This window comes from Lactuca saligna, chromosome 4 (assembly GCF_052625555.1).
Source record: "Lactuca saligna cultivar CGN05327 chromosome 4, ASM5262555v1, whole genome shotgun sequence".
In the NCBI taxonomy this organism is placed as follows: domain Eukaryota; kingdom Viridiplantae; phylum Streptophyta; class Magnoliopsida; order Asterales; family Asteraceae; genus Lactuca; species Lactuca saligna.
Genome location: NC_136420.1, coordinates 44,235,812 through 44,307,900, shown reverse-complemented (window position 1 = coordinate 44,307,900; position 72,089 = coordinate 44,235,812). Strand labels below are relative to the sequence as shown.

Below are 72,089 nucleotides of genomic sequence, written 5' to 3'. Positions count from 1 at the left end.
CAAGTAAACAAGACTCGCATGTGTCATCTTCCCTAAGGTTGAATGACTCCAACACTCCATCCTTTTGGAGTTGGGCTATGCGTTTCTTGTTGACATGTCCAAGACGACAATGCCACAAGGATGCTTTATCCATACTAGTGGAAGAATCAATATTCAAAACATCATTTCCTAAGTTATCAACAATCATAACAGTTTCATATATTCCATTACATGGTATAGCTTCAAAGTAAAAGACACCATTTAGATAAGCCAAAATAGAACCATTCTCATTATTAAAAGAAAATCTAAATCCTTGTCTATATAAACCATGAAATGAAATGATGTTTCTAGCCATTTCTGGCGAATAGCAACAATTGTTCAAATCCAAAACTAAACTATTCTTAAGCACTAAAGAATACACTCCAATCTTGGTCACAGGCGACGATCTTCTGTTCCCCATGATTAGATTGATCCTTCCTTGCTCCACATCCCTACTTCTTCTTAGTCCCTGCACATTAGAACAAATGTGATAACCACAACCGGTGTCAAGAACCCAAGAAATAGCATGATTAGAATCGTTAGATTTGATTGCATATATACCTACGAAAGATGGCTTGATCTTTCCTTCCTTGATGGCTTGCAGGTAATCCGGGCAGCTTCTCTTCCAATGTCCTATCTTGTGACAGTGGTGGCACTCTGCCTCCTTCGGGTTAGAGCAGGGCTTAGAGGGATCAACTTTGGTCCCACTAGAAGAGGAACCATCTCGGGCTTTCACCTTGCGATAGTTGTTCGAAGAAGCTTTCCTCTTCTTTCCCTTCCCTTGACCAATAGCCAAGACAGGAGCAGCGGATGGATTGGGAGTTGGTGCAACAGACTTGTCCTTGAAATTTCTCTCAGCAACCCTCAAGAGACCTTGGAGTTTACTTAGAGTGACCTCCTCCTTGTTCATGTGGTAGGTCATCCTAAATTGATTGTACATCGGAGGCAAAGAGTGAAGCACCATGTCGATCGCCAAGTCTTCGCCGAAGTCAACATTTAACTTGCGAAGGCGGTCGACATACCTTTGCATCTTTTGCAGGTGCACGGTAAGAGATTCTCCATGACCCATCTTAGCGGAGATCATGTTAGTGAAAATCTCGTAACGCTCTTGTCTCGCGTTTTGGTGGTACCTCTCCAACAAGTCTTGATGCATCTCGTATGGATACATGTCCTCGTAGGACTTTTGGAATTCGGAGTTCATGGTGGCGATCATGATGCAATGTACCTTCGTTGCATCTCGCTCATGAGTTTCAAAGGCGGTGATTTCTTCGGGAGTAGCAACTTCGGGGTTGATTTTCTCGAGCTTCTCGTCGAGGACATACTCTTTATCCTCATAGCGAGCGATGGTGCGAATGTATCTTATCCATTCGCTAAAGTTCCTTCCATCGAAGGTGACCTTTTGGCAAAGGCTCATCAACGTGAAAGAACTAGCAGCAGCGTTGTTTGCGTTTGACATCTATAGAAAGGACAAAGATAGATTAGAACAAGAATCCCTAATTATCACCCAATAAGAAAAATTAGGGCTAGGATCCAACAATAACAGTTACATACTAGAAAAGGGATGCCGTAATCCAATATGCAAATAAATTGAAGGTAAGTGAATGACGATTCACTAATTCTCCATTACAAAACTTAAACTATTAGTCCTAAGTGTTTTTGAGAATTCCTAGATTCGGATGAGATTCATTGAACTATTCAATGGCATGTTTAAATCTCGATATGCCCCTCTTGTTTGTGACTGGGATGCCGAGGATCACAAAGCGGGTGTGAATTACCATGCAAATTCACATGGTGCCTTCATTGTAACGATCACCTATTCGATGTGCCGGTAAACCACACACGCTCCATCGAACTATGATGAACAATGAATCACCCTTTGCCACCTTCGCTTAGAACCAATTAGTGTGCCGGTAAACCACACACGCTCCACTAACATCTTAGCAAGGTGCAAAGTGTAATTTCATGGGATTGCATCAATTCACTTTTCCTAAAGTAACTAAGATTGGGAAATTTAAAAAAAAGTTTAGTTACTTCGTATTTCTTATTATACTTTTAATGAGAGGATGAGGTTGCCCTATCCTACCCGTTCGGCTAACGACCCTCCACCAATCAAGCAAGCGGTGGGTGTGAGTGTACACCCATTAAGCGCCATTTTATAGGCCGCAACCTTATACCCACCTTATAGATCGGCTTCGTGAATGAGGCCTACTAGCGGTAAGACTAGCATTTAGTTATACATATATATATTATTCTAGTAATATCATATAAGTATAGGGTTGCATTTTAAACTTTTCAAAATCTAGGGTTTGAAATTTAAGTTGTCTAAATTAAAACTTTTAATCACAAATATAAATTTCAAAACTTTAGGGTAGGTTTTAAACACTTAAAAACATAGAGGATCAAATAACAAATAATTCCAATTAACAATTAATATTCTAATTATCTTTATTTGATTTATCTTGATTTCTTTGAAGATAATTACCAAAATAATTAATCATTATCATATAAGGAAATTAAATATTTTATTAGATGATAAATATCTTTAATTAGATCAAGATAATAGTCATATTTATCAAAAAATCGGATTTATATTGATCTAATATGATTAAGGTAAGTTTCCATAAGATAATTATGAAAAAATCCCAAATCTGGCCATTCCTGACGCCTGGACTCGCCGAGTCACAAGGGGACTCGCCGAGTCAGGCCTACTCGACGAGTCCACCTTGGAACTCGACGAGTCCACCTTGGAACTCGACGAGTCAGTGACTCAAAACCCAAAAAATCGAATTTTGCAGGTTTGTTTCAGTTAATCAAGCAACAATTTAAAGAAAACCAAGCTAGGCTCTGATACCACTGATGGGTTTTAGCCATATGAACTTTCCTATGTGCGCATGCAAAACCCTAATGCTCGGATCTAGACTTTCTAATAAACATGCTTTTGAATCCAAGAGTTCTAATGGCTAATTAGGTTAAACAACAATATTGAAACAGATCTAGAATCATACCTTTGAATTCCTTGTTGATCTTGTTTGTCTTGGAGCTTCTAGAGTCACAATTGTCACTCCTCTAATGGCTTACAAACACCAATAGCAAGCAAGATGATTTAGGAGAGAGGAGAGGGGAGGAATTCGGCCAGAGGTTCCTTGCTTAAGGTTGTGTGTCGAATTCCCTCACCCATAGGGTCTATTTATACTTGTAGACTCCTTAAGGGTTTCACCCTAAACCCTAATTGGATAATCTTCTCTTAAGGCTATCCAAATCCATTCCATAGATAACCCTATGGACGATTTGAGCTATCCTAAAGCTCTTAGAATCCGTCCAAGGTATATCCTAATGGATTTACAGTCTAAAGTCTAACTATCAAACAATTGACAGTTTATACCCTCTTATTTAATTAATCTCTTTAAGTCACCAAATTAATACCAATTAATTTATGACTTATATTAATCAAATAGCTAAATATTATTCCTTATAATATTTACTCTCTCTTAATAAATCATCCTTCAAGTTGCTATGGTGAAGGCAACCCAAAAGGACCATGCACAACCGAATATAGTTATAGCCTTAGACACTATTCCAACAATTTTTAGCCCACTTTTGATAGAAATAACATTTTCGGCCCAAATATAGTGAAATGACATTTTTGGCCCAAATAAATTGGAAATGACATTTTTTTTGGCCCAAATAAATTAGAAATGACATTTTTTGCCCAAATAAATTGGAAATGACATTTTCGTCCATAAAGGCCAAAAATTATGTTTTAGACCCATGAAACCGTAATAAGGCCCATTTTTATGAAAATTGATCATCTTAGCCCATTAAAACCATGAAGGCCCAAATAGAAGTCCATTTTGTGAAAATTAACACTTTTGTCCCCTTTAAAACCATGAATATCATAAAGATCCATTTTTAATCTAAAAATGTCTCGTTTGGTCCTCTCAAAACCATGAGTTAACATAAAGACTTCACTTTTTGTTTATCTGTCAAATTTAGCCCCTTCTACGGTTTTATTTAGTTTCCTAGTATTCCTTAAGATGTTTAATCCTTTCAACTTCATAGTAAGTTTCAGAAAGTGATTTAGTTTCCAAACATCACCAAGTTTTAGTAGATATTTCGAGTTTGGTAAAGGTTTAACATGTTTTCATAGCATAATCACAACATACAACATGAAAATACACACATACATGCATAAATACTTAGATCTAACACAAAAGCACCTTTTATCCTCCCCCAAAAACCTAGTAAAACCGAAAACAAGGGGATATGAACTTACTTTGAGAAGATCTTCGAAGACAAGATGATCCTATGAGCATAAACACGAGGATGGTGTTGTTTTGATGAAAGATTTTAGCATAAAGATGAAGTTTAACATCTTAAATATGAATTAACTTACCAAGAAGGATGAACTTTGAGGATAACTTTGAGGAATTCTTTGAAGATTTAGAGGATATAAGAGATGTAAGTGAGAGGTAAGATGAAAAGTGAGTGAGGTGGAGAGAGGCTCGGCCGAGAAAAAGAATAGAGGAAGAGACAGGTGATTAGGTTTGGTTAATACATGGGTGGTTTAGTGATCTTCATCCTAGATGTATGGGGGACTTTGCATGGATTAACTAGTGATGTGTCAAGCCTTAAGTTAATCACATATTTTCTCTTTTTTTATTTATTAAAAACCGAAAATGAAGAGGGAATGGCAAGAAATTTGGATGTTGAGCTCATTTTGATTATCAACCGAATTTGTGTAGCCCAAAATAGATTTTTCAGCCCATTGGGTCCTCATTAGGGAATTACGGCCCAAAAGAGGTATGAGTGATGGGTTTTCGGCCCACTATAATTAAATACAGGGTTTTCGGCCCAATAAAACCCATGATGAGTCTTATGGCCCAAAATGCAATAGTTTGAATGTGGGTCCAACTAGGGCCTAAATAAGGATTCTTATTTCAAAAGAATCAAGTTGAGGGTTTATTGCCCAACAAGAGAATCCTGGTCCAATAAGAGTTTAAACCGGGAAATTAGGGTTACAATCCAAAGTTGAATTAATACTATGCATTGAATACGATGAGAATTTGGCCCGGAAACCCGAACCAAACTGAATTAGACCTGAATAAGCAATTCGATTCAGTTTTTGGGTATCTATATAAGGCTTATTCGGTTTTTGGGTTATTCGGTCCAGGTTACCCGAATGAGGGCTTATTCGGTCCAAAAGGTCCGAACCGAATATGAAAAGTCACATTATATTCCTTGCACGCTTGATTATTCAGTCTTGTGTTCTATCGATCCTTAACCAAAACACCCACACACATATATTTAATAATTTGTTATTTAACACACACACACATGTTATTTGACATATATAATTTCCCTAAAAATATTTATACTTGAATTACCGAACCCGAGTACTCTCGAGTACTCAAGAGTACACCCGAGTCTCACCGAAAGGTTCAAACAATTCAAATGTATCATCCCAATCATCAACATTAGGACATGTGTTAATGGTTTAATAAAAGGGCTTTCAGTTCTTGGTATATAGATATGGGTCGACTCAACTGTTTCACTCAATATCACAAGGGGTTCTTCACTAGGATTGTTGCCTATAGTTGACCATGCCAAGAACAACCTTTTACAATAAAAGGACTCATAAATTTCATGTATCTTTATCTTTGTAAGGTTTGAGGACATTTCATATGTATGCAAGTTGGTTTTCCAAAACTCTATGTAGGTCTGGCAATGGAGCAGGTTTTGACCCTGATCCGATCCAAACCCTTAATAAATATACGGGTGTGGAGCATAGTTTTTGATCCATTTACCCGTTAACGACACGTACCCGCTAACCCTTTTATTAAAAGGATCGGGTATGGATCATCACTGATCCGCTCCGTTTATAACTCGCCACATATAAGTTTTAGAAATATAAATTTATATTTTATATTGCTTAAAGTTTACATTAAATTCCAATTAGAAGACCAAAGAGAAAAAAGGCCAAAGACTAAATTGTTTTTACATAGGACTCGAGGACACAACTTCTAGATTTCCAGTATTCTCCCAAGAGTCATGATTTCATTTCATTTATATTTCATCATGTAATCACCAATTTCATTTATAAATCACTAAGTTCATTTATCAACCGGAAGAAAGTATGTAATTGATATTTTCCGTCAATGCAATTGACGGTCAAAAACCAATCAAAAGTAACTAAAATAATGATTTTAATTCCAATAGAAAGCCCTCGAGTACATAATGTGTTTTCTAAATCAAAACTTAGTTTTATTTAATAAATGTGATTTTATGATTTAAGTAAAATGTGTTTGATTATTCAAAAAACCTACGGGTTACAGGGCGGGTTTAAATATCTACTGATTCGATGGATAAGGGTATGAGTTTGATTATTCAAAACCCTACGGGTTACGGAGCGGGTTTGGATCGGATTTTGAAATTTGTTAAATGGGTTTGGATCAAGGTAGATTCGCTCCAAACCCGCCCCATTGCCAGGTCTAACTCTGTGTACACTCCTATATCCTTGTCTTAAGAAATGTATGACCTAAATTGGTTTATATCCTGGTCACTAGCCAAAGCATACAACCCAAAATCTAAATCTCAGGTTGGTCGTTTGAAATAGTAGTAAATAATTTTACATACGCAATCAACATTTCTATCATCTCATCTATATCATTCACTGACAACAAGTCGTTATCAATGCTATCAACATATTTCATCTTCCTCGTGATGTATTTGTGGTCTGAAAACTTCGTAAAAACCCCTCCAGAGTGCAATCATATCTAGAACATTGACAGAATATTAACTGCAAAAGGTTAAAAACCTCAAAATTTTCAACCTTTTGGGAACAAATAATGGATGATCAACAGAGTAGTGTACAAGATTTTACCATATGACCTTTAGAGATCGTATTCCTCCCAATCTTACCCAATCCTCCAGTTCACTATTGTAGAAAAGTAAACTAGGGTTTTGTTGTGCAATGGAAAAGGTCGAAGGAGGATGAAATGACCTTTAGAGATCGATTTTACATTGGTTCATGTATGCCACCCCTGAAAAGACAAAAATTTCCCTGCGTTTAAGGCACGTGGGGAGCTTCAACGGAAGTGTTTAATTGTTAACATATATAGGGACTAACCATGCAAGAAAAAAAAAACAACCATGTACGGTCCGAATTAACGTCTCAAGTTAGACTATTACTTTTAAAACTGTTTTTTTATAAGAACAAATTCTACAAGATAGGAATTTATATCATAAGATATTCCAAAAATATGTCATTTCAAATGCAATTATAAAACAAAAACAATAGAACAATAAAACAAAAACAAACAAACAAAAAGTGTGTCATAGACATAATTTAAACGTATTAGGTTTAGATTTACACACATACGGTTAAACTGTGAGATTATAGAAAAAAAAAACAATTATAATATGAGCACTATCAGTGACATTATTAGGTCATATCTCGATTATAAGATGATAAAAATTGCATGGCTTGTAAATACCATGTTATATATATATATATATATATATATATATATATATATATATATATATATATATATATATATATATATATATATATATATATAGGATCAAAAATATTGAACACAAGGCATACTAAATTTGAAACATTATAGCAAATTTGAAAGCAAAGATGAAAGATCCTCAACTATTAGAATATATATACTATTAAAAAACTTCATGGTGTTACGAAAAGAACAACAAAGGAATCAACCGTATGATCAAAGAACACATAAATAATTTGTGAAGCATAACAAAGTTTGATTTTAAGTAAATAATGACTGAGAATTGTATAAGGATTTGTTGTATTTCAAAAGGGTGACATGTCAGATTACAAAAACATGGATAAATTTGCAAGTGTGATGTCGTCGTTAAGTGTAGAACTTATGGAAGAGGCAGAAGTCGATCAATTAATAGGTAAGCTTACCACATTCATCAGAAGGTTAACAACCATCAACCACTATCAGAAGGAATCACTGACAAAAAGCTCAGCAACTGAAATGTCAAAGTGATTAGCAACTAATCAGAAATTTAACCATTTAAAAGCATTAAAGGGTGAAAAACTAAAATATCTGCAATGTCTATGGCACATAAAATATGGCTTGTGCAGAAGATTGATTCACAGCAGCATCTGGACCTACAAGATTTTTAGATTGGGAATGAACTGCAGCTTAATAATACATTTGCAGCATAAATAGGGTGAGAAGATGTAGAAGAAAACAGGGTTAGAAAAAAGATAACTATAACACTGCAATTTAATTGGGTAGTCTTTTCAACGTACAATGCTTCAATAAGAAAAATTGAAAATACTTTTACTTTAAAGATTAGCATGCGAATTGCAACAAAGTTGCATAAATTTGAACTAATGAAACACATTTATATATATGCACATAAGGGGGGAGGGGTTTCAGGGAACCTTTAGAAGGAGTAAGAGAAAGACGGTTGATTACTATATCACCTACCATCAATCCATAGCAAAGATTTATGATGCTCTCCATAACCCCAAAAACAAAAAAGCATCACTTGATTATGAATTTCACATCAATAACTTTTATATTAAGTGAACATAGATTGAATTATTTTCTAGCTAAATGTAAACATTTTTAATCAAGTCAAACATAGATAGATATAGACACAAATCCAGAAATGTTAAGACATCATCATCCAGGTAGCATTATATCAGTGCAGAACTTATTGAAAAAAAAAAAAAGTAGTTTTCATTGCTATGAATGGATATAATTTTTAAGTGTGATAACTGCATAGAATTTTCATAATGCAATGCCCTTTTAAGAAAAAAAGTTGAAATTATAATGTTGTAACTGATAGAAATGGAAGTAGAATTCTATTATGAACAAACTATAGAAAACTGACCACAAGCAGGGTTATTGACTTGAAGCTCCGTAAAACTATCATCCACATCATCTGTTGAAGAATCATCGCTAAAAGATTCCAGATTGTCATTCTCAACAGTGATAGCTTATGCAATCTACAAATAAACTTATGCAAATTATAAACAGATCATAAAACCAATTACATAGCTTAAACGTAAGAAACTGTTTCTCTTGGCTAACCAAAATGTTCCATGAGAGAATAACTGAGCAACCTTGTTAATTGCTACCAAAAGAATGTAACATCTTGATCAACTACTTTCAGCTTATCCTTAATCTACTTTGACAACTGAAGAATCTTAAGGGTCATCATGTTTAACAAATCAGGAGATCAGAAAAGATGTATAATTAGAGAAGGTATGTTCAACAAACCACCACCTGTGTAACTTCTGATACTTCCCAGGCATTTCATCAAAAATCAAACAGCTGGAGGTTGAACACTTGGACTGAAATCTTAATTTCTTTGGATTGTAGACATGGTTGTGAGTGTCCTGAGAAGGAGGAGTCTAGCCTCATTTGATGAAACACATAATACCCATCATATAGTCTGTTATATATTCTGCCATGTCATGATTGTCATCCAGCAACTTCAAGTTGTTCTACACAAATGAAAATACAATGTAAAAGTTTTGTCCCACATTAAGTCAAAAAGAAAAGAAACATAAGTTTTGTAATGATGTGATTTAAGTACATACAATAAAGAAATCATCTACTTTAACAACTGAAGAATCTTAAGGGTCTTCATGTTTAACAAATCAGGAGATCAGAAAAGATGTATAATTAGAGAAGGTATGTTCAACAAACCACCACCTGTGTAACTTCTGATACTTCCCAGACATTTCATCAAAAATCAAACAGCTGGAGGTTGAGCACTTGGACTTAAATCTTAAGTTCTTAGGCTTACATAGCTTCTGGTATTACGGTTTCTTTCGCTTGTTGATGATCTTACAAGGACACATCAGAAATTACAAGCAGCTGAACACAAAACTATCAACACGTTCAAAAAAAGCATGACAAGAACCAAGATTTTGACTAGAGTTATTATCTTTTTAGTAAAATGCAAATCAGTGGAAGAGAAACAGGAAACAAAATAAAAATTAGGCGATGGAGTCTTCCATTATCACACATCCACAAAAAGAGATTTGACTAGAACATCATAATCCGATAAAATTGGTTATTCATAAGAATGTTGAGAGAATCTGAAATACATTCTCAGATGACCAACAAAATACCATCCAAACATACAAGATAGTTGATGAATTTGGGTCTTAAGTTGATGTTCTATTAACATTTTGGTCAATAAGAACAGCTAGTTCTTGCAGTTTTGGTGCCAAAAATTGTCATTTTACTAGCAACAAGTAAAAAAATGCTACAGACCTCAAAAAGGAACAAAACTGAATAAAATCGGCTACACTCAACTAAAGTTTTTATATTGACCACACCGTGTGGCTTTTCCCTTCCATGATGTCCAAATTCACTAAATAAAAAATTACACTTTTTAAATAAATAAAAGAATTGATTAAATAACAAATATCTTTTGTAAAGAATTACCAGGCGTACTAAATAAGTGCTGAAGGAGTTTTCCATGCAATATTCAGAATCTTTTTTTGATTGATTCAACATGAAGTATGTTAATCCCATCATTTCCTGAAGATAATCAACAACCACAAGTTTTAGGAGCAGAGGGGTATTTATGGAAATACACAAACAGGATCATTAATTCATAGCTATAGTAGCTATACCTGTATTGCATTTCATTTCCATGAAGGCATAATCACCTAGTACAGCACCCTTGATTGAGATTCGATGGAACTTAAAGTGTACCTTTAAACATTAACAAAAAACTTAAATGAGAAGAAAAAAAGCATGAAGTGCTTTATAAGTGTTAAGGGTAAAAACATACATGTTTACAATTTGATTCTCAGGGTCATCTTCTTTTCCTTTTCTCCATCGTTAGTTCTTTATCTGGTTTCCAAAACCTTTTCTTATTGCAGAGAAATGAATGAAAATCGTCAAAGGACTTGGAATCAAGAATAGCAATTCATCACAGAGTAATGTAAAGTATCAATGTCAGGAAATCTGCAAACAAACTTCAAAGAAGAGGCAGCATAAGATCTGTTACTTAAAAGGAAAGCTTTATAATTAACATGTGGTGAATCTTGCGAACATCTAAACAGATAAATTTACACCTCAACATTAACATCTGAAGCAATTTGATAAAGATATATGACCCCAAAAATCGAATTCAATCTCTAAAATCCTGCAGTAAGATAATTACAAACATAAGTCCAATATTTCTGTAAGAATGACAATCAAAACAACTTTATATGAAACTTTTATCTTTCTTTCCCTAATTGAATTTCTAAATCTCAATATGTTAAATATTTTACTTTGGCTTGTGATTAACTAGTCTAAGCAGCATAATTTAATCCACTAACATTTTCACCCACAAAACAAAGCAAAACAACTCTTTAACTTAATTAACAAGTAAACATTTTTTGATACTTTTAGCGATGATTATGCATGCATAGAAGAAAAAACAAAAAGGAATTGGAATTTGTAAAACCTTTTCTTGTTGCAGAGTAATGAATGGAATTAAGCATCATATATAACCGTGGAACACTGCAGAACACAACAGATCTATATTCTGCCATGTCATCCAACAACTTCAAGTTGCTCTACACAAATGAAAATACAGTGTAAAGTTTTGTCCCACATTAAGTCAAAAAGAAAAAGAAACATAAGTTTTGTAATGATGTGATTTAAGTACATACAATAAAGAAATCATCTGATTGGACCTTTCATAACTGAAATAAGCATAAATTAGGGAGTATTAGAACAAAATAATGGTGAAAAAAATGCAATTAGGTTTCAAAAATCTTATCACTGTGTATAAAAAAGGAATAAGTTCCACTTAGGGTAAGAAAAAATTCACCTTTGGTTAGACATGAAAAGGAAAAATAAAGCATAAGTGAACAAAAAATAGAAACCTTTCGTGTATAAATATTGTAGTAACATCATCTGGTTTTGGTAGAGACCAAAAGGGTGATGGTTGTAATTTCCCTAAATTTAAATGGCAAATTAATCAGTAATCAAATAGAAAAGATCATGAAAGATTAACTCAAATCAAAGAAACTCATGTTATTGGAGATGTTTTTAAGCCTCTTATCATAAGATAGAGTTAGCAAAAAGTGAAGCAAAATCAAACACTACATTTTGATTCAACAAAAGGATTTGAAGTTACATAAAATTTAATAAGTTTTGAAAATGATACAGCCTTAACCCCAGTTTCTAATGGAAGAGATAGAATTACCTCATCTAGCCCTTCATATATTACTAGTCAAGTAAAGAATCATATCAGTGCAATTGATAATCAATGATTAACCATCATACCACTATCAGCTGAAATGTTAAAGTGATTAAAATTAATAATCACAAATTTAAACATTTAAAAGTATTAAAGGGTGAGAAACTTACAATATGCAATGTCTGTGTATGCAGAAGAGTGATTCACAATAGCAACCAAACCTGCAAGATTAAGATTGGGAATTAACTAAAGTTTAATAATACATTTGCAAGCATTAATAGGGTGAGAAAAAAGAGAAATAAAAAAAAAATAGCAACTAACCAGATGACTTCACTGCATTAGATGCAGCAACATTAAACACTAACAATTCATCTGATTCGCATTGTAATATCAGAGTTTTGCATCTTCCACAATCTACAAATAAACTTATGCAAATTAGAAACACACCATAAAACCAACTACTGAGATTAAACATAACAAAACTGTTTCTCTTGGTTAACCAAAATGTTCCATGAGAGAGTAACTGAGCAACCTTGTTAACTGCTACCAAAAGAATGTGCCATTTTGATCAACTTCTTTCAGCTTATCCTTAATCTACTCTGACAACTGAAGAATCTTAAGGGTCTGCATGTCTAACAAATCAGGGTATTAGAAAGTGATATGAAAATGTATAAGGGGAGGTAAGTTCAATCCACCTGTGTAACTTCTGATATAGAGTTAGCAAATAGCTGCTATAGCATCCTCAGAATAAAGTCCCTGACATAATCAACTCAACCTAACCAAGTTCCTAGTTCAAATTTCAAATGATTTCCCAGGCATTTCATCGAACAGATAGAGGTTGAACATTTAACCCAGAATCTTGGGTTCTTACGCTTAAATAGCTTCTGTTATTACTGTTTCTTTGGCTTGTTGATGATCTTACAGAGACACATCAAAAAAATAAAGGCAGCTGAACACAGAAATATCAACACATTCAAAAAACATGACTAGATCCAAGATTTTGACCAAACTTATCATCTTATTAGTAAAATGAAAATCAGTGGAAGAGAAACTGGAAACAAAATAAACACTAGATGATGGAGTCTTCCATGATCACACATCCACAAAAAGGTATTTGACAAGAACATCGTGATCAGATAAAACTGGTTATTCACAAGAATGCTGACAGAACTGAAATACATTCTCAAATTACCAACAAAAAAACATTCAAACACACAAGACATTATCAAATGATCAACAAAACCAGATAAACACATTCTGAAATAAGCCTATCAGACACGCTTAATCAAGATTTTACAGAAAAACTAAAAACTCAACAAAAAGATAAACAAGAAAACCCCAACAAACTACAGAAAAACTATGTAGTTTCCTTCTGTTTTTATGTTGCAATACAGCTTGTGCAGTTGGAAAATCAGATTTTACAGAAAAATCCGCCAATAAAAAGACGAAGAAAAAGACATGGTGATAATAGAAACCCCAATCAGAAAATGAGAATAAAAAGGCAACTAAACTTAGATTTGTTATTATCTATACATATATAAAGGAAATTTCAACATCATAAACGAGAGAAAATCCTTAGAGAAGGGAGAAGAGAAAAATGATAAGAACGAAAACTTACAATGATCTTGATAATTTCTTTGGATTGTAGACATAGTTGTGAGCGTCCTGAGAAGGATGCGGTTGCTCCCACGGGAGAGGAGTTACAAAGATCGGGATGAGTTGTGTTTGGAGAGAAACGAGGGATGAGTGAAGAGTCGAAGAGCGAAGAAGATGGGAATATTAAGCGCCAATACACCGACTCAACCCTTTTGACTTCCAGTTCCAACGGTTCTTTTTATAAGAATTTTTCCGAAAGTAACACCTTTCTAACCTACCTTCATCTTATATAATATAACAAATCATTTATTTAAATATTTGTAAAACAACTTACATATATTATAATGTTTAATTTCAAATTTGTAAAGAAGGGCTAATTTACTAACATGTTTATTTATTTATTGTTTGTATTTAATGTTTTAGTTTGAAAAGAAATTATAAAAGTCATCATCATATGGCAATATGATGGGATTAATAGTATAGGTTAAGAGGTTGTTTGGCTTAACTTTTTAAAATGCGTTTGGATTAGTTTTTGAAGGGAAAAAATCAAAAGTTAAGTGTTTGGTTTAATTTTTACATGCAAAATGACTACAAATGACATGTTTACATATTTATTGGGGGTAGATGGAGATATAAAAGTAATTTTAATGTTTAACACTATTGAAAAGTTAGAGAAGTCATGATTTCGCAACTTTTCAAAAAGACCAATTTTACTCTATTGGAAAGTCATTTTCAAAAGTTATTCTCATCTTCCCAAACATCTTTTTGACTTTTTCTAAAAGAAAAAGTCAAAAGTCATTTTAAAAGTTAAACCAAACACCCTCTAAAGTTATGATTGATTTGGACCGAAAATTAAGAGGTATGATACATTAGATTTGATGGTCATACATTGCATTTTTTGTAGTCTCTTTTATCTATATTTGTGTTTATCTATAATCATTGTGTATTTTTTATGATAAAATAGTTATCTACCCAATTTACTATATGAGAGAGAGAGAGAGAGAGAGAGAGAGAGAGAGAGAGAGAGAGAGAGAGAGAGAGAGAGAGAGAGAGAGAGAGAGAGAGAGTTTGCAAAAAAGTCATTAAGAGCCTACATATGACTTCAATTTTAATGTCATTATTTTATGACTTTACTGTTAATCCGTCCTTCTCTTCATGGATAAATTTACCCTTTTTATAATCCTTGTTTTAGTTAAATTATTTTATATTATGAAAGTACATTCATTAGGATTTTAAGGGATATAAAGAACATCCTCCAAATGATGTTTGGTTGATTTCATAGGCATTTTACAAGTTGACAATAAAATCAATCAATTTACAATACCATTTTATAAAGATGACAACATTCACCCTAGAAAAAATGATGTTCCCGTCTTAGTAAATTTTTGTAGAATATTAGACTTCCATATTAAAGCATATCTCTTAACCCCATGTCAATTTGAATTTTATAAATTTAGTTATAATTTCTTCATCTCACACGATGAAATTGGTGGGTTGTTTGTAGACTGTTTGGATCGGTTTATAAAGATTTCACTTTCCCTTACACTTTGAAATAGAATCATATCATGGAATATTTATTCATGATATTATACATCCATACACAACTATATGCTTTGGATTCACCTTATTTGGAGTCTTCTAGAATTTATAATGAATTTCCAAAGTGGACTGATGTTTGACACTGAACTGCGCTTACCACTTTGGAAGTATTGCAACTTTCCCATTAAATTATTGGAAATTCAATTATGAAATTTTGGTGGATGAGATAGACATCCATTCAAAACTCTAGCCACTTACCAGGTCCTTAAATCATCTTTGAGCTATTTTTAAAGATTTATATGTTCACTTTTATGCATGTATTTTAAGATTTTCTTATATTTAATAATTACTTTTCTTAGGAATTCATCTCCTATTTTTTACATATTTGTTTTCATTTCTATAGTTTTAAAAACTTTTAAAAGTAATGTTTCTTTTTACATATCCACTTTAAAAAAACCAAAAGTGCACCTTAAGAAGTGCACTTTTATCTTATAATTAAATGTAATCATATTGTAAATAATGTATTGCTTATTGTATATATTATATTTTCTAAAAAGTATCTCTTGCATCAATTTTTTTACACTTATGGGCCAATTTTTTCATTCTTTTTTTTAATATTCAGTCTATTTTTTTTTACGAAAAAACTATCTTATTTTCGATTAACAGACATTTTGACATCAAAATTTTGCATTTGGCAGAAATTTAGACGCATCTTGATAGCAATTTCAAGTCAGAAGGGATAATGTAAGTAGTTTCTAATTAACATTTATCTTTTATGCACATAAAATTTTCATTGCAATGTGCAAGGATATTACTACTGGTTACAACTTATTATACAAATCAACATATTAGATCATTTCTTTATTTATAAAACAACATAACTCTATATCAATTTGTTTAATTCTATTGTTTTATAAAATAACTTAAATTTATTAGTATATTTATATATCCATCATTTATATTAACATGTTAGGGTGGTCTTTATAATGTTCAAAGAAACTTATATTTGACTTGTATTTAACATGTATAACTAAACATGCTCGATACTTTATTTTCTCTAGATAATAAAAAAATAATCATGTGTTTAACATGTATAACATAACATAAACGTATTTAATAACACGTAACAGACGTTTTCCATGATTGAAGCCAGAAGGAATGAAGAACGTTAATTGGATAAAAGTTATTGAAACCATATTCGTTATTGTTGCAATCCATAATGCCGACATCAGACGTGTAATCAAAATCTGCAAAATATTACATCAATATTGTTGTCGTCATCCAGAATCAAATTACGCTTCGTTGATTGAATTCGCCTACGATGAAGCACACTGGATGTGGGGATTGTGATGGCGATGAAAGTTATTTCAATTTACTTATCGATATTGTTGATGAACGTGAAGGTACGTGTGCTTGATTTCAGAAATTAGTATTTGAATGTAATCATATTGTGAAACAAAAAAAAGGACTATTAGTTTCTGCTAAAACGAAATAGAGTTGTTCAATTCGATGTAATTGATTTATGCTGATGAATTATACAGATGTGAAGTATATGTATATTACCAGTAAAAGCAGTAGCGATTGAATTAGATGTTGTATTGGAATTAGATGTTGTAATATGATAATCATAGCTGAATATGTTGATTAACACTTAGACCCTTATTTAATGATGATTATAAGGTGTTGTACGTACATATATAATTTACCAGTGACAAGTATATACTTGTTATTCCATTAGTTTGTGTAATCTTGATTATATATGAATCATTGCGTGAGTTATGGAATTATGTTGTTTTACGTTGAAACATATTTGAATAGATGTGTACTCACTAATGATATAATATATTTGTTATGGAATTGTGGGTTATCTATAAATCTTGTTGTAGTCACAAATGATTAATTGTAGTTGTAATAAATGAATTATTCAATGATCTCATTGCAACCTCAAATATATACAAATTGAGTTCAAATCAAATCAATTGTTTTCAATCATGAATGAAACAACAACATTTGTAGATACCCCTTTTCCATCACAACTACATTAAATCATTTGTGGGTGCAATCATATTCAAATATGTTGCATAGTCTTGTTTATCAGGTAAAACAATTATGTTTATTTAAATTTTAGACTTTTTATTCCATTAGGTTGCATATTCATGGTTATATGTGAATCATTGCTTATTTTAAGGGAGTATGTGGTTTTAGGTTGAATCACAAAATGATTTAGTGTATTTGGGATGGAAGAGGGGGTATTTATAAATGTTATTGTTTCAATCATCATTGAACACAATTGTTGTTTATGGATTTGTGTGGGATTATGTTGAAACATTGTTGAACATAATCCCACAAATACGTTAAATCATTTGTGACCGTAACCATATTCAACAATGGATACAAATAGAGAGTTTCAGGAGCTGCACAACCACCCTCTTTAGTGCTGGGAAAATACCATATAGAAGCGTGGATACAATAGATACAAATAATGGTGGAAGGAAACATAGGAATTCAAACTTTATTGTAACGGATTGTAGAGCACTGATAAAGTTTGTACGTGTTAGTGTTGGAAGAAATGAGTTTCAAATTAGAGAGTTTCAAGAGTTGCACAACCACCCTCTTTATACCACAGAAGAGCGCAGACATTCAAAAAAAATCTAGGAAATTAAATTACGCAGACAAGGAGTTTATTATACGCGCAACAATAGAAAACGTGGGTGTAACAAAGACGCATAAACTTCGTGTTGCGTTAAAAGGTGGATATGAGTGTGTTGGTCCCGAAGAGAGTGATTACAAAAATTTTAGGAAAAAATTGGGTAACATTATAGGCAACAAGGATGCGCAATTGGTAGTGAATAAAATGAATGAGAGGAAAACATTTTATTCAGATTATTCCTTTGAGTATAAATGTGTCGATAGCGTGTTAAATGCTATGTTTTGGGCTGATGAAACATATAAGGTATTCTACAAGGAGTTTGGAGATGTGATATCTTTTAACCCTACCTTTCGAGCAAATAAGTAAGTGTTATGCTGCGTTTTATTTTGGTTGATGTGTATTCTGGATTAATTTGTTTGTACGATGTCACTAATGATGACAAATATTATTATTTAGGTATGGAATGGTATTTGTCCCTTTTACAGCTATTGATAATCACAAAAGATCTGTTACTGTTGGTGATGACCTACTTAGTAATGAGAAAATAGAGTCTTATTGTTGGTTGCTTGAAGCTTTTTTAAAAGCTCATGGAAAGAACCAACATTGGTGTTAACAAACCACGATCCAACGATTCTGCAGGCAGTTGAGGCTGTATTCCTAAATGCCAAGCATAGACTATGCTTATGGCATATAACGAAAAAATTACAGGCGAAGGTATGTTGTATGGGTAATTGAATTACATCAGGTGAATATGTAATGAGATTTGAATTTTGTTGATGAAAGTACATTTATTTGTTAAAATATATGTGTAATTTGAAGTTTAAAATGGATGTGTATCAGGTAAGTGGGGATGTTTTGAAAAACACGGATTTCAGAAAACGCTTCAACAAACTAGTATGGAATATATATATATATATATATATATATATATATATATATATATATATATATATATATATATATATATATATATATATATATATATATATATATATATCCCATTGAGTTTGAAACATCGGGGAAGTCATTGATGAAGGATTACAATCTGCAAGATAAACGATGGTTTAAAGACATGTATCGTAGGCGAACTTCATGGATACACGCTTATTTTAAGGACATGCCAATGCATGGAATGATGAAAGCAACTTCCAGGTCTGAAAGTGCGAATTCATTCTTTAATAAGTACTCGCATCATGAGAAGTTCCTTTTGTATTTCATTGTGAACTATGACACGACGATTGGAAAACAACGTACCACGCAACGTCGTCTTGATAATGAAACTAAGAGAATCAGGCATAAATTTGGGATGGGCACAAGATTAGAGCAACATGCAGCAAAAGTGTATACAAATACAGTTTTTGCTGAAGTTCGAAAGGAGATATACAAAGGAGCATGGAATTGTTCAATTGCTAGTGTAGAAAATATGAACGGGTGGCAGGTAATATTGATTACACACTTGGACAATAGAAGACAAGTGAAAACAAAGTGTAAAGTTAGTTCCCAAAATTCAAATGATTGTCAAAGCATCAATAATGTTTATACGAATCTAAACAAATAAATATGTTTAAAAAAAACATGTCTAAAGTATGAATTAAAATTTTGATGTAGGCGGGACTGAAGTTGCCAGAAAAGGAAATAAATTGTACATGCGAACTCTTCAAGCGAATGGGTATTTTGTGTCGGCATGTGTTTGCAGTTCTGAAGAATAATCACATTGAGGAGATACCCGAGCAATATATTCTACGGAGGTGGAGAAGGGATATTATTTCTAGCCATTTGTTGGTCAGTAAGAATAGGCTTGCTCAAATGGAAGATGAAACTTTTAAATTGTTAACCGAAGCATATAGTAACATGGAGTACTATATGGAGCGTCTTCATAATGATAAGGAAAAATTAGAAGATTTTGTGAAGACAACACGTGCGATGAGGAGGGTATTTGAGCAAGATCCGGTTAATACTATTACGTTTGATGATAGTGATGAAGCTGTGTTTAGGCTATTTGGGGTTAGTATTCCAGAACAAATTGAAGTTAATATCCCACCGGTGATACATAATAAAGGGAGTGGGACTAAGAAACGGATGGTTATTGCAGCGCATAGGGCAGCTACATCTTCAAAAAGTGGTTCACGAAAGTGCACAGGATGCAACTTATATGTGAATCATAATTGAAGGACTTGCAAAGTAGAATTGCACGTGAGAAATCCAATTCTAGTTAGAATTATTGTTAGTTTACTCATGGTTTTGTTTATCATTAATAATTTGTTAACTTATGTTTGCACATCTAAATTTGGGTTTTTTTTTAAATTGAATAACATCATTTTGTTTTGTTTGTTGATTTTGTTTTTTGTATCATATAATTGTTTGATGCAATGTATTCGAGATAGTATGATGATGATGATGTTTGTGTCGATTGTATACAGCCATGGTATTAACGTAGATGGTGATGGGTGTGTTGATTATGTACGTCATGTATGATCATATGTTTTGATGCTTGTAAGATTTGTTTCATTTTTGTATGTTAGTTTGTAGAATAGTGGAGGTCTGTATGGTTTTTTGGAGTAAAATGAAAAAGGAAAAGGCTATGCAGGGTACATGTGTATTGATGTGTAAATTGGGTAGGCACATCATTTATGATTGATTAGTAGCAAAGTAAGTAGGGCTGTTAGTAATTAAAATAAATTACATAAATTAATACCACACGTGTATCCTGTGATGTCAAAATCTGAAACATTAAGATATCAGTTTCGAGTAACATGTCGAAACAAAATTGGGTATGTAATATAGAAGCCATCTATAAAGGGTAAAAGTTAACAATTTTGATTAACAATAACCACAAGAGACATTCATGTAAGATTTAGAAACGATGTTTTAATATAATATGAAGACAAAAGGGAGGTACATAATCAAAAAACAAAATAGTGATAGGTTTGCTTGCATTGAGCCATCTACATAATAGACTAAAAGTAAGTAGCATATTATTCTTCCCAGAAGGTAAACAAAAAAGTCTTATTAACCCAACATTTTTTAACCAAATTCGGTCAGCCGGGCATGTATCCTGGTTGCAGCATCCTTCAATAGTTGATTTCGATTAGATGCAGTCAGCTTTTGGAATTCTGCTACCTGATGAAGGATTGAATCCTTCAGCAGGTTGTAGTCTGAATTTAATATTTTGCAAAGATGGATGACCCGTAGTCTAGATAAATGGTTGTCCTGTGCAAGTGACTCTGACTTGAATTCAGTTTTGGAAATCTCTAATGTTTCCACCCATGAACGTCTCCATGTGACGCATAGTAAAAATACCACAGACTGTGGTATTGTTTACTGTTGACCAAGGTAGTTGGGGGATTTGTCTTGGGACATGTGAAAATGCTTCAGTGTTTGGATGGTGAACAGACCGCAAGTATTGAGTCATGTATGAATGCTGAAAATGATATAGGATTATATGTTAAAAAAAATGATTTATATATAAAAAATGTCAATCTGTATTAGTATATTAGAATGATATATGGTAGAAGACCATATGTCTGCTGGTTGTCGTCATCTCTTTTGATGTTGTCAATGATCCAAAAGGCTGCTTGTTGAAAGTCGAGTACGACAAGGAAAATATGAAAACCACAGACGACTGGTAGGAATAGCTGAAACAAATACCAAGAATATGATTTAAAATAATATAGAAGCATACTAATTGCACATCGCGTATTGTTGCATCAAAATCATCGATGGATAGGCTCAGATTTTCATAAAAAAAATTCAGACGATCTTCCTCTATCAACACAGTATTTTCGAGATACAAACTCTGTGAAGAAGATAAATGATGTAATTATAGGGGTAGTTAACAATGTTTGTGAGTAGTGTAATATGAAGATGAAATTGAAGGTGTAATGTAAGAATGTGGAAGTCATGTATGTGCAATTCTTAGAAGATTATATTATGACATTGATTATGAATGCTAATGATTATTAATATTGTACCGTCAACGTGGTAGTGGCGAATAGTATGCGAGGAGATAAATTAGAACGCAAGTCTTCATCGAAATTTAACAGATGGCTCCATCAATCTAGTACGTGTCCAAAAAGTTCACATTTGGGGAAAAAGCTTTCTATGTGAAAGCGTTCAGCAGCTACACCAGCACAAGTCCGGAAAAGTTCGTCACTGCATAGAATAACATTTGAAAACTTAAATAGTATTTGTAAAAAAAAAAAAAAAAAAATTGTTCTATCAGTAATGTATGAATTTGTATATACCTTTGATGACCTTGTGTTGAGAAAACCCATTCAGATAGGTCCTTCTGAGCACGTGATATACGTTTAGTTATGTCAACTGCCCGTACAATGAACGGGGAACGTAGTTTAGGGGGCTTATTTCTTGGCCTTAACTCTCTTGCACGGACAGCACCGTAATCACTGTGAATAGGAACAATTGATAATGGAAGAGGACTTGGAAATTGGTCTTTTGGATTTTTCATGATATCTTTCAGTGGTGATTTTCTAATGATATCAGCAAACTCCTGTGTCATCCCGATGCTCCAGCTTGGAAAGGGTGAATTGTGGAACGATTTAACAGAATTTTCTACCATTAAACAGGACCTGTTAATTTGTTCCGCGTTGTCTGACCACCATTGGGATAAAGGTCCGACACTGTCTGCATGAGTAGAACTGCCACCTCCGTATTTCATGGATTCTTCAATAAGGAAAATTCTGATATTCGCTTGCCATTCGTAGAAATCACAAACCAAAGGATGCCTTTCGATTGCGTCTACAAGTTTTGAGTGCAACAAATGATTATCCTCAACTAGCTTGTTGAACATACTTTCAATGGTGGAAGGTATTCCTGAAAACATTATGAGTGATTAGTAATATGTGGTAAATATGGAAAAATGATGCAGAAATTTTCTAACCTCAACTGATCCATTTGCCGAGTTGACATTTTCAGCATTGTCATCATGTGGTATGTAAGGATCCTGAAGTTCACCAGAACCAATTCCACCATTTCTGATTTCATACTCCTCACGTAAGTGCATGGTTTCCACATCCCATAAACATATAACAGGTCTTCCACGATCAATCGTAACCGCATCACAGGAAACATGCTCCAGGTATATAAGCTTATATGTTAAAAAAAGATGAGTAAATCGTTAGTGATCAAGGAGTAGTCAATAAGTCACTAGGGGTGTAATATTGTAATCATAGATCACTAAGACAATAATAAATAAGTAGAATTAATGTAGTAAGTTAGGTTGTATGATAGGTACCGTCAATAGGACAATAGGGCCAACATAGTAAGATGTATCGCTCATAGAATTCCATGCATGTTTTGTATTTTTCAAACACTCTAAGACGTATGAACACCAATCTATGTCGCTTAAATCTAAATCCTCTGAAACCCTTGAAAGCATTGATACATCACATGTGCCCATGCTCTTGGATTGTCCAAGGTGTTACATATGAGAACCAAAAAATTAACTTTAAACAATAACCCAACATCTTTTAATCTCTTAATCGCCCTTGGTACGCCTTTGGGCCTAATATCATTTTCTGACTTGAACTGTGCAGACCACAAATCAACAATTTTGTCTTCAGCGGGTCTGAACTTTAGTGAATTGATATTGATATTTCCCAGAGGGAGACCCAACATGTCATGTATCAATTGCCTAGTGATTGGTATCTCACCCCACTCGACATTCAGTACCATGCGTTCAGGGTTAAAGTTGTTGACCGCATAGTACCCAATTCGTGATTCTGACCCATCTACTTTTATATTTTAAAGGGGACCAAATCCAATGGATGATAAATACTCCTTCTGTCCATTCGTCAGGCCGTGCATTGTGGAGAATAATATTTTTGGTGACGTACGAATATATATATATATATATATATATATATATATATATATATATATATATATATATATATATATTCGCCTTGGTTGTGTTGGAATACCCACATGAACTCCCTTCTTTGATTTTCTGTTCTCCAGTTTCTTGACTTAACTTTTGCCTTAATTGCTTGAGGGTTGGCCACATCTACTCTAGCTTTCTTTTCCTGATGTTGCACAACTTTGGCTGTTACAAGTGGAGGTGATTTCCTCTTATTTTGGCTGATGAATGGGTTTGGGTCTTCAAAATCTGATTCATCATGTGATGGTTGTTGTTTCTCTTTAGACGTAAACAACATTTTTCTAATAACTGTGTATTTTTTTGGTGGAAAATACAATAAATAAGATGAATGAATTATACTAGCAATTTAAAAAAGATAGAGTTAATGAGCTACCTGATTTTGTATAACCATGCACTGGGGAATAGGGATTGGAATCGGGATCAAATTTCTGCTTTGAACGAATTTCATGAAGCACTTCAACAGAAACACTATGTTCGGAATGTTGACCTTGTATTGATAGTAAGGCATAATCAAAAAACATGAAGAATATGATTTTTAGTGTGATAACTAATTCAAAAAAAAAAATACCTTCTTTGTGAATTGGTTTGACAGTTGAAACAAGTTTAGATTTTGACCTTTGAGTCATAACTCCAACTTTAGCAATGGTTGGTATGGGGGTAATCCTGATAGAATCATATGCATCTACATCGATATCTATTATTATTGGGTTTGAGGGATCATTCTTGTATTTCATTAGTGAGTATGTGTTTTTGATACACTCACTCTTCATGCGTCCTATTGTAGTTCATACATGATAACAAAATTATAAGTCTAATGTTACTGTTAACTACCCCAACAAACATAATGCAAATTGACACATATGAATAAAACATAAATAACATAGATTTATATGGAATCTAGGGTGAATAAATGTATTGCAAACGATTTAACATGTAACACATAAGCATGATATTAGGGCAAATAACAGCATACACGATAACAAAGACATAAGGATAATCTTACTGTTAACTACAAAAATTAACATAATGCAAATTGAAACATTTTAATAAAACATAAATAACCTACATGTAAATGGAATCTATGGTTAATCAATATAATTCAAGCACTTTAGCAGGTAACACATAAGTGTGGGATAAGGGCTAATAAGACCCATGGCAATATTTACCTAATCAAACCATCTGCATTCTAAACTCATCTGAATTGATGAGTTGTAGTTGAATTTAACAACAATTTCATGCCAGTAACATCATTCATGCTTTTGCAAATCGATTAATTTGATTAAAAAAAAAAAGCTAACAGTGAACATATAAAGGAGAAAATAGGTCATAAATCTTCCATGAACCGTTTGACCAAATCAAAAGCATACATTGCAAACTCATATAAAAAACTGTATAGAAAGTATACAAAATCGAGCTACATGATTAAAAAAAAAATGTAAACATTCAACGTGAAAGGAACTTACCTCTTGTGCGATTCCCGACTGCATACACTCCTTCAAATTCGACCTCCATAAACTGTTATATCGACAATCTTCAACGACAATATGCAAGTAATCTTGAAGAATCCCAATGTTCAAGCTTCACATCGCATCGCATATCATCGAATCGCAAAAAACACAGGGTTATTGATAGGTAATGTGAAGTAAACTGATGTAGATGGATCCCCCAATTCCAGCTTAAAGATTCTTGCAAATCATCGGAGAATCAAAGAAAACCAAAACTTGAAACTATATTGTAACTCGGATGAAGGAGGTAAGACGAATATTTTGGGGATGAAGAAGGTAGGTACGATTAATTGAGATATGTGTTATCAATCTAATTAAAAGTAACAAATACCCTAATTTAATATTGCATAAATAAGAAATACCCTAGTTTAATATTGCATAAATTAAGGGAATAAACGTATTTTAACCTTTTACACTTTAACGACATAATTTTGAAAAATTAACAAAAATGGATTGTTCTCGTGTTCTCAACCTTTTATCTTTTTTCCAATGATATCAAATTCAATTTTTTTACGTCAAATTCACAATGTGAATCTTTGAAAATTCACAATGTGAATCCGGATTCACACGGTAAACCAGAAAAATATTTTTCACATTCACAATATTAATATATGAATTTAGATATTTTTATATTTTTTTTCGATAAAAAATAAGCTTTAGTAATTGAAAAAAAAAAGATTTGGTTTCATTGAAGAACCAATATATATATATATATATATATATATATATATATATATATATATATATATATATATATATATATATATATATATATATATATATATATATATATATATATATATATAGGTTCAGGTTCATTTGAGACCATTCTAATTTTGTGAGACCGTGAGACCAAATCTAAATATAATTTTAAAATGCAAAATAAGTGGAAAAATCCAAAAATTCTTTTTTTAAATATTATTTTCGGAACTTGAATTAACTAAAAAAAATATAAAAAAAATAATAAAAAATCCGTTTTTTTTTTTTGAAAAATACGTGAAATATTCTAAATAGAATATTAGACTGACATATTCTAAAAAATAATTTTAAAATGCAAAATAAATGGAAAAATCTAAAAATTATATTTTTAAATATTATTTTCGGAACTTGAATTAACTAAAAAAAATTAAAAAAAATTCTTTTTTTTTTGAAAAATACGTGAAATATTCTAAATAGAATATTACACTATACATATTCTAAAAATAATTTTAAAATGCAAAATAAATGGAAAAATCAAAAAATTCTTTTTTTAAATATTATTTTCGGAACATGAATTAAATAAAAAAAATAAAAAAAATATAAAAAATAAAAAATAAAAATAAAAAAATGCGTCTCACGGTCTCACAAAATATAGGTGGTCTCAAATGAACCTAACCCTATATATATATATATGTGTATATATATATATATATATATATATATATATATATATATATATATATATATATATATATATATATATATATATATATATAGGGAAGGTTATATGGAAAATAAACAATTAGGGCAACATATGTTGGAACCAATGATCAAGTGACACGTATCCATTTCTTTATTCATAAGCAATCTACTATGGAAGTTATTTATATAGTTATTCTAAAATGATGTGTTGTCATGCTTTCATTAGTTCCAACATGTGTTGCCATAATTGTTTATTTTCCATATAACCCTTATATATATATATATATATATATATATATATATATATATATATATATATATATATATATATATATATATATATATATATATATATATATTTATATATATATATATATATATGTAAAATTGCATTCGACATAAAAAATTTAACCGGGTATTTTTATCTTACAAAAGCTTTCCAAGTCCATGATCGGTAGTTGGTCAGAACTCTGAAGTATGACTTGTTATCGTGTAAATAACTTTCCTTGAACAGTATTTCGACCATACAGTGTACTATGATAATCAAATTTAACTATTAACTTCAAGATTAAGGCAAACACCACAAGTCATTTTCTAGATCCATGTAAAAAAGGTATATTGGTTATAAGAATGATCAACTATGTTTCTATAATCTACACATATAGTTACACCGCAAATGAATAAATATCCTTTCCTTAATATTCCAATATAACCAGTCTCGGGGCCCATTTTAGGTGTTTCAATATCCTATAGAAATTCTACACCACAACCACTGTTAGACTCCACATCTCAACAAACATCGATGCCCATGAAAAACACATAAGATGCCTAGCAACATGAGAGTTTTTGCTTGGATAACCTCATAACTTAGTACCAAATACTATTATTATATACAATATAGAACCCACCCACACACACACACACACACAAACACATGACATAGCATCATGTTAACCTAGATTAAGAAAGCCGGATCAATCTCATCATCCCCATCCATATCAACCTCCTCCTCCTCCACCTCATCATCATCACCATCATCAACAACCCATTCATACCAACCACCATCTTGAGGAGGCGCTTGTACCATGTGCAAAAAGTCTTGTAAATTCCCCCAAGCCAGTTGCCTCGGAGGTTGAACCGGAAGCAAACTTGTACTAAGCGAACCACCATCTCCACTTGAAACCCGCTGCATCATAACCTCAAATTCCCCGCCATCATACCTCAGAGACACACCTTTCGATTCTTCACAAACCTCAACACAAAACGCCGGCGACAGTTTCCGCCCTATCGCTTGCACATGAGCCACACTGTAATTTAAAAAAAATAATAATAATAATAATTAATTCCTTTATTTATTTATTATAATATACAAAGTAATTTTTACCAACCATATATAATATTTCCCATCAGCTGCCTGTTTCTGAACCCGGCCCAACAACTCAATTTGCAAAAACCCACCGATGCAAATCACAGGCTCTGGCAACTTGAACTTTTGTAACCGATTTTCCTGAGCCATTGGGAAGATTTGTGAAGTGTAAGTCCAAATAAACTTATCATCTGCACATTCTTGAGACTCCATAAAATCATGATTGATCTCATTCAAAGATCTCGGGTGTCCCATTCTAAAGCGCACATATTTAGATGAATATATAGGCGAATCAATTTGAAACAAAGCTTGAAATGGATGCAAGTATATTTCCGATATAACACAAAAGTTAGCTGATAAGTTATATATCAGTGTCTCGGGTTTATCTGGATCATCGCTTCCTTTACTTGACCAATAGGAATAATCCCTCTGGCGAATTTTGTCGCGTGGGTCCAATGTGTTCAGAATGCTTTCTTCTGGGTAGTTATCTGTGCTTGAAGCACTCACGGGATCAGCAATGCAATAGCTTTGAGGAAATTTTGTGACAGCTTGGAAAAGAGCAGCATATGCCACGTCACCACTTGATGGGTCATGAGTAATGCTAGCAAGCTGGGGGAATCTTTTCAGGCAAAGTTGCTTGTTAAGTCCATTGGAGATCACTGCAAAAAGAAATGAATTTTTGGGGTTTATGTGAAAATTGAAAAGTGTCGTAATTGAATAAGAGTAAACTACAAAATTTGGTCCCTGAGTTTTACTGAAAATTGCAAGTTCAGTCCAAATTATACTATATATAATTTACAAAGTCCTTATGACTTATGAGCAATGCCTTTTCCCACTTTATGAGTTTTGTCACAAATGTTTTACATTTTGGCAGATTTAGTCCCTGCAACAAAAAGGTTTTGCATTTTGACAGATTTAGTCCCTGCAAACAAAGGTTTTTACATTTTGGCAGATTTAATCCCTACGACAAAGGTTTTACATTTTGGCAAATCTAGTCCCTGCAATTATTTAGTTTACAGAAAAAGTCCTTGTAAAGTTTCTGCGTCCCCCACAAAGCAGGGAGGGGGAAATTTCTAGTTTTACATAAAAATCGCAAGTTCAATCCGAAATTTGAAGTCATTTTTATGGATCAGGGACCATATTCGAAAAGAAATACAAACTTAAGGACAATATCGGGATGAATTCAAATTTTGGACTGAACTTGCAAATTTCGGTAAAGTAAAGGGACCAAATTTGTAAAATAATTATTGCGGATTATGATACTGACCAAAGTTTTGCCAGTAGTGAGATACGGCAGATGCGCGAATGAGGTCGGCTGAGTCATCTAGACATGTCAGAATTTTGAGTGCCATGTCAGATTCGAGCCATTGAAAGCAGTCGATTTGATTATCCATTTATTTGTCGGAAATGAGAGTTCAATCATAAACCTGGGAAAGACAAACATATTATTAAATGTAATATATATATATATACATATATATATATATATATATATATATATATATATATATATATATATGCGATGTAACCTTAGAAACAAAAAAGGAAATTTGAGATTCTCTTAACAAATCAGAATATATTTTTTCATAAAAGGGATGACAATTAAATAAATCTAGTCTTAAAGTGTGATTTTCTACCTTGTTTGTAACATCTGCATACAGAATTACAAATGATTATGATAGGAAACATTATAATTGTCAAGTTGTAGGGTAGTTAGAAAGACAAGAAATGATGGAAGTGACAAGGAAAAAATGATATTTTGGAGAAGATATTTATGGGGAATTATGCAGAGGGTATTTTGGTAATGTTGGAGTGAAAAAGACAGCCCTTTTTGTTTGTTCTTCATACTAAACTATATATATATATATATATATATAGATGGAGAGAGAGAGAGAGAGAGAGAGAGAGAGAGAGAGAGGGAGATTTTTAATTTATTAATTTGGTATATGTTTTATAATATTGTTTAAGTGTTCAGAAGAGCTTAAATCCAACAGTATATGTTGACTATCGTAAATCACAAGGTGATTTTGTGGTGCTTTAGGAAACTAAATAAACGCTAAAATGATTTATTTTTCTTTTATAAATGATATATTTGAAAGGGAAATTCTTATCGTTACGGATGCAAGGCATGCTAAATACATAAAAGTACCTACTTTACCTTAATTTCAATATGTTTTATAAACCATGCTACCATGGAGTCATGGATATGCACAAGTGATCAAACGAATGCATGTATGGTACTATGGTATGTGATCATACAGAAAGAAAAGGAAGGAAATAGGTCATACCTACTCTAGTTTCATGTTTAGTGGATAAAAACCATGTTAGTCAACAAACAAAATGCAACATTATTCTGTAGCATTAGCTTTTAGTAGTGATGTATACAAAGTTATTCTAACTTCAGTTATTCAGAATATACGCCACTATTCTGCTGTCTCTACAATCTTATGCAACAACCATCCAAAATTAAATTCCTTTAAAAGGCTTTAAGTTAAACACGTAAGGATAATTTGGGGGTTCAATATCAAAGGGGTTCACATCTCAGTTGCTGGTGTAATCGCTTAATAAGTCGATTAATTTCACGAAAACTGAACATATTTCACAGCCAAAATTCACATCCAATGGAATTTTAAGAACAAGAACTATAGATGATTTAGAATGTTAAACAGGTTAAGTTTCAACTTCTAAATTGACGTAAATCGTGAAGCATCTAAAAAGGATCTGCTAATTATCGCTACGATTCACACAAAATTGCATTTAGTTTTGATTCCACGACTGATGCGCTTCAACATCACATTACCAGGGAACTTTAAGTTTCATAGACGATCGAAGACATTATCGCGGAATTTTACAGGAAAGGGAGACATACATTAACGAGAATAGAAAAATACATGTACGACAGATAGATTAAGTTGAAAAATAGAGATGTAAAAAGGAATAAACATTTACCCTTTGTCTTCTTTGGAATCGGAGCGAATCGATTGAAAAGGAACCCTAGAGGAGAAAATTGGTGATCGAATTGAAAGGGGCGGCTGTGGGAATGGCGTTTGTGGGAGGTCTAGAAAACTCTGGTAATTATCATTTATCAGGAAAATGGCGTTTGTCATCATGACACGGTTTCATAAAACAAAAATACATCGCACATGAATTCATGCACAAGCCACGAGCATAAAAACAACAAAATAACCTCTACCAAATTACAAAGGGTTAATACCCTAATACTTATCCACCTTTCGATTTCACCTTAATGTTATTTATTTTTTTTACTTATTTGCCAATAATTGTGTTGACTCTTTATGAAAAGTCAATGCTTAGCTGGTGTAATCGGTTTATCAAGCAACCTTAACTCCTTACATATCGAAAGTCGTTATTTGCCACAAAACCTCTCATTCACTCTTGGATCGGTATTCTTTCTCACACATGACCAGCCTTCTTCCGCATGGCTTCATCTTCAACATCTTCTATCATCAAATCGGTTTATTTCACCAAGTGTGATTGTGGTGATCAACTGCAATTAAGAACCGACAAAAACTCAAGAAGAAAGCTCTAGGCATGCCCTAACTATAAGGTAAAATTAAAGGATTTTGTTCTCCCATTTTGTTATCTTTCAAAAGTTATCAAATGAAGATTTTGTTGGCATGGTACCAAAAAAGGGTGTAAATATTTCAAGTAACTTGACACAGAGGAATTAGAGTTTTATGTTAATGAAAGGGAACCCCATAACAAAAATGTTGTCAATGGTGTACTGTAGGTGATCATGTTGCTAAAGTTTTGTTTTGGTGATGTTGGTGATTATTGGAGTAATTCTTATAATTGGCATTGTATTTTAATGTATTTTGGTATAGCTAAGGCCCTGCAGTAAAAGTAATTGTTATAAGGGTGTTGTAGGTTTGTTATTTTGGTTTGATGTAAGGACTAGTTGGTTAATTTTTCATTTCAAATTGTAATGTTTATGTAAAATTATCTTGATAGTAATCCAATGTTATTTATGACCCATGTGATTTGGTATTGCATTATAGTGATTCATTGCAATGACAATGTACTTATGGTAATGTACTAAAACTTGTGTAAACAAGTAAAGGACATTAACTAGAATGACAATTAACTTATGGTAAGTGAAATGACAAGTAAAGGCAACATGCTTTAAATACTTGCATTCTTAATAACATAAAAGGGGTATTACAATTAGAACCAAACATCCAATTGCCCAACAATCTTACAAATGGACATTAACTACCAATGTTTAAAAAGGCCTAACTGAATATTATATGATGATATATAATTAGATGGTTGTTTCCAAAAGTCGTTGCAACGTTAACAAAAAGGGGAAGAAAAATACATAGTGCCCATGATACCCCCTCCTAAATACTCCTCCAAATTAACAGGTTTCTCAATAATAAAACCCCCTCCATCCTTATCATAAATTGCTTTCTTCATATTAATCTTCACAATTCTCTCATAAACTTCCTTTTACTAGGCCTCCCAACAACTTGTGTATCTTCAATGAAGTCATTCTCCCCACCAGCTTCCTTATCATATTCATTAACCCAAGCATTATCCTCTAAATCTTGTATATCAACTTCCCTTTGCACTGGTGGCACAAGGTCGAGTATCACATCTCCTTCGAAGTCTGCTTTCAAGTGATCTTCAATCTTATTAACATCTACACCCTGTAACACATGATGCAGTTAATTATCCTTTTTTAAATCACATATTAATTATAATAAATTTAAAGTAAAGGTTTTCATACCATTTCCAAGTTATCTTCAATCTCATTAGCATCCCCTTCTAAGTTTGCTTCCAAGTGATCTTCAATCTAATTAACATCTACATCATGTATCATATGATGAATTTATGAATTCAAACACAAATGAGTCATTTATAATAAATTAAAAATATAGTTTGGCATACCATTTCCATTGGTAACACAGGTCAGACATCACATTTACCCTTTCTAAAGATTGTGCAATCTCATTATCTTCATAACCACATTCTTTCAACATCAATACATCATCATTGTAAGTAATGATTGGACGGTATTTTCGAGGGGGGGGGGCTCCTAAAACATTTTTTATTGGTTTTCCTGATAATAATCATCCCCTTGTGCAGTTTCCTAAATAACAGCATCCACGGTTGCTTGAACATCATCATTTTCAGTTTCTTGAACATCATCTTCAACACTTGCATTAAACCCGGTAGTTTCAACATCTACAGTTGCTTGAATACCTAAACTTTCTTGAACATCAGCATTTTCACTTGATCAAACAACAAATTCGACCTGTGAACTTGCTTCATAAGTGATAGGTGCATTTATGCACCTATTTTGCACGTCTATTTCAATTTTTTCAATGCATTTTACTTCACAATTCTTGCATTTAGTTACTATTTGGGCACTTACATGTTTCATTCGGAATGCCTATTATTTAACTATTTTTTATTAATCTTGTAGGCATTATGGAGCTTGGAGCATCGGAACTATGGAGGCGAGCTTGAAGCTTAGACCATGAATATAAGATGGATCGATCATGTAATGGAAGAAAACATGAAGACATAACATGAGTCGTTGCATATCATCATCACAGATGACTACGTTTGAAACACGGATCGTGTCACACCAACACGTGTCGTGTTTATCCTTTTTATCACATTGATGTGTGTAAAATGCACTAGTTTTAGTCCTACTTATTAAATATAATTTAGACATACAAAAGGCAATGTACTAGTCAATTGGTGGTATAGTTAAGCAAGCAGGGTATCGAAGACAGGGAACGATAATTAAACTAACTACTAGAATTATCTAAAAAAATAATAATAAAGTAAGAGAGGTTTTCTTGTAACAGCCCGAAATCCAGGTATTCTTCTTTTGGCCTTGCATCTTGGTTAAGTTGTTAATTTAAGGTTTTCATGGTAGGCGAGTATGCTGGGCGTATAAGGTGTACGCTGCGCGTACTCACGCGCCTCATTTTGGATGCGTTCACCCTCAGGTACGCGGGGCGTACCCAAGGTTACGCCCGGCGTAACTTATTCAGATCTAAACCCTAATTTCCTTTGGAGGGCTATAAAAGGAATGTGTGGCTGGACTTCTCAGCCACCATCCCTCAGAGTGAAACCCTAAAAAGTGTGTGTACATTCGTTCTTTAGCCATTGTGTGTGTATTCTAAGCTTTGTGGTGCCATTCCAAGGTTGCAAAGGAGAAGAAGAGCTTGTTGGAGAGGCTAGAAGTGGTGCTCAAGTGTAGATCTGAGCTTTGCAAGGGTTAAAGCTTCATTATCAGGTAAAAAGTTCGGATCTTGTCACTTGGTTCATGTTATATGCTTAAGGTATCATTTTCTAGGGTTTAAGTCCCAAAGGTGGAGACTTTTTGTGCAAATGGCCTCCATAAGCTTAGATACTTCATATTTCTGATCTATTAGAGTTGTAGACTCATAAAAATGGCATCTTGGACGTGGATATTGCACCATGCATGAGATCTAGGTCCTTGAGTTGGAATAGAATGTTGTTATGTGATGTTGGAGCCTTTACAGCCATGCCAAAGCTTAAAGGTCTCGACTTTATGGGTTTAGACACATTAAAAGAGTCGGATCTAGAAGTTGGAGTAATGGCTTAACCGATTAAGACCAGAAATGAAGAGTGTTGGATTCTGATGGTTACGTTGGGCGTAACTTCCAGTACGCGCAGCGTACTGGGTGGAGACCCCGATCCAGGTGATTGGCGATGTACGCCCCGCGTACATCTAGTAGTACGCCCCGCGTACTCTCAGAGTTGACTTTTGTTGACTTTTAGGGTTTTGGTCAACATGAGGACTTTAAGGAAGGGTAAGATGGTCATTTACCCTCTGAGGAATGATGATAAGGGGTAAAGTTTTAGTGGTGGAAGTCTTTGTGTATTAAATGATATTTTATGTTTAGGCGAGGTAGAGTCGTCATTAGGATTCGGTGATAGCAAGGACGCGAGATCTTAGACTTTCCACGAGGTGAGTCTTCTCACTATACTGTACCCAGAAGGGTTTGACTGTGTGACCGGAATGTCGGATATGATATGAGATATATGTATTATGTGTGATAAGTTAATCGTTATATGTGTCATGTATGATATGGGCCAGAAGGCATTATGTTATGGGCCGGAAGGTGAATATGTTATGGGTTGGAAGGCGTTGTGATGTGGACCGTAAGGTTGACGTGGGTAGGACCGAAAGGTTTACCTAGTTGGGACGGAAGTCCCCTGAGACACATGGACCGGAAGGTCAGGGCCTGGAAAGGCATATGTGCGTAAGTTGTATTTTGGGGAACTCACTAAGCATTTGTGCTTACAGTTGTTGTGTTATGTGTTTCAGGTACTAGCGAGGACCGTGGGAAGGCGCCGGCGTGATCGTACACATTGTCGGGAAAAACTATTTTATGATCATTGGGATGTATTTTGTTGTGACAATATTGTTCACGTTTGAATTTGAAATATTAATCGATGTTTTTGATGTTTACAAAAATGAAAAAATTGGTTTTAAAATTTACGTCGTTACATTTCTCTAGTTTTGCAAGACTAGAAACTTAAACACATCATTAATAATCATCCCCTTGTGCAGTTTCCTAAATAGCAGCATCCACGGTTGCTTGAACATCATCATTTTCAGTTTCTTGAACATCATCTTCAACACTTGCATTAAACCCAATAGTTTCAACATCTACAGTTGCTTGAATACCTAAACTTTCTTGAACATCAGCATTTTCACTTGGTTAAACAACAAATTCGACCTGTGAACTTGCTTCATAAGTGATAGGTGCATTTTATGCACCTATTTTGCACGTCTATTTCAATTTTTTCAATGCATTTTACTTCACAATTCTTGCATTTAGTTACTAATTGGGCACTTACATGTTTCATTCAAAATGCCTATTATTTAACTATTTTTTATTAATCTTGTAGGTATTATGGAGCTTGGAGCATTGGAACTATGGAGGCGAGCTTGAAGCTTGGACCATGAGTTTATGCACAATATATAGTTTTCTGAAAACAGGGGCGACTTGTCGAGTCCATAGACTGACTCGCCGAGTCCCTCACTTAAAATTCGTGTACGGTGCATAAGGCACCCAATGGTTCGCGAATGTTCGTGCCTACTCGTCGAGTAGGTGTCCGACTCGTCGAGTTCTTCAGGTTTTTGACTCTTTTTCTTCTTTCTTCAATTCCCAAGCTTCCGATTGCATTTCCCGCTTCCTTTTTATGCTAATCACGTCTTTTAGGCTAAAAATATAATTTAAACATAATAAAGTACCTTTTTTTTATTAATTGAAATGAAATATTAAAAAAGTATTAAGGTTCTATACACAATATATAACGAAATATGCACATATCAAAATACCCCACACTTGACTTTTATTTGCTCCCAAACGAAACTGAATTTTAGTACACTAGCATCACATAAGACAATCCCAATCAAACCCAGCCATTATGCCATGACCGTAACGCATGCATTTGTGTCTAAAAATTTTCCTAAGGACCCCCTAATCCTAAATACTTACAATCCTCATAGACACTTGCCCACTTCTTTTGAACAGCGCTCATTTTATGCATCCTTCTGAATCCATCCTCATAAAACTTTCTTAAACTCAAGGTATTTTTGGTCAAGCATACATAATCTGGAAAATTACAACTTTTTGATACCACAATGGAGCTCTTTGAATTCTTTGCTTGTTTGATCTTTGATCTCTTTGAATTCATCACCTTCTTTGTTTGATTTTTGGTATCTTCAAATTTTTGATTATTCAGAATTTTGATCTTTTGATCTTCATACTTTGACTACTCCAAAATTCTTGTAACTTTTCTTGTAACTCTCTCTCTTTTTTTAACATGTATCTCACTTTTTTCACTCAATACCTACATGTTTAAGCAAAGGCGCTCAACTTCAATCTTTATTGGTTAAAGGTACTAGTCTTCCTGGATACATTTCAAGTACACGATGCTAAACATATTGCATCCCTCAAACTAAGAAAAGTTGTGTTCTTGTCCCATGATTTCACTAGAATAAAGGATGTCACAAATGCATTATAACGTGTATAAGCTCAACTAAACATATGGGTCTTCAAAGGATCATTAAACATAATACTAGCATGAACCCTAATTGTTTTTACCAAAATTTCCTAAATTAACCCTAGCAATTTTTATGCAAAAATTTTTAAAATTAATCTAAGATTCTAAATTTTGACTAAATGTAACCAGCCCCTACCCCACACTTAATTTATGCAATGTACCCATTGCATATTATGCATGATAAAGAAAACATAAATATAAAGAGGGGATTGGAACAAACTGTCCTGGGCTAGTAGTTGCGAGGTCGGTCTTCTCCTTGTTAAGCTCCATCTTTAATTGACTTTAGGCATGGGAACAGCTCATCCATGCCTTGGGCATCAAATCTCGTGTGGTATAGCTCCTAATATAGATGGAAAAACTCTTGGAAATGCTCGGAAAATGATCTTCAAAAATGTAGCCAATTACCGTGTCAAATATCATCAAATCCTTGGCTTGAAAGAAAAAATAATGGTCAACTCGTCGAGTTCCTAGGGTAGCTCGACGAGTTGAAGCGTAAGGCTGGAATAAGTCAAGTTTTTACACTTGGACTCGTCGAGCCCATATATGCACTCGCCGAGTCCATCGCTGAATTGACAAATTTTGTTTCTGCTCCAAGTCCATTGCTCAGGTGTGTGGGTAATATCAAATTGATATTTTCCCTCATTTTCCTTCAGTAAATAAGCTCTCAATATCCCCTTTCATTATTGGACTCGTAATTAGACTTAAAACTTCTCTCTTTTTTAATTCTTTCTTGCCTAGACTCGATCTTTTTTCTTGATTAACCTTGACTCCATACTCTCGCATGCATTCCTTACCCTCAAACTGAAAAGATCAAAACAAACACAAATGACAGGAAAGGATAACAAATAAAACATCCTAAACAATCCTAATTACTATAAGTACACACATTAACCAAAAGCAAACAAAAAACAAATAAAAATTGTCTCAAACCCAACCACAAAAATAAAAATAAAAAGATATTTAACCTTCATCTCCTTCTTCATCTTCCTCTCCCATTCCACTTCCTCCGACTCCTCTTTGTTGTTGACTTATCCTCTCGTCCCAACTTCTTACATACGGGTACCCGGGCCCACCCGTCGGTTGAATATTTAAATGTAGAACAAGTGAACAAATGACCTATTGTGATAGTTCATGCTTCTTCCAAGGTCATATTGGTACCTTCTTAGTTAAACATTGTACAAATCCATAGGCAACTCATCATCCAATGGAATTACCGGTGGGTCTTCTCGTGCATGCTCATGTCTTGGTCGGACCCGCCTACCCGGCTCCTCGGGTGTCTCAACTGCATCATCATTTGAAATTGAAAAGTGGCCACCACCATAATCTTCAACTATTCTTGCCCTCCGGTAGAGCATAATACTAAATGGAGGTGTAGGCACCATAGTCAAGAAATTCCTGACCCCTCTTTCCAACACACCATATGTCCTTGCCAAACAGGTTATAAAAATCCCACCATTTATCTTTGAAGTGGTCCGATTCTTCACCGCTCCCTCGCCTAAATATTTTGCCAAACAGTAAGGAATGTTGCAAAATGTGTTCGGCCTAATGATACACCATAAATAGAAGATGTCAAGGGTTGAGACTTTATCATCATCTTTTCTCAAGTTTATGGTACTAGCGATCAAACGGCGAATAAGCGAACGAATGCTTCCCTCTTGAGCCGCCAAGAGAATGTAGACCCGATTTGCTATAGTGTTCCACCATGTGGAAGCAACTGTACCTTTCGGTAAATCTTTATGGTAGTTTTCAAGAAAGGCTCCAAAAGCTTCAAACATGACCACAGATTGGTCGTAAATTCCCATCCTCCATCCAAACTCTGCCATACTACATTGGCGATACTCCCCATCAAGAAAAAAAGTAAGGACACCTAAATTATAATAATCACTACCCCCTCAGAAGGTAATGGTCGAGAAAAACTCCCAGCATAATTCTCGATACACCGGATCTTGGATTTTAAATAATCTATTCCACTGTCACATGTAATGGTCAACCCCTTGTGCATAAAAGTTTTGACCAAACTACGGGGTCAAATCTTCTTCCAATCCGACCTGCCCTATCCATTCCCAATTTACTTCATTTGGAACATAAATCTCTTTACCCCTTAGTATTTCAAGCTTCTTCTTTGCTCAGACCAATGATGAATTTGAAGCAATTTGCAAAAAGTTTAACCAAGGAATGTTCCTATGGCTACTTCCTGAACTTTGACCTCTCCTTGACATTTCCTGTAAAATCACACAAGACAAAACAACACCACAAAACCACAAAAACATTAATATATATATATATATATATATATATATATATATATATATATATATATATATATATATATATATATATATATATATATATATATATATAGACCACTGCAGCAGGGACTCGTCGAGTCCATGAACTGACTCGCCGAGTCGGACGAACTGCTCGAGTCGTATCAAAACTCAAAATTTATTCCAGGGGTTTGTTCAGGGATGTATATCAATTGTTAATTCACAAGAAATTTTAACTATAACACACTAATTTGGCAAAAAAAATTGAAACCCTATTATTGAAGTAAATTTCAAAAATCCAATTATTTCACAACTTGACAAATTAAGGCCATCAAAACACTAAATATCGAATCTTTATCAGAAATAAGACAGAAAAATATTACCTTGTTGGAAGAAATTGGAAGAAATTAAAGGAATTAGAGATGGTTGCTTGAGAGGAACTTGGCACGTCGAGTGAAGGTTGTGGAGGTTGGAATGAATATCACTTTAACTTTTAGGGTTAAAACCCTAATAAACAGAGTGTAAAAATTATATATTTTTTCCGGTTAAAAAGTCGACTCGTCGAGTAGGGGTATGACTCGGCAAGTAGGTTTTTGGCTTTGAAGAAAAATCGTGAATTCTCAACTGTACTCACCGAGTCTGTGAATGGACTCGGCGAGTCATTGGCTCTGTTTGACAAAAATTTGTTATACTCAAATTTATTCCACCACACCCCACACTTAAGCTTTGCTTGTCCTCAAGCAATCATTTTAGACAAATAAGAAGATTTAGATAGACAAATCCTAAGAAAATCAATAAAAGACAAAAAAAAAAAAAAAAAAAAAAAAAAAAAAAACGAAAAAGAAAGGTAAAAAGAAAGCAAACTTTAGTATCGGGTTGTCTCCCGTAAGCGATTCTTTTTTAGGAGTCTTTAGCAGGACTCCTACCCGCTCTACGTTTCAGCGGCTTCCTCCAAGTCTAACCCTTCTTCGTGTCCTTCTTCCTTCTGCATTCCTTCTTCATATCGCTTAACCCGATACCCAATGACTTTGAAGCTTGACCCATCTTTACTCCATAGCTCAATCACACCGTATGGAAAAACATGTTTTATTGTAAAAGGCCCGGTCCAATGAGTACGTAATTTTTCCCAGATGGAGCTTTAGCCTTGAATTGTACAAGAGAACTTTTTATCCTTCCTCAAACTCTTTATTACCCTTTAACCTTGCATCATGTCATCTTTTGGTCTTGTCTTTATAAATCAATGAGTTAGTGTAAGACTCATTCCTTAATTCTTCCAAGGCATTCATTTGCAAAAGTCAATTTGCACGCAACTCATTCGGCTCAAAATTGCATGTTTTCAAAGCCTAATAGGCTTTGTGTTCAAGCTCTACGGGTAAATGGCAATTTTTACCATACACTATCCTATAGGGTGTGGTTCCAATGGGTGTCTTAAATGCAGTCCTAAATGCCCAAAGTGCATCATCCAATTTGTCTACCCAATCTTTTCTATTATTTCCCACCGATTTCTCTAATATTCTTTTGAGTGCCCTATTTGTAATTTCGGTTTGCCCGTTTGTTTGTGGATGGTAAGGTGTTGAAAATCTATGGTGTACCCCATATTTTTGCAACACTTTTGATAGTTGATCATTAGCAAAATGGGTACCCCTATCACTAATTAACGCCTTAGGCACTCCAAGTCTAGAAAATAATTTCTCTAAGAATTTTACCACAACCCTTGCATCGTTAGTTGGTAATGCTTTTGCTTCCGCTCACTTTGACACATAATCCACTGCCACTTGTATGTATTTGTTGCCTTTAGGTGAAGGAAATGGTCCTATAAAATCCACACCCTATACATCAAAGATTTCACCAAGTTGAATATTCCTTTGAGGCATTTCATTCCTTTGTTGGGTTTTTTTCATAAATCTGGTTTCACAACTGGTAAAATTGACAACAGAAGCTTTAAGAATGTTGAATAAAACTAAAACTATTTTACCCACCAAGGATCTTTTTGCAATAGTTAGAAATATTAAAACAACCATAGAAGGGAAAGCATAACAACATTGGAAGACTTTGATCCTCATGGGAGGTTGGAAGTTGATGAAGTGCGACATGAAACTCTAAAGCAAGCGTTCTCTACAAGTATCCACCAAGTAAGAGTAGAACCATCAAAACATGCTAGTATTCACTTGTAATTTGTTGTTCATAAGCCTTTGAAATATAAACCAAATATAATTTCAAAGGTGAAGCAACAAAGGGACCTTCTTTTACATCAAAATGCAGGAGAATGGAGACGAAGAAGGGCTTGAAAAACTCGAAATTTTGGCAGCATATGAGAGCACACTTGCTCTCGATTTTCATGCTCTAAAGAAGAAGAAGTAGAAGGCTTTCTAGAAGTATCTTCTTATGCTTCCTTACCTTAGCTTTTATACTAGCCAAAAGTAATTAAGGTCTTACATAAAGTAAGCCTAAGGTATGGAGACAAGCATGCTTGAAGAATAGACAAGGCATGCATGCCTCGTCTCTTCTTCCAATTTTGAGATTAGCTAGGTATGGTCGTGGATTATACAAGGCATGCATGCATTGTCTCCTCCATTTTTCAGCCCTATGGTTAATGTGTGGAACCAAGGGATGTTCCATCATTATATGTCTAGTGTACAAATATATATATATATATATATATATATATATATATATATATATATATATATATATATATATATATATATATATATATATATATATATATATATATAGATATATATACCAACTTTATATAAAAGGCTATCATTCATATAAAGTGATTCTTATATTCAAACAACTAGTTATATATTTATATAAATATCTCTTTTATATAAAACTACCTTTTATATAAATAAACCCTAACTAGTTTATTAAGATATAAATATAACTTATAAATAATCATACTTTATGATATATTTTATAAGTTGTTATTATTTCCACAAATAATAAATTTCCAATTAGTAAAATATTATTTCCATGAAATAATAATTTTCCAATTAAATACAAGTGTTGATATATTTATTAATAATCAAATTATACTAATAAATAATCAATTTAAGGTAACTTGTTATATGGTGTGACCCTATAGGATCATATATTATTAGCAATATCATTCTATAATGACTCTTAGGCATACTAGATCTTTCAATCTCCTACTTGCACAAGACTCATCATAGATTGATATAGACAGTGGTGAACGTCTAGCAATATTTCACTGCCCCCAATAACATATGATGAAGAATGCCATTCATCAACATCCAATTCCCAAAAGCTCAAAACTTTAATTGATGTATTATAGGAAGTTTATCAATTATCCCTTTGTTACTGACATCCTGTTGAAACATGATCCTTGGATCGCAATCAATCTCATTTGTAATTCAACTTTGGGTAACGTGCGTTAGATGTCTAACTCTCAACGAATAAGAGGAACAAACCCCATCTTGACTACATAAGCCTCTTGTATAGTTCACACCATACCCGAATATGAATTTTATAACTACCCGGTTAAGGAACAACATTTGGGCATATCAAAGCACAATACTCCCTATACTTAAGTCCCACTATGTATCTCGGGTGTTAAGGACACAAAGATAGTACCTTTTAATCAAGTATCACTCATAACTGCGATCTATGAGATGATCTTGATGCGGGTTTGTTCAGTCCTAGTTCTCTGACAAATACCTATGAAACTTGGTTACAACTTCTTGCCTACTTTCACCTGGTGAGAGTCAACCAATACTTTTCATATCTGTCTTACTTGATAATTGCTCCCACAATCATGACTGACTATGAACCTTTAGAATAACAAGATTATTCATGGATTAAACATGTTAATATAGAACACAACAAGTATTAATGTAATGATCATATCCGAGTATATCAAAACATTATTCAATAGTTGTTGTTACAATGTTCCAATATCCAAATATTAAATTCAAATCAAAGTCCCATTACTAGAATAATAAAAGTCTTATGGCTTAAGTGTGACCAATCATACTTAGCCTAAAAGGAAATACTTTATTAATAGGTTCGACTATATTTAATTTTTGTGAATTTTACGAATACGATATCTCCATATTTGACTTTTAATCTAGGTATAGTTAAATATCTTGGAGACTATGATTGGTGTTCTTTCGTGACGTAGAGTCCCTTAGCTTGATTAAGTCAACTCTCAAAATCACAAAGATTTTTATGTGATCCTTGAATGGCATAAATCAACATAGTTTTTCAATGAACCCATTCATCCAATCATATTTGACTTCAACTTCAAAAGTTGTGTATTCTTATTTTATAGTAGATTGTGTCATTATGTTTTGCTTGGACCTCATTCCAACTAAACTTACTCTGCATTCCAAAATGAAGTGATAATCCAATTATAATTTTTAATTATCTATATTTATTTAGAAATCAAAATCCTATGTAGCTCTTTACATTAAGATTTTATTCTAAATTAATTATCCCATATACATTCTCTTAGCTCTTCTTAAGTACTCTTAGAATGTTCTCATAGTCATCTAGTGACTTAACCATGTATTTAATTTTGTATCTCATGATATGACATAAATGATGGATTCATTTGTCAAGCAAATAGAATATAAATCATTTTATCTGGCTCAAACCTATGTGCTAGATCCATTTGAGACAAACTCAAAAATAGAGTCATGTGACAATGTCAAGAATCTTCCAAAGGATTCTTTTATCTTGATCTCTTGCAAGATATTGTCATTTCATGCAAAAGAATTTTAAAACATTTAACATTCATCTTTATCTATCTCTTATATATTTTACATTTCAAGAATGTATCTTGTCATTCCTAAGTCTTTCATTTTAGAAATACTTTCTGAGTCAAGGTGAAAACTACCTTGCATCGTCGGAATGTCATTTCAAATGATTAAGTATGTATCTTTCATACAAGATTAGGAATATCACTATCCTCCCACTATATTTTATTAAACACACATATTCGTTTTCGTCTTGATATAAAAGCATACCTTGTATCTTTATATTAAAATGACTATTCCAACCTTAAGATGTTTGTTTTATATCTACAAGTGGATCTTAAGCCTTACACATTTAGTCAGGAAAACATGAATTAAGAAAACCTCCAGGCTAAGCTATATATATATATATATATATATATATATATATATATATATATATATATATATATATATATATATATATATATATATATATATATATATCTTCTAGTAGATGTCTATTAAGAAATGTGGTCTTTCTTGAAATCTATTTGTTATATTTCATGTTAAGAATATGAAGTTATAGTAAATAATATCCTTTCATAGCTACTTGTGTAAAGGTTTGATCATAGTTAATGTCATGAGTATGATAAGGACCATAGTAAATAACATATGTATGAGAAAATCCTTATATAACAAGTATTACTGAATGTGTATATACATCCATGTATATATATTCTTTATAGAAGAATCTATTACTCGTTCTAGCCTTGCTATAGAGAGGAAGATTAATCAAGCCTATACTTTATTATTAAACATGGATTACATCTCAATGTTCATGACTCTATGTCATTTTTCAGATTCAATATTTGATATAATATTTTGGTAGTTAATGGTTTAACAAGAAGTCGTCAAGAACTCATCAACAAGAGATTCCACAATTCTCAAGTCATAGACGATTTCTACCATTATTGTGAACAATTTGTATTTATGAATAGCAATTATTCATGTTTAACAATTTCTAGTGCCAACAATTGTTACATCAGGCTATGGTTCTTGAACTACTTCAACTTCCATGTGTCTCTCACTTGCTTTGCCATTAGAAGCTTGCTTTCTGCTAACTCAACTTTCAGAGGAATAAATGAACTTATTCTTGGTGGGTTTGTATATAATAATCTAAATGACCTTTTAGAATATTCTACAATTATGTAATTAGTTGGAGTTTGTATTCTAGATACAATTAATAGTGATTGAAGTATAATCCCAAAAAAGGTTAAAAGGAGGACATTTCTACCAATTAGAAAGTAAACTATATCAAGTAAAGTTTAATTTACCCTTTGTCATCATGAAGGCTTTAGATGATACTAGTGGGTTGTATCGTGTGCTTAATCATAGGCATTCATTAGAAAGGAAATCATACACCAAAGTGCAGAGTTCCTTAATAATTATTTTTTCTACCTTTTAGTGAAAATATTATTAGGAACCTTTTATATATAAATAAGATTCACATATGTTAAATAATCTACATTATTTGCCTTCAAATATCCCTTTCTTGAAGTTGGAATATGTGGATTTCATTTATACAATAAAGATAACAATGTCATGGATAAGTTTGATTTAAAACAAGTTTACGTCAAATGTGCTTGCATATAGAACTTAATTTTATTTATAGAATGTTGATATTCACTCGGCGAGTCGGGCTTTCTGCACTTCTGATTAATTCGTTATATTCAGCTTCTTCGAGCAGTCTCTCTATCTCCACCAGGTCTCTTTTAGCATCAAAATCCTCATCAAAGGCAGTGGTAGAATTTCTTGGCTTGTCTTCTTCCTATTCTTCCATTAATTCTTCCAACATATCAACCGAAAATGTCGTGTCATCACTATACATTACTTGCTTCTTGGCTTGATCAACTCCAAATGTAACTGATTCGTCTCCCACCCTAAGGGTAAGTTTAGAATTTTGCATGTCTACTATAACACTTACGGTATTTAGGAAAGTTGTTCCAAGAATGATGGGAACTCGAGGATCTGCTTCCATGTCTAGTACTATGAAGTCTGTGGGGAACACAAACTTATCAGCTTTCACCAATAGATCTTCGCATATTCCCCTTGGAAATGTCATCGTTTTATTTGCTAAGTGAACTGCCATTCGAATTGGCCTTGGCTCTGGAAGGTTCAATATCTTAAAGAATGAATATGACATGAGGTTAACACTTGCCCCCGAATCAGCCAATGCATGGATAGTTGCTAAATTCCCGAATTGACAAGGCAAGGTCAAACTACCCGGGTCACCCTTCTTCTTAAGTAATTTTTTCAACATGGCGACTGAACAATTTTCATTTAGAACCACCTTCTTCAATTCTTCCATCTTCTTTCGATTTGTAAGAAGCTCCTTTAAGAATTTGACATACTTAGGCATTTGTGCCACCGCCTCGATGAATGACATATTAATTTGAAGGGCTTTTATGTGTTCCAGGAACTTTTGATAATCAATATCGTGCTTATCTTGTCTAGAACATCCTTGAAACGACAATGGAGGCTGATATGGCTTAATAGGAGGCTTATTTTTCTGTTCATATGGGGGACTCGCCGAGTCCATGTCTGCGACTCGGCAAGTCGTATCAAGATTTTTTGATTCTTGGTTTTCTGCCTCTTCCTCTTGCACCAATTTAGGATCTTCTTTCTTAATAGGGGTCGGAGGAGTAATAATTTTCCCACTCCTAGCTATCACGATGCTTATATGTGCGCCTTTTGGATTATTTTCGGTGTTACTAGGAAGTCCACCCGGTCATCTCTCGTTTATTTTTAGTGCATGTTGCCCTCACTGTTTTTCAATGTTGAGAATGGAAGCTTGTTGATTCCTAAGTAGATATTGTTGATCATTCATCATAATTTGGTGTTCTTTAATCATGATTTGTTGATCTCTCAACATGTTTTATTGATCTTTTATTGTAACATCGGTATCGTTGTGCCTTTTCTCGGATGTAGCTGCAAATCTTGTTAACATTTCTTCAAAGTATAATTTCTTTTCTTGCACCAGCCCCTCCTTTTAATAAAAACCTCTTGCTTTTTTGCTTATAATTTTCTTCCTTCGTCTTCTTGTACTCATCATATGGTATCCATTCTTTCTTGGGTTTTCGCCAATCATCATCATATCTATCACCGCTTGAGTAACACACATGGGCTTTCCGGTTTCCGTTTTCATCAAGATCACAATCCTTAGTAAGGTGAGACCCTCTATAGTTATCACATCCAAATCTAATGACATGGATGGATTGGTCCATCTTAGTCATTCTTCGATCCATGTTTTCTAATTTTGTCATCACTGCTGCCATATCATCAGTTATAGCATTCACCACCCCTAGGGTTGAATCATTCCTTTGGTTATGATATTCACTAGAGTGCTTCGAGAATTCTTCAATGAGTTCCCTAACTTCAGCCGGATTTTTCTTTATTAATGGGCCTTGAGAGTCAAGGAGTTGTCTAGTGGTGACGTTTACCCCCAGCATAAAAGATCTACACTTCTTGTTGCACATTGAGGTCATTTTGTGGGCAATTCCTAATTAGACCCTTGTAGCGCTCCCATGCTTCATACTGCGACTCTCCCATTTGTTGTTCAAAATTTTCAATGGCCTTTTTTAGTTTAGCAACTTTTAATGGTGGGAAAAATTGTTCTAAAAATTCCTCATGCATTTTTACCCATGAAGTAATCGTGCCCGTTAGTAGTGCTTTCAACCAATCTTTTGTGGCTCCTTTAAAGGTATCAGGGAGCATCCTCAATAACACCGTTTCTCTTGGTACATTTGGAATGTTAAAGTAGTCGGCGATGTCGTTAACTTCATCTAGATGCTTATAAGTGTCTTCATGAACCTTTCCGGTGAAAGGAATTTCCTTTAATGTATAATGTATGTGCCACTTAAGTTCAAATGTGGCAATGGCGGGTATGGCGGGTTGCACAAGCCCCGGACCGGTATCGTCTCGAATCCTCTTTTTGTACGCCTCCATTGAGAGGTCGGGAATGTCCACCATGGTGTTGTTGGGTTCGCCTTCTTGCTCGCTTTCTTCTTCGTATTTGGACTCGTATCCGGTTACTTTTGGAATCATATTTTCTTCAAAACTCTCAAGCCTGCTTTCCTCGCTCTTTTGACCGCTAGAATCACCCACTTTCTTGCTTTTCTTCTTCCAAAAGATTGATTTAAGGTCCTTGAAAGGTGATTTCCTTGGCGGGTTAGTGTCTTCAACAACTTTATCATTGTTCTTCCTAAGAGCGGATTTCGGGTCTTCAAATGGAGGAACCAAAGGTGTGCTTGAACCTCGGGTCATATAATACATGCAAGAAAACAAGAAACACATGTAACAAGAACAAAAAATGAAATAAAAACGAAACTGAAAAAATGATTTGGATTCGTCGAGTACCTGCAACTGGACTCGACAAGTTCAAAGGTAAAACAAAAAAAAGTTCAAAAAAAATCCTAAAAATAGAAAAACTAAAACTCAAACCCAATAGCTAATTTGTTAAAATAGTAACTTTATGCAAGATAGGTCTCACACAAAGGATCGATAACACTAGCAATTAAATTTTATTTTAGAACCGTTCCCCGACAACGGCGCCAAAAACTTGATGTGTGTAAAATGCACTAGTTTTAGTCCTACTTTTTAAATATAATTTAGACGCGCAAAAGGCAGTGTACCTGTCAATTGGTGGTATAGTTAAGCAAACAGGGCATCGAACACAGGGAACGATAATTAAACTAACTACTAGAATTATCTTAAAAAATAATAATAAAGTAAAAGAGGTTTTCTCTAGTTTTGCAAGACTAGAAACTTAAACACTTCATTAATAGTAAAACAAATCAATTAACATCCAAAGCAAATAAAAATCAACTAAATTCAATAATTAAGGAGACTTTTGTTCTGGTTCAACGTACTAATCCCTATGGTTGAATTTATGGCAAGTGCAATGGATTAATTTGTCATTCACTACCGATTAATGTGATTAGGTTCATGTTTACTATTACTAGTCCTTAGAAGACAAATCAATTCAAACATCGGCATATTGGTTAAATTAATGAGTTTGCTAGTTTATTGTAAGACCTGTAGTTAACTAATTAAATTACTAATTCAATTAACTTCTTGTATGGTTGTTCGTCATACAAGCTCACACATTGATCTACCTATTTTCTAATTAACCCTTAGTTTCATGTTCACTATTCCTAGGCATATAACATTGTTTTCACATAAATTATATGAGACAAGCAATTAAGAGATGTTCATGCAACTTCATAAACTTGATAATTAACAGAAAATAGTTATTAGCAACACATGAGGATCTTTAACAAGCTTAACAAAACAAAATTCACCAAATTAAACAATCCAAGCCATAAAATTCAAACCATAGTTATAAGTTTGTCTATTGTAAACAGAAGAAAAGAGTTTTTAGCTCATATTCATAGCAGAAAACGTCTCAAACTAAACCTAATGATTCAAACATGATGTAAACACTAGATTAAGAAAAGAGAATATATTTGTGCCTTTCGATCTCCTCAAAATTGAATGATAAGGTTGATCCTCGAGTTCGAGAGCTCCAGTAGTACTCTCAATCGCAATTCAATCTCCAAGGGTTCCAGAAAAGAATCCTTGTCTCGTGAGTTTATGCACAATATATAGTTTTCTGAAAACAGGGGCGACTTGTCGAGTCCATAGACTGACTAACCGAGTCCCTCACTTAAAATCCGTGTGCGGTAAAGTGCCGAATGGTTCACGAATGTTCGTTCCTACTCATCTAGTTGGTGTCCGACTCGCCGAGTTCTTCAGGTTTTTAAGTCTTTTTCTTATTTCTTCGATTCCCGATCGCTTCCTTTTGCTTCTGAGCACATATTTTAGGATGAAAATATAATTTAAACACAATTATGTACCTTTTGTTCATTAACTGAAATAAAATAGTCAAAAAAGTATTAAGATTCTACACAAAACAACTAAATATGCACATATCACACATATTTGAGCAACATGACTCATGGTGAAGCTAAACTGAAGCCAAGTCTGAAGACTTATTGGACTTTTAGCAAAAAGGCATGGCCGTGCTAAAAACACATGGTCAAAACATATGGTCATGCTAAAAATACATGGGCAAAAGGCATGGTCATGCTAAAAATGCATGATCTTATGGCAAGCATGTGAAAAGTTAATAAAATAAGGGAAATCACTATTTTTCATGAGAGACGGTTTGTAGAGCTACAAAGGGCGATTTTGGGCAATTCTTGGAGGATTTTGAGGAGACCAAATCATTGCAAACATTTTTTATTTCCATTTGTAAGAATTACACACTTTCATTTCCATTTTTTTGTTAGTTGATTTGTTCTTAGCCATGTGTGGCTAAGAAACCCTAATTTCTAGTTCTTGTTCAAAACATATTGATTGCTTGACTTGAAGCATACAGATTGATTTTCGGTTTATGATTCTATTCTAGTCATTATGCTCTTTTTTAAACTAGAATCCTTGAATTTGATTTGTGTCTAATTGGCTACTTATATGAATTGAATTCTTGTGCAGTTAATAAACTTTTAAGGCACCTAATCATTCTATAAAGTTAATAATTGGTAACAAACAATAGGTTTTCTTATTGTAGAACATATTTCACATGTTTTCACAGTTCCAAGGGCATGAAAAAGACATGAACATTGTTGGGAGCTTGTACAAAACTTCATGTAGTTTTTCAATACAACCTAAGTGTAACGAACCAAAAATAGTGATAAAATTTTTAGTTTAAAAACCATTAGTTCCATACATCAAATGTGTCAAAGTCAATCACATGCAAAATTTTAAAACATTAGAGTACAAATAGCCAAAAATGCAGAATCATGATGGGGGATGCCATGTCATCACGCTGAGCTCTTCCCTTTTGTACTGGAAGTACCTGAAACCATAAACATAAACTGTAAGCACAAAGCTTAGTGAGATCCCCAAAGTACCACATAACAAACATATAAGTGGGCCTATCCATGGGGTATATTCTAACCCAAAATACAATCATATGCCTAACCATAGGGCTTAACCCTAGAGTCTTTTTCAACCTATCACATACTAATGGGCCCACCCTTAGGGTACATCCATGTGGTGTATATCAACCCAATCATACAATAATGGGCCCAGTCCTTGGGGTTTATTTCAACCCAATCATACAAACATTTAAGAGTCACAAATACAGCTACCATCCTACGTTCACAACTTAGTGGGCCGGTATTGATGCCCTCGACCTATAAGTACAGTGAGAAGACTTACCTTTGAGAAAATGCTCAACTCCTACAACTCTTGCTAATAGAATATTGCTGCTACGCACCACCTATTCAATCATAGTAGATAAATCCTCAACTCTTCTTTTAACTAGGGGTTTGACCAAAAGTCAAACCAAGTCAAAATTCAACGGTCAAAGTTGTCACACCGTTTCAATCCTTGGCCACGTCATGCCCCCAAATGACAAAATAAACGCCTTTTCTCCAGCCACCATGTTGTGGTGACCTAAGCTACGTCATGGGCATTGATTTTTTAGTAGCTTAATGGATTAAGCTACTTTTTTCGATCCTAAGGGTTCCAAATTCCAGATTTGGCCTGAAACAAAGTCTAGAAGGATAAAGTTTCCAACTTCACCCGTTAAGACCACCCAAAAGGTTAAAATCTCAAAAGTGTAACACCCTGTTTCGAATTGTTTCTCATTGTGGGATTCTGATCAAGGAGTGGGTATTATCAGACTTAGAACCCTTGAAGAATTGATTTTGGGCTCATTTAGAGGTGGATGGTATAGTTTGGATGATTTTGTTATTCGGTTTGTGTTTTGGAGCCCAAGGGTATCAGTAAAGGCATTGATTCAGCCTTTTTATGAATTTTGGATTTAATTTTGGTTGGTTTTCAGACTAAATAAGTTTTATATAAGTGTAGGTCTTCTCGTTACATTTCTGTGGATATAAATAACGTCGAAAACGGATAAGGGATGCAAAAGTTATGATCATTTGAAGTTAGAAAGGTTTGGACCAAACCAGGTACGCATGGCGTACAAGGGAGGTATGCATGGCATACACGGGAATTTGCATGCGAGTGCATTTGGGAACACCCTGCATTCCCCAACGGAATGCGCTACATTCGTCAGGCCAGATTAAAACCCTAATTTAGGGTCTTGGACCCTATTTAAAGACCTTAACTCACCTCCAACCCTCATTTCCTCCCGCCTCCATCCTCTCTAATCCTAAGAGCGAAACCCTAACCTCCATTTGGGTTATTCTTGAGCTTCAAAGTAATTTATGTGTATTTTTCATGCTTGAGGATGAAGAAGGAACTTCTTGAAGAGTCATTGCTTGAATTGGAACTTTTTGGTCTAGGTTTTGTACACCTAGATCTATCTTCTGGAGGTATAAAGTCTCAGCATTGACAACTCTTTCATGTAGATCTAGCTAAGTGGTATTTGGTTATGGTTTTGGTCCTTTTGAGATGGTTCTTGTGAGTAGAAGTTATTCCAATACCTTTGAGCTTTTTATTTGGTCCTTGTTAAGGTTATGGAATCATAAAGTTTGGATCTTGATGGGTATAAAGCTTCCATGCATGATTTGGTAGTCATTTGATGAAATTTAGGACTTAGGGTTTTGATTTGGGTCCCATTAAGTTATGCTAAGTCATAAAGTAGGAAACTTTATGACTTAAGAAGTCCCTTGAAATCATATATGGAAGTTTGGATTGAGGTCTTAAGGTATTAAGAAAATTTTAAAACATTTGTAGAGTGATTTTGACCTTTGGAATTCGTCTTTGGTGATTAGGCTCCATTAAGCTAGGAAAAGGCTTAAAGCCTTTGACTTTATGGATTAAGTCACTTATATTTAGCTATTTTGCGATTTTGGACGTTTGGCTTAAAGGATTAAGTCATTAGAATGACTTTTAGGTGGCCGCCAGGAACGTCGTGCGTACCACTGGGGAACGTCACGCGTTCCGACTATGATGCCCATATTTAGACCAGCGACATATGCCATGCATACAATCCATGTATGACGTGTGTACGTATGATCAGATGGGATTTGAGATTTTTGGATCATTGGAGTTTGGGGCTTTGATTTTAGGTTTTGGTTGAGTTTTTGGCTTAATTCGTTGGGTTGAGGACTTTCATTAGAGTTGTATTTATTTATTGGGCTTGTCTTGTTGGGACTTAGTGGGCCCAATGGGCTTGGGATGTTAGTGGGTCTGATTAGTTGGACCATTTAATGGATTAATGGATTTGGTTTGAAACTTAATTGTTAATTGGGTGTTGTTTGTTTTATAGTGCATGGTTTCTAGCGGATCTACAGTCAGAAATTATTCGTGGGTTCAACAGTCGAGGTGAGTTTTCCTCATTGTACTTTCGAGTCTTAGGCACCAACGCCGACCCTTTAGTTTGATAACATGATATTTCTGATATGCCGAGTATGTAATATATATGCATGAGTATGCTAGTCTAGTAGATCTGTAGGACTACCTATGATTCTATCTGTATGATTATCTATGTATGTTGGTTATCTGTCAACATATTGTGTTGGGTTGAGGTTGTATTGCTTCGTGTTGTAGCCAAAAAACCTTGGAGCATTCCACATATGAGTTGAGGGCCAGGTAGGGCATGCCAGACTCATACTGAGGGCTCAGTAGCATTCCAAATACGATTTGAAGACCCAGTTGGTATGCCAGACTCGTATAGAGGGCTTGAGGGTATTAGAGCAATCCAGATATGAGTTGAGGGTCGGGTAAGGCATGCCAGACTCATACTAAGGGCTCAGTAGCCTTCTAGATTCGAGTTGTGGACTGGTTGGTATGTCAGACTCGTACTGAGGACTGAACATTGGTATTCTAGTCTGATGATTGATTGAGTTGGGAGCAAGCCAGATATGTGTTGTGGGCCTGATAGGCAAGCCAAACTTATACTGTGGGCTCATGGGTAATCCAGTCTTTTAGTTTTGGACCCAATACATGTTATTGTTATTTATGTGCTATCTGTTTGTGCGGTGGTATTTTGAGGGAAATCACTAAGCTTTGTGATTACAATTTGTTTATGGTTTTAGTTTATTTATATGATTCGTGGCAAGGTGAAGGCGCGACCATACACATCCTTGGTTTTACGATGGACTAGATCTTGGGAAATTCTGATTTTAAATCATGATTTGAAGACAATGTTTTTGTAAACACTTTTGTTAATAAATGTGATGTTTTGAAAAGTTTAAATTTGTAGAAATCTTTGTGATGTTACAACTTGGTATCAGAGCCTTGTTTTGTGTGAATTGGAGGAACACTCGTGTGAAACCAGTCTCAAACTAAGGAAAAAAGGGTTTTAAAAATGATTTTCAAAGTAAGAATTTTGGAAATAATTTACAAGGTTGCTTTCAAAATAACCAAAAAGGATGTGATGCGTATGATCATCCAGAGCCAGTAAGTTGACCCCAAATTACCACATTGTTATTTGATATTGTGATATGTTAGAACAACATGCTAGTGATAGGCTAGGGATCTTCAGGAATTGCACGATAAAATTGCCTGATTATATGATGTCTAATAACCTAGGGTTTTCATTTTATTAAATTGACATCATTACTGTAGTTGCTTAGTGTATGCGTCATAGTTGTATGTACCTAAGATTCTATATCCTGATAATATTTGGTTTGGCTTTATTTCTTGTTCCTTTCCTAGTTGTGGGCTTAGGGTAGGATCGAGTATTTGACTGTCTCTAGGATCCAGTGTTATGTATGGATAGCATACACGAGTGTTGCAGGGTGGTGGAAGTTTCATCAGTGGGTGAAGTGTATAGCGGGTATGTTGAAGGAATGATTATCCACTATGGAGTGTGTGAGTAGGGCGAAGGTGCACTCATGGTACGGGAAGTTTGAGATCGAGGATTTCGTATGAGGATCTGTCTGATTTTATTGCGCTTAGTGCCAATCGACTTCTTTGGTCGAATGCTGCTTGCTTTATGCTTTATGGGACTGATGTTTATGAGAGGTAATCATCAAATGAATACAATACATTACATGTTATGAAGGTTAAATAATCTTAGAATGAAGGACTTGGACCTATTATTCAACTCTCGTCTGAATACAACCGTTGCAACATTGGGCCCTTTAGTCGAATGATTATTTAAGCTTGGTTGCATGTAATTGTATTCGTGAAGTGGTTAGCTGGTGTTGGTAGGGGTTCTTCAGAAATTGATGGTAGAAGGGATGTTGGTGAGTCTTAGGATATCCTAGGGAGTAATCAGTGTGGTTGTTTCGCCAAGGAGCGGGTTTCAGGAGTATTTTATGACTAGGACTTAGAAGAGTCGAGATGATTCTTAAGGAAAGTATGGAGAGGTGTGGAAATTATTATAGGGCCTGTACTACTGGAAGCACAGGATCCATACTCGAATCAAGGAAAGTTTTGGGATTCTAAGGACTAGTTAGGGGAGTTAGCAGGATTGGATACCATGATTTGTGGCGGTGTTTCTTTTCATATTGATGGACCTAGTATGTGTTCTGAGCCTCAGGAGCACCATTGATTTGGGTTATTTGGTGCATACCTAGTGAGCTTTGGTTTGAGGTTTTGGAGGTTTTGCTCGAGGCCGAGTATTCGAGTCACGGGACTCAAGATTGGGGTGATGATTATGATCGGCTTGAGTTTTGCAGCTGAAAGTGAGATGGTTGGTTGATGGATTGGAATGTCATTATATGTGGCAAGGGTTATGTGCTTTCGATTTTCTGATTTTGGAGTAAGGGGAGTAGGTTCGTGTCTTCCAGAGTTAGAAAGGGGAGTTCCTGCTTACGCAGATTTAAGTTATGTTTTGGTTTCAACACTAGTGGGTGGTAGTTCGACCCCTAAGCAGGGGAGAATTGGGCTTCTCTGGTCTTGTATTTTAGCCGTTGAGGAATATGCCAGTTCTTTGTTTTGGATCGTTGTCTTCAGATTAGTTAGGCAGATGTTGATCGATGGATCTTTTCCAGAGGCGGGAATGTTCAGTTGCATGTGGGTCTTGATTCTCATATCTGAGTGTCAGTGTGTCCTTGACTAGTGGTTTTGGGGATCATAATTCAGCGGAGGTTCTCTCAAAAGTTTAGTTGTGACAGTCAGAATTTAGTGGTCGGGTCAATCTGTTATCAAGTTCAGTATATTCTATGTTCATTTGGTCTTCAAGTATGTTTATCCTCAATGGTGGAGTGGAAACTTTGTTCATAGCAGACTCATGTTTTGGTAATCTACAGGATCATCTTGGAAGTCTTCTCGAGCTAGTTGTCTAGTGATGGAATCTGTTCAATCTAAATCAAGTATGGGGTCTTATTTGGACTGATCACGAGGATGTTTTCTGTTTTGATTAAGGTGGCATTTCGATTATATCTGACCTTTCTTTTCTCTTTAGATGAGATTGTGGGTTTCCTAAGTATGTGTATGGGGTGTTCTATGCGAGCTGGGATGGATGGCATTGGGTCTCTTGGTGTCGAATTATGTGCATGGCTCTTTTGGTTTTTAGCTTATGAATTGGACCAAGAGTGAAACTGTTATCCTATCGGCGGGTTGTGAATGACTTTGTTTTCATAAGGTTTTCCTTTGGTAGAAGCTATGTTGTGCTCAGTTGGAGCTGCGAGAGTGTCGACAAGGTCGGTGTGTTATCGAGAGCATTCCAGACATGGGCTGAGGGCTAGGGAGGGCATTCCAAACTCATGATGTATCGCGGTACACCTGAGCCGATAGGGGTTGGATGTATCGCGGAAATTTATGGTTTGATCGTCGTTGCTCGCCAAAGCAGTGGTTGGTAATGACATAGCAAAGAGTCAAGAGTTGTTAAGGTTTTGGTTCATCATATGGTTGGTTTTTGGTTAAAGTTTGCAGTTGGTGTGTTTCAAGGATCATTTTGCGTGTTTTTGGTAGTGCTCCGGTTAGGGACTGGGGGTAGATTCAAATGGATACTCATCAGTTTTAGGGAAGGTTCCGCGAAAAGGTTTTATGAGTGGCCATTTTTAGTGGGCTTTTGGTGGAAACTCGTGTTGGGAATCGTGAGTGTATACATGCAAGATATGTATCCAGAACGAGGTGGATTGAGAAATCTATATGTCAAAGGCATCAACTGGAAGGTTCAAGATTTAGCTTATGTGTTTGTGCTCCAAGATGGTTCTACCTTTGTGAAGGTCGGGCAAATGATGAGGTTTCAGGCTCATAGCAACAGTGTAACAGTCCGACAGTTGAGGAAGTCAGTATCTTGTACTTTATTTGTGTTCATGGAATCATTATCATCAGGGGTTGAATAGATATTTTAATGGATAAGTGTCATGCCTTTTGACTCAGCAACCGGGCAAGAATCTGTTATTTCAGATAGTTGGTAAACAAGTTGGGACCAAGGAGGTATCGACTACTTTAAGAAAGCAGCTAGGAGGCAACACAATGTTTCGGGCAGTATTAGTGATTTAGGATCCGTATGGTTGGAGTAGCTTGTTGTTTGGGAAATGCTAAGTCACTTGCAGTTTGGATTATCTGAGCTTTCTGTCAAGCATAAGTGTTATGAAACGATAATTGGTCTGTGATTCTATTTTCTAGTGGAATTTGAATGGTAGTGGTTCAGTGTGGGCGAGCTGCCAGGAATTAAGACCATCTCGAGACTTCATATTTCAGATTGGGTAAATGTGGCTATTTTACAAGGGATTATTGTCTGGTGGTGAGAGGATTTGTTTTCTTCGATTTGGAGAGCCCTGCTAAGGTTGGTTTTGGTTTCCTTGGGAAGGTTATGGTATACTTTGGGTGGTGGTCATTTTGCTAAGGTTGTTTGGTGTGCCAAGGATGGTAACAAATGATTTTGAGGACGAAATCATATTTAAGTGGGGGAGAGTTGTAACGCCCTTTTCAAATCGTTTTTGATTGCGGGATGGTGATCAATGAGTGGGTATTATCAGACTTTGAACCTTTAAAGAATTGATTTTGGGATCATTTGGAGTTGGAAGATGTAGTTTTGATGATCCGGGTATTCGGTCTGTGTTTTGGAGCCCAATGGTATCGGTAAAGGCGTTGGTTCGACCCTTTTATGAATTTTGGATTTAATTTTGGTTGGTTTTTAGACTAAATAAAGTTTATAGAAGTGTAGGGCTTATCTTTACCTTTCTGTGGATATAAAGAACATCGAAAACTAATAAGGAATGAAAATTTATGATCATTTGAAGTTATAAGGGTTTGGACCTAACCGGGTATGCATGGCGTACACGGGAATTTGGATGCGGGTGCATTTGGGAACACCCTATGTTCCTTAAGGGAACATGTTGTGTTCTTCAGGCCATATTAACACCCTAATTTAGGGTCTTAGACCATATTTAAAGACCTTAACTCACCTCCAACCCTCATTTCGTCCAACCTCCATCCTCTCTAACCCTAAGAGCAAACCCCTAGAGTCGATTTGGGTGATTCTTCAGCTTCAAAGTAATTTATATGTATTTTTGGTGCTTGAGGAGGAAGAAGGAACTTCTAGAAGAGTCATTGTTTGACTTGGAGCTTTTGGATCCAGGCTTTGTGCACCTAGATCTATCTTCTGGAGGTATAAAGTCTCAACCTTGACAAATCTTTCATGTAGATCTACCTAAGTGGTATTTTGTTATGGTTTTGGTCCCTTTGAGGTGGTTCTTGTGAGTATAAGTTACTCCAAAACCTTTGAGCTTCATATTTGGTCCTTGTTGAGGTTATGGAGTCATAAAGTTTGGATCTTGATGGGTATAGACCTTCCATGCATGATTTGGTAGTCATTTGATTAAGTTTAGGACTTAGGGTTTTGATTTTGGTCCCACTGAGTTATGCTAAGTCATAAAGTTGGAAACTTTATGATTAAGAAGCCCCTTGAAATTAGATCTGGAAGTTTGGATTGAGGTATTAAGGTATAAAGAAAAATTTAAGACTTTTTTGGAGTGATTTTGACCTTTGAAGTTGATCTTTGGTGATTGGGCTCCATTAAGCCAAGCACAATCTTAAAACCTTCGAATTTATGGATTAAGTCACTTATATTTAGCTATTATGAGGTTTTGGACGTTTGGCTTAATGGACTAAGTTAGTGGAATGACTTTTGGGTGGCCACCGGGAACGCCGTACGTACCACTATGGTACGCCGTGCGTTTCGGCTATGATGCCCATTTTTGGAGCAGCGACATATGCCATGCGTACAAGCCATGTATGCCGTATGTACATCTGATCAGATTCAATTTGGGATTTTTGGATCATTAGACTTTGGGGATTTGATTTTGGGTTTTGGTTGAGTTTTGGGCTTAATTCGTTAGGTTGAGGATTTTCACTAGAGTTTAATTTATTTATTGGGCCTGTTTTGTTGGGCCTTAGTGGGTCCAATGGGCTTTGGATGTTATTGGGTCTAATTAGTTGGACCGTTTATAGATTAATGGATTTGGTTTGAAACTCAATGGTTAATTCGGTGTTGTTTGTTTGATAGTGCGGGGTTTCTAGCGAATCTACAATCAAAGATTATTCGTGGGTTCAGTTGTCGAGGTTGGTTTTCCTCATTGTACTTTTGACTCAAAGGCACCAAGGTTGGCCATTGGTTTGATAACATGATATTGCTGATATGCCGAGTATGGAGTAGATATGCATGAGTATGCTAGTCTAGTAGATATGTAGGACTACTATGATTTCCGTATGTATGATTATATGTGTATGTTGGTTATCTATCAGCAAATTGTGTTGGTTTGAGGTTGTACTACTTTGTGTTGTAGCCAACAAACCCTAAAGCATTCCAAATATGAGTTGAGGGCTGGTTAGGGCATGCCAAACTTATACTGAGGACTCAATAGCATTCCAGATACAAGCTGAGGACCCGGTTGGTATGTAAGACTCGTACTGAGGGATTGAGGATATTAGAGCAATCCAGATATGAGTTGTGGACCGGTTGGTATGCCAGACTCATACTAAGGGATAACATTGATATTCTAGTCTGACGATTGATTATGTTGGGATCAAGCTAGATATGAGTTGTAGGCTTGATAGGCAAGCCAGACTCGTACTGTGTGCTCTTGGGTAATCCAGTCTTTTAGCTGTGGACCCAGTACATACTGTTGTTATTTATGTGCTATGTGTTTGTTCAGTGGTATTTTAGGGGAAATCAATAAGCTTCGTGCTTACAATTTGTTTATGGTTTCAGGTTCTTGAGATGATTCGTGGCAAGGCAAAGGCGTGACCGTACACATCCTCGGTTTTACGATGGATCGGATCTTGGGAGACTCTGATTTTAAATCATGTTTTGGAGACAATGTTTTTTAAACACTTTTGTTAATAAATGGGTTGTTTTGAAAAGTTTAAATTTTTTGAAATTTTTGTGATGTTACAAAAACCTAGATTCAAATGAGGTAAATAAGACATGATTTTCTCCATTAAGCACCTAATCCAAAAAGTCCATAGCTCATTTACTCTAGACCAAATTCTAATACCAAATCCATCATAAAAGTTGGTGCTTTAGAGACATACATGTCTAATGCATGTCTTGAAGCCATAAAAAGCCCAAAATGAGGCTTTTTTCCTTAGAAATATCATGCATGGATCAAAACCCCACAATAATCCAAATCAAACCCAACAATTATGTCAAAATTCCTAGATATTCATAAAGTTGCAAACTTTATGAGATCCTAACACTCTAACTTACATGAACATGAAGATTTAGGGACAAAATGTAAGATCAATCAACGTAGCATGGTTAAAACTGAGTCTTAGACACTTACAAAGTTCTAGGTGATTGCCAACACAAAGGATGAGGACTAGCTTGTTGAATCTTAGCTCATTCCTTCTTCTTTCTTCCTTCCAAAGCTTCAAAGAAGACCAACATGGCTCAAAATAAGAGAGGGAGGGATTTAGGGTTTCTCAAATCTCAAAGAGGCTGATGGAGGCTGAGGGTAAGCAAACCGTAGCCTCCTCATTCCTTTAAATGGGGAGCAAAACTCGGAAAATAAGGTTTCTTAATTACCATTTTCCACAGGCTTAAAAGAAATATGTGGCGTGAACTTGACTCGCCACGTTGTGGCACCTCCCCACCACGTCGTGGCAAACCTTAAAATGCCTAAATTTGCAAAATATAAAATGCCTCGGGATCCCGGTGTTACACTAAGAGTGTGTTTAGGTTAAATTAGTAAAGCTAGGTCTAATCAAAGAGCATGTTTTGGTTAGATAATTTGGCAAGAGAAAGGTATTTGAGCATGTTAATATCTTTCAGTACCAACTTAGAATAACAATCATAAATTATATAAAGTCATAATGAAGTTAAATGACAACATTGAGAACTAGAACTAAAACCATTCCAAAAAATTGCTTACAAATCTATTTCCTTTTATGCATGTTTTCAAAGTAGTTTGTTTTCATTATTTAACTTTTGTAAACAAAACCCCATTTGTGATCAAAGTACCTTGCACAAAGAGGTATAGACTTTTATCTCGTGTCTCTGTGGTCTGACCCTGCTTGTCTTGTACTACTTAATAGTACATTAAAGCAGTGTATTTTGAATATATTGTATCCCTATTATTTGTTAGGTTTGACACACCTAACAATAAGCATGGCCCTGTGTAGTTTCTTGAACATCTTCAAAATGTGTACTTGCTTCAATAGTTGCATGATTTAAGGATCCTTCTCCGTCCTTGTTTCTCTTCTTCTTTCTTTTCACTATAAGCTTAACTTTCTTTTGTTTTAAAGTTCCCTTTCCATACCTGCTTGGTATTCTAGTTCCCTCACCATCCATGTTTGGTATTCCATTTTCATCCCTCCTTGACCTTCCTATATTTTTTAGGTGGCATAGAGTCCCTCATCACTTGCTTATTCTTATAGGATTTTAAGTTATGTCCCAATTGTAAACATCTGCCACACCTAATAGTCCTACAAACTCTAGCTCTAACAATTGGGAACTTAGAATCATTTACCTCAGGCACATGCCTTCTTCTCTTGGTATTTGGCCTACCAGGAATTCTCCTTACCAATGGAGATAATGACTCTATATAGTCATTGGGTTCCTACATGTTGCTTTCATTCACTGGTGATATATTTATGGTATATTCTGCTACAAATTTCTCCTTTTGGAACCAAATGCTCATAAAATCAGTTGGATTCATGTGAGTGTAGTTAATTGTTTCTTAACCATGCACACATGGTATTCCGAATATCTCCCATAGTTTACATATGCAATAGTGTTGTTCCGAATCCAATTTGTAAGTTGCATACACATACCTTGTATTAAACACATACCCTCCAATAGATAAAACTAAAAAATAACAATTTAATGTTAAGTACAAAGCACAACTTAATGGTAAGTAGTAACAACTTAATGGTAAGTATTTACCTCATCTCTTTTTCAAACTCCTTCATTTTATCTATGATAGTTAGACAATATATAGTTGTTCATTTGGAAGCTTTATCATCCAGATAATAAAACCTATCCATGACATAGATTTTGATTTCCTCTAAAATTGTTAGAAGTGGTTTTTTTCCTAACAACTATGAGCATATAGTTGAAGGACACATAAATGGCATTTTCCACTTCCTCACATGCATACCCTTGTGTAAAAATGCCCTACACCATGATTTTGGATTGTTAGATATCAACCAAGAATATCCAATTGGGGCGATTTTGTTAATTTCTTCGATGTTATCCAGAAAATCGCCTTCATGTGAACTACTTGCAGCAGCCCAGAACAAGTTCTTCAATTCTAAACCAGTATGCCTCTTCTTGAAGTTGGCATCAATATGACGTGTATACGGCCTATGTTCAATATATGGAAGGATAGATTTCACAAATTCTAGAATCCCCTGAAACAAGTAAATAAAACATTAATATTGGATAGAAAATATAAATGAATACATGAAATTTTTGTAAAGTTTTTATGTTTACATTGTTTTGATCTAAAATGACAACTAGACCCTTTACACCCTCAACACACAAGTCATCAACCAAAAGCTACAAAAACCAAGTCCAATTTCTATGTTCTCTACGTTTACAACAACCCATGTAATTAGATAGACGTGATTGTTAGAATCTCTTCCAATAGCAGTCAAATCCCTTTTGATTTTCCCATTTAAAAACATCCATCTAGTCCAATTACACGTCTACACCCTCTATTCGAACCATATTTCAATTCCTTAGAACATACATAAATACATTGAAAATAGTTCTTGTCATCTAGATTTACTGTCACTCCTAGTTTGCATGTGCTTCTAAGGTTAGATCTAAGGATTTCATTGACATAATCATATACCTTACCATAGTGCTCCTCTAGTTTATCTTTTTATCATTTCCCTTTCCCTTATCATAGCTATATGACATTGCCCCTTTGACACTTTAACAAAGTATTTTGTAAGTACATCCTCCATCATCTCTCGCAATGTCATTTTAGGTTCCTAATTATGTCCTCAATGTAGTGTTCTGATAACCAATTACAACTAACCAAATGTACAAAATTATAATTCCTTGCACAAAGATGTGTTTTAATCATAGATTTTATCTGGAAAGTATGTTCATTATATATCCATGATGCATGAATCCTAAAAGGACATTGTTTTTTTTTTTTTGCATTTTTTCCCACACCTAACAGTTGCCCTGTTTTTTTCACTCTTCATGAACCAAAGTTGGTATCCATTAGCTACTACATAGTTAGTTAGTTCAAACCTTAACTGAGTAGGAGACTCATATAACTCACCAACTGTAGGCTTCCTTTTGTGCCACTGAATGGTTGGATCATGCACCCTGAACTCGACACCCACTTCCAAATCATTTTCATCTTCAAGGTGTTCATGATTATGCTCTACCTGGTGGATATCTTCAACATCAGCTTCATCGTCCCCTTCAATTTGATTACTCTTTAAAATTTTAGCATCACATAAAATGTTAAGAAAAGGATTGTCACTGTAGTGGTGTTGCAGTGGTGTTGATTATGATTACATGTGCAGAATTGATTAGATCTAGTGAATCATCATACAAATCATGAACACATGGAGTAAATAAATATGGTTCAAGCTCTCATTAGCTTTTATAAAAAGAGTACAAATGGGTCTTGCTATTTCTCTCTCTAAAAATAATCTCTCCAAAATGATCATTACAATAATGAGTGTCACTCACTTCCTATTTATAGGAAAGACAAATCATTACACAATAGAAGAGGGTAAGCACAAAATACATCCAAGCATGACTTTTCACCCTAACATTCTCCCCCGCAAAATTAGGATTGGATGTCCCGACTTCAATATCCAACGAGCTCGCATGATCAAGACCAACTCCCCCTTGAAATGATACCGATCTTTAAATTTTAAAATGAATACCTGAAGCTTCGAATACTCACTCTTTAGTCACACAAGTTATATGTAGGATTAAAGTTATCTGTTCAACATCCAACAATCCTAAGTCAGGAAGATCATCATCAGACTCTTCATCACATACATATCCGATCTTTATCTTATTTATCATCTTTGATTCTTTACTTTTCCTTCTCCGTGATGATTCTTCCATCAAACTTGTCTTCACTTCTACAATGGTGTTTCAAACCCTTGAAAACCTTCGAAAACCCACTTCCAAAACCCTATTTTGACGACGATCATATCTGGATAACCCTAGTTATTTGATCATTATGATAATGATGGTGGCTACTACACACGTTCCCAATAATTAGTACTCGAGTGAAAAAAGGAGACCGGAAAGGACTTGATTACCGGTTGATAATCGGGTAAGGGTTAATAAATGGAACATCATCTCTTTAATGGTGGTAAATAAGTAACAAAAAAACATTGGGGTTAAATCGAAATGGTTTGTAAATAATGGCTTTTAAGGTATCAACCCAATTATAAATCTAACTATTTTTATTTCATTAAAAGTTCATTATTAGTATTATAAAAAACTAGTGGAACCTCCGTATGATTCACTAAATTTAGTTTATTAATCCTATATTTTTCGACTTAATTTTCTACTATGTTATGTTACATAATAATCATTTATTTTTTTAAGTTTCACTAGTACATAGATCCCATAAGTACAATATTATCTTACATATGGACCATTTAGTAATTTCGGTAGTATATAGGGATCTTTTTATAATGCTACACATTAATCATTTGTTATAATTTCGTTATAACACAAGTCTCATAAGTGTAATGTTGTCTTACATATGGATTGTTTTGTAATTTTGGTATTGCATAAGGATCACTTTGTAATGTTTTTATTATACAACAATGTTAGGTGCATAAATGCACCTTTTGATAGTTATCATGGATGTCTCATCGGGAGTTTTAGGATTTGGGCATGCTTATGATGATCAAGGGAAGCTCTCTGCAAAGTTTCAGAACTTTCGAGGCAAAATTGAAGAAAATGAGAAATTTGGAAGTGGACAACCAATCAAGGGATTCCACAGTCATGGAATGATTAAACTGTCCATTCCAAGGTCATGGAATGGAGCCCTCAGCACAACAATTTCTCATTCCACGGGCATAGAATCTCAAGGCAAATCATTCCACGGTTGTGGAATGTGGTTTGGCGGTTTTTGTGATTTCTAACTTCCGATTAAAAGGAGTTTACTAGCCGTTTTCAAGAAGACTTCGAACTTACACCTCAAGAGGGTGATTTTGGGAGATATTAACATCACATAGAACTTTGGAAACACTTTGATTTTGATTTTGTAAGTTTGTTTTAAGATAAAAAATTGTTGAAATTTTACTTTAATTTACCCATGTGTGACTAACTTTTTTTACAATTTCTGGTTATTGATTCTAAATACTAGTTGTTTGGATTGTGATTTGAGCTTAATTTCATGTTCTTAATCTATTAATCATTGATTTGGTTTCATTACATGTTTAATTTTGTGCTTTTTTCACTTGATCAATGAAATTAGGGTTCATATCATTCTTGTTAGTCAAATTATGAAATTCATAAATGTTTTTTGATTTGAATCTAGTAACAAACACTTAATTGATTTCAAAAGAGTTAAAATGAGCATTATCAAAGATTAGATTTTTTGACATTCTCGAGCATATGAGGAATATTTTACATTTTTTATAAGAATTACGCGAAGCTTAAAGTGTTTTGGTGATTTGGTCTAAGAACTTGTTTAGATTTAATCAAGTAACTAAGGTTTACTTGAAGATCATGTTTTAAGTAAAATATACTTAACTTTGAGATAAGTAAAATACACTTGGAAACTTTGAGATATTAAAGTATATCAATATAGATTAAACACGAATTAATTGTCATGTCATATCCAACAACATAGTAATTTAATAAAATCAAAATCGAAAATGTAATGCCCGCTGACTCAGGCAAGTCAATTAAAAGATAATAAGCGTTAAAAATGATTTTTTATAGAATATTATTTAGTATAAATAATCTTAACCAAAGATATAGTACATGTCACAATGATTAAGTACATATAAACAACGCTGGAATTCGACTTATAACCAAGAAGTTATGACCCGTAGAAGTTTCGCGATTTAAACCGGCATGACTTTACGTAAAGTAATAAGTAAATTTTTGATAAAATATTTTTTATCCATAGTGATATAGACGAAAGTCGCAGTAGTCGACAAACCGAGAGTGTGCATATAGAAAATGTCTAAATATTACTTCATTAGAGGGGGTTATGAATTTTCCGAGATTCAGCCGTAGCAGTATACAGCTCAAAAATCGAATTTTTGATCAGTCAATTTTTAGCCAAAACAATCTAAACGAGAATTTAAGATCTCATTAATAGGAGTTCAACAATATAAAGACAGTCGAAAACGGACATCATATGACAAACTTATGAATTTCTAATGAACTTTAACTGTCTAAGTTTGTTAAAATATAACTTTAAAAATTAAAGTCAAAATTATCTGATGGAGTCTAAAAAAAGTTGTAGATCTCGTCGATAGCTATGTGTGGATATAAAGAACGTCAAAAACGGAGCTTGTATGTAAAAGTTATAAATTTTACAAGATAATTAATTTTCGAATTAACATGAGTGCGACACGTGTCGCAATCTGGTACACCCCCTTCCTCTCCAGGGCTTGCGATCAGATGGCGACATGTGTCACATTACACCCAACATAATGCTTATGTACACCCAACGTAGCCAGTGCACTCATTATAAATTGAGTACGCCCAACGTGCAGATCCCTGCGAACAACATAATGCTTATGTACACTGTAACAACCCAATTTTCACGTCGAAAAATTTCATTTTTAAATCAATACTTGGGAAAAACATTTGTAAATAAAACATTATCTGATCAAATCGTTTCACAGTCATATATCGTGTTTGAAAACCAAAATACGAAATCAACTGAATATCAGAGTACAAATCCCAAAACAATCTCATAAGGCGGAAAATAGTGTATGTGTATGATGTATCGCTACCGCGCCAACTCCTTCCCCTTTGATGAAGAGGTACCTGAAACCAAACTGAAAACTGTAAGCACAAAGCTTAGTGAGTTCCCCCAACATACCACATACCATATAGTCATATAACATATAGTATAATCATATAACATACCGTACTTGTCAGGCATTTCTGGGGTGCCCGACCTACCCGGTACAGCCATTCTCGGGTGCCGACCTACACGTGCGCCTATTCTGGGGTGCCGACCACCCTTCGGTCCTAACAACCGAACCTTGGGGACTGTTTCACACCCTACCACTACTACTATCACATATCATAACATAACATACTATCAGACCTATTTGGGGTATCTGACTACCCTTCGGTCCTAACAACCGAACTCAGGGACTGTTCCCCTCCTACTACCCCTAACACATATCTCAGATCATGCTATATAATCATGACATCACATACTGTCAGACGTATCTGGGGTGTGTGACTACCCTTCGGTCCTAGCAACCAAACTCTACTACTATAACACATCAAGCTAGCATATAACATATCAGGTAGTAGCAGAACTAGATGATATCACAAAGAAAATCATCTAACACACAACTCCTACTAGTGGGTCGGCATTGTGGCCGTAGACCCACCGCTACTGGAAGGTAACTCACCTCGAAGTAGCTGCTGATCTGCGCGGGAACTGTCTGTCTGTTGTTGCTACTCCGGAAATCCTCCGGTTGTAATTCCCATGAAATACTCAATCAAACATTGCTAACTGTCTTTTACCCCTGGCCAAGTTAAAAGTCAAAGTCAAAGTCAACTTCCAATTGACCCGACTCACCGAGTTGGCTCGCTAACTCGTCGAGTCCCTATCCAGTCAGTTGTCCTTACTCTCATCCCTACTCGTCGAGTTAGGCATTGACTCGATGAGTTCTCCTTCTAAATAGATATCCAATAGTCCTTCATTCGACTCGCCGAGTTGTATGAACAACTCGTCAAGTTCATCTTCATCCGATGAACCCTCTAGTCTATGACTCGCCGAGTTGTATGAACAACTCGTCGAGTCTATTCTTGAGGCAAGAAGATTACCTTGGACTCGCCGAATTAGGGCATTGACTCGCCGAGTCCCTCCATTACTGAGTCTGGCTTCCGACTCATTGAGTCCACTTATAGCTCACTGATCCCACTCAGCGTAACTCAAAAGGGGAAAAACAGGGACACGCGACTCGACTCGCGGAGTCGCATGCATGCAATTACTATATACTCGATTCTGCTTGAATCCAATGTATTCCATTCATAGATCTGGGTTCTTAGGGTAGGTTTTACACGTAAAGTTTCCAACATTACGTATATTCATGCATCAAAAGGGGAATAATAAGCTTAACAAGGACTAGAAGAGTAGATTTAGGACTTATGCACAAGTTAGGCTCATAAAGGCAATAGATCCGAGCTCCTAGAGATCAATCATTCCTAGATCTGAAGTCCCATAACACCATAAGCTCATTACTCAAAGATCAAGACTAAAAGAGGCCTTAAAATGACTATCTTAAGCTCTTAAGGAGATAATAATGAAGGAACAAAGAGGGTTTCGAGTCTAATACCTCTAGAAGCTCTAAAATGGCACAAGATTCTGGATCTTCTTCCTCTCCTCTTGATCTACCTGTTTCTTTTCTCCAAAACTTCAAGGAATTGCACCAAAAGCACTCAAATTACTAGAAGAAGGGTTAGGGCTTCGTGAGGGAGTGTTCTGGACGTAATGGGGCCGTTGTGGGGCACAAAAAGATGTTTAAATAGGGTGCAAACCTTTGAAATTAGGGTTTCATCCAGACAGGCGGACTCACCGAGTCCAGGATATAGACTCGCCGAGTCGCCAACTTAAACGTGCTTAATATCTCATCTCTACTCGGCGAGTCGGGCCTACAACTCGCCGAGTTCCAGCTAAAAATGCAAAAATACTTAGATTAAAATACATACCAGGAACTAGGTGCTACATACACCCAACGTACCCAGTGCACCAACTGTAAATTGAGTACGCCCAACATGCTGCTCCCTGTGCAACCTATAAATAGAAACCAAATTTCACTTTATTCTTCACACCTTTTCATTCCAATCTCTCTCTCCTCCTCCCTCCCACCAAGGTCCCTAGTCCTTGTATTAACACTTCCTAAGGGTTAGTAGAAAAGCTTTGGAGTGTCAGGAAGCCTCTAGAAATAGAGTTTTCCATTTAGAAGTTCTACCCGCGCAAAGTACGGTTTTTTAGCTAAACCACATGTAAGTTGAGTTATGCTTACGGTGATTTAAGTATAACTTATGTTTAAGTTCATTATCATTATTATGAACCTATAAACAATATTTATTAGTGATTCCAAGTCGTTATACTGATTGATCTACTTACAGGGATGATGACAAGGCTAGATTTAGTGAGGTGTTTAAAGTGGGCTTTCCAAACAGTATACTTTGTATACCAAATAGATCATACCTACGATATGAACTTACTTGGTTGTCGTTAATCAGCTATAGATCAGTAGACTTTTAATTAATGATTAATATAGACTAATAATTAGTCGCAAGAAATATTAGACAAAGACTCGGTGATAATAATACTAGTTACATCGAAGGAAAAGATTGTTGCTAGAAGTGAAGCGATGTCCGAGTTTCGAGTCATCACTTTAACATGTGAGCGCATAGTTACTTTCATCTTATATGTAGATATGAAGTATCTAATTAATTAACTGTTATATGTTCTTATGTGCAAATATGTTATGTGTTAGATGAAAAGTTATAAAGATAAGTTTATCTGATTTATACCGCATATGTATTTTTATAAATATTATACATTGGGTAACAAAGGAGAATGAAATATGCCATAGTATGACAAAAGATATAGGCAACGATAGAATTCCATGACTTTGGAATTGTTATTTTACCAATGATGTAATCGCTTAGCAAAGTATAGGTGACAACTACCGGGCTAATCGATGATAGTCCCATAGAACACTGGAAACCATGGACTGAATGTATATTAGATAAACACTGAAAGTTATGGACTTAGTGCCTATTAGATAGAGACTGGAAGCTATGAACACAATGCCTATTAGATAAACATTAGCAATGATGGACTTCGTGCCTAAACACCGGTAGTGATGGAACTCATGTCAAAACACTGGCAATGATGGCCTTTGTGCTTATTCCTTAGGACAAATCCTTATGAATAAAAATAGAAAGAAACCTATTGACATGTATTTTGGAGAAATCCCTGTAATAGTATTGTCAGCAACGATGATTAAGATGACCCTGAGGATAAATCCTTAGGGAAGAATAAATAGTAAATTGGGGATGTGTAAGTGGGTTAATTGTTTAATAATTAAATACATTGACTATATTATTGTGGGTTGAAAAACCTTTGTACTCACCAGGTTTCCCAACCTGACCCACTCAATTTATTTGTATCACATGTATTGATGCGAAGATACATTACACTGAGAGATTAAAATAGATGTAGATCATTAGTGTAAATTAATGTAAAGTCTATTTATGCTTATGTTTTGTATCAGTCATTACATCCCAAGTTTTGAAAAGATATCAATATCGAATGTTTCTTCGGAAATGTTTAATATTATCTCAGACTTAAATAATATTTTTGGGACCAATTACGCAACAAAAGAAATACTCTATTTTAAAATAAGCATAAATAAAAGTTTTAAAATAACCATAAATTTAGGGATGTCATAGTTGGTATCAAATCATTAGTTTAAGCAAACTAGGAATTTGTAGGATTTCTAGACTTAAACTTAGAATGTTAAGTGATGATTGTGAGATGAATATCTACCTGAATAGAAACGAACGCTAGCTTATTTTAGGAAAGTTGCCTAAATTATTTTTCTGTGCTAAATGATTTATGTGATGGCTATAAGATGCCTTATATGCTTTATGATGTTATTGTTTGAACGAATCTATGGTCTATTGTCGACCGGGTTTGGAAAATTTATGTGTTCAGATTTCTAATCATTTAATTACGATATTAGAACTGGCATATAACTTTTCAGAGTAATAAGGAGGAGTACGCATCTAAACCCTCCTTATCTATATTCTCATCTCGATATACTCAATGTCACTTTGGTGTATACATCGACATGGTGAGAACACAATGTGGATTAGGAAATGGTAATCAGCAGCTTGAGCCTCATGTAATCGAGCGTGCACCTGAGGTCATGCCAGGATTTGAACATACCACGATGGCAGGATGCCAAGCAATGATTCTGGATATGATGGCCGAACAAAGGGAGGAAATGAGACAAATGTTACATAATAATATGGATGAACTGTAACGCCTGTAGATTCGGGCTAGTCAATTTAGAGATAATAGGGGTCGAAAACGACTTTTCGAAAAAAGATTATTTATAATAGAAAATCTTAACCAAGTTGTAGAATATGTCTCAAGGGTTCCGTGCATATAAAGAACGCTGAAATACGAGTTATAACGAAGAAGTTATGACCCGTCGAAGTTTTTTGGCAAAACCGGCACGGCACCGGGAGACGTAAA

At 34.7% G+C, this 72,089-nt stretch overlaps 4 protein-coding genes, 1 long non-coding RNA gene and 1 other non-coding gene across 16 annotated transcripts; 2 read left to right on the top strand and 4 right to left on the bottom strand.

The window, feature by feature from the left end:
* Window positions 1-6,246: 6,246 nt before the first annotated feature.
* On the bottom strand, window positions 6,247-14,045 carry LOC145038465 (uncharacterized). 10 transcript variants are annotated; one of them, XR_013679397.1, is made up of 19 exons: window positions 13,844-14,045; window positions 12,921-13,174; window positions 12,758-12,849; window positions 12,547-12,639; window positions 12,396-12,446; window positions 12,232-12,320; window positions 11,909-11,981; window positions 11,693-11,725; window positions 11,485-11,596; window positions 10,822-11,178; window positions 10,661-10,742; window positions 10,470-10,565; window positions 9,729-9,893; window positions 9,297-9,517; window positions 9,102-9,207; window positions 8,902-9,016; window positions 7,958-8,167; window positions 6,899-7,058; window positions 6,248-6,791 (listed from the first exon to the last, which is right to left on the bottom strand). It is a non-coding gene; the product is annotated as an uncharacterized LOC145038465 (long non-coding RNA). The 10 variants fall into 10 exon arrangements; XR_013679393.1 differs by lacking the exon at window positions 12,921-13,174 and having other exon boundaries at window positions 6,251-6,791; window positions 10,822-11,008; window positions 11,108-11,178; window positions 12,758-12,857; XR_013679400.1 differs by lacking the exon at window positions 12,921-13,174 and having other exon boundaries at window positions 6,247-6,791; window positions 6,899-7,078; window positions 12,758-12,857.
* Window positions 14,046-16,681: 2,636 nt separating this feature from the next.
* On the top strand, window positions 16,682-20,179 carry LOC145039549 (protein FAR-RED ELONGATED HYPOCOTYL 3-like). The gene is made up of 7 exons (XM_078987586.1): window positions 16,682-16,763; window positions 18,183-18,372; window positions 18,467-18,524; window positions 18,650-18,724; window positions 18,830-18,850; window positions 19,047-19,448; window positions 19,619-20,179. The coding sequence occupies exons 1-7, from the start codon at window positions 16,682-16,684 to the stop codon at window positions 20,177-20,179; spliced, it is 1,389 nt and encodes a 462-aa protein (XP_078843712.1).
* Window positions 20,180-20,804: 625 nt separating this feature from the next.
* Window positions 20,805-25,709, bottom strand: LOC145041737 (uncharacterized). Of its 2 annotated transcripts, none has more exons than XR_013680377.1 (9): window positions 25,370-25,709; window positions 24,475-24,681; window positions 24,280-24,393; window positions 23,262-24,134; window positions 22,908-23,114; window positions 22,255-22,840; window positions 21,982-22,162; window positions 21,528-21,645; window positions 20,805-21,431 (listed from the first exon to the last, which is right to left on the bottom strand). XR_013680377.1 is itself a non-coding variant. In XM_078989899.1 (9 exons), the coding sequence occupies exons 6-7, from the start codon at window positions 22,815-22,817 to the stop codon at window positions 22,063-22,065; spliced, it is 663 nt and encodes a 220-aa protein (XP_078846025.1). In that variant the 5' UTR covers window positions 22,818-22,840; window positions 22,908-23,114; window positions 23,262-24,194; window positions 24,280-24,393; window positions 24,475-24,681; window positions 25,370-25,709; the 3' UTR covers window positions 20,805-21,431; window positions 21,528-21,645; window positions 21,982-22,062. The 2 variants fall into 2 exon arrangements, 1 of the variants encoding a protein (XP_078846025.1); XM_078989899.1 differs by having other exon boundaries at window positions 23,262-24,194.
* Window positions 25,710-27,601: 1,892 nt separating this feature from the next.
* On the bottom strand, window positions 27,602-31,262 carry LOC145041736 (F-box protein At4g00755-like). The gene is made up of 4 exons (XM_078989898.1): window positions 31,128-31,262; window positions 29,446-29,605; window positions 28,201-28,837; window positions 27,602-28,119 (listed from the first exon to the last, which is right to left on the bottom strand). The coding sequence occupies exons 2-4, from the start codon at window positions 29,570-29,572 to the stop codon at window positions 27,768-27,770; spliced, it is 1,116 nt and encodes a 371-aa protein (XP_078846024.1). The 5' UTR covers window positions 29,573-29,605; window positions 31,128-31,262; the 3' UTR covers window positions 27,602-27,767.
* A 14,795-nt stretch (window positions 31,263-46,057) lies between these two features.
* LOC145039548 (uncharacterized) lies at window positions 46,058-46,828 on the bottom strand. Its single transcript, XM_078987585.1, has one exon. The coding sequence runs from the start codon at window positions 46,826-46,828 to the stop codon at window positions 46,058-46,060; it is 771 nt and encodes a 256-aa protein (XP_078843711.1).
* A 939-nt stretch (window positions 46,829-47,767) lies between these two features.
* Window positions 47,768-47,874, top strand: LOC145044610 (small nucleolar RNA R71). The gene has a single exon (XR_013681559.1). It is a non-coding gene; the product is annotated as a small nucleolar RNA R71 (small nucleolar RNA).
* Window positions 47,875-72,089: the final 24,215 nt, after the last annotated feature.

Excerpts from the sequence above, each read along its gene's own strand:
- LOC145041736 (XM_078989898.1), bottom strand. The coding sequence starts at position 29,572 with ATGGATAATCAAATCGACTGCTTTCAATGGCTCGAATCTGACATGGCA. Across the intron at positions 28,838-29,445 it reads TCACTACTGGCAAAACTTTG|TGATCTCCAATGGACTTAAC; the intron begins GTCAGTATCATA and ends TTCTTTTTGCAG. Across the intron at positions 28,120-28,200 it reads GATGGGAAATATTATATATG|TGTGGCTCATGTGCAAGCGA; the intron begins GTTGGTAAAAAT and ends TTTAAATTACAG.
- LOC145039548 (XM_078987585.1), bottom strand. The coding sequence starts at position 46,828 with ATGGACTCGGCGAGTCCCCCATATGAACAGAAAAATAAGCCTCCTATT.
- LOC145039549 (XM_078987586.1), top strand. The coding sequence starts at position 16,682 with ATGAAGCACACTGGATGTGGGGATTGTGATGGCGATGAAAGTTATTTC. Across the intron at positions 18,525-18,649 it reads ATCACAAAAGATCTGTTACT|GCAGTTGAGGCTGTATTCCT; the intron begins GTTGGTGATGAC and ends ACGATTCTGCAG. Across the intron at positions 18,725-18,829 it reads CGAAAAAATTACAGGCGAAG|TTTAAAATGGATGTGTATCA; the intron begins GTATGTTGTATG and ends TGTAATTTGAAG.
- LOC145041737 (XM_078989899.1), bottom strand. The coding sequence starts at position 22,817 with ATGTTCAACAAGCTAGTTGAGGATAATCATTTGTTGCACTCAAAACTT. Across the intron at positions 22,163-22,254 it reads TCAACACAAGGTCATCAAAG|TGACGAACTTTTCCGGACTT; the intron begins GTATATACAAAT and ends TATTCTATGCAG.